Source organism: Sapajus apella, unplaced genomic scaffold, assembly GCF_009761245.1.
Source record: "Sapajus apella isolate SASKATOON/1434 unplaced genomic scaffold, GSC_monkey_1.0 scaffold4, whole genome shotgun sequence".
Lineage (NCBI taxonomy): Eukaryota > Metazoa > Chordata > Mammalia > Primates > Cebidae > Sapajus > Sapajus apella.
The window spans coordinates 40106034-40178122 of NW_022436944.1; the positions used below are offsets into that span (position 1 = coordinate 40106034).

General features: G+C 36.1%; 1 long non-coding RNA gene across 1 annotated transcript; it reads left to right on the forward strand.

Annotated features, from left to right (window-relative positions):
• Nucleotides 1-27971: 27971 nt before the first annotated feature.
• LOC116538030 lies at nt 27972-49325 on the forward strand. The gene is made up of 3 exons (XR_004263467.1): nt 27972-27982; nt 30689-30696; nt 49157-49325. It is a non-coding gene; the product is annotated as an uncharacterized LOC116538030 (long non-coding RNA).
• Nucleotides 49326-72089: the final 22764 nt, after the last annotated feature.

Below are 72089 nucleotides of genomic sequence, written 5' to 3' on the forward strand. Positions count from 1 at the left end.
TGAATTCAATAGAAAGTCCCCCAGTCACTGAGCATTCCCTCCTTCAAGTCCACAGGCTCTCCATGCCACTCAGCCATTGCCTGTAAAGTTAAAACTAGGTACTGTGATTGCTCACCTGATTTTTGGTTCTTATGATAGTGCTTTTCTACGTGTAGATGGTTGCTAAAATTTGATGCTCCTGCAGGGGCAACAAATAATGTAGGCTTCTATTCCACCATCTTGCTCTGTTCTGAGTATGTTTTCTTACATGCTGAAAACTTATGAATTTCTTCAGAGGTTGGTTTCTCCTGTCATGTTTCTTTGTTGGTGCTACAGTGTCATTTAGCATCATCATTAAATACCACTACACAATATGTTAGATATTAGATATAACTTTAAGGCTGTTGTGGCAGTGGAACAGCTGGTAATGGTAATATTAAACCCCAAGTTAATGTGAACGTTGGCCCTCAAGTGATCTGCTACCCATTCCATGAGCTCCTCCACCTTTAGGAAGTGCTGCATCCCCTGAAAGCATCCCAAAATTATGTCCAAAGATGATTGTGAATCAGATATTCTGTGATAAACTTTATTTCTTGATGTGTGCCCTCTGAATTCATTCCTCCTTGCTGAGATTTCATGTTGTATAGAATCAGAAAGACTCTTCCCAGGCCTGCTCTGATACCAGTCTTTCCACTTCAGGCCATGTGATAATAAACCTATGTTTATTTCCAAAAAGAAACAAATTGTCCTTGATTGTCTTTGTTTTTCTTCTTAGTTCCTGCTTTTTTGTACTGAGGAAAAATATCTTCTAGATTTTATATGAAACTGCATTCTGATCTAAAGTTCAAACATCTTGGCTGAGAGTGGTGGCTAACACCTGTAATTCCAGCATTTTGGGAGGATGAAGTGAGAGGATTGCTTGAGCACAGGAGTTCAAGACTGCCTAGGCAGCATAGCAAGAACCTATCTTTACAAAAAAAATTTAAAAATTAGCTAGTCATGGTCGTATATTCCTGTAGTTCAGCAGCTACTTGAGAGGCTGAGGCAGAAGGATCACTCAAGCCCAAGAGATTAAGGCTGTAGTGAGCTATGATCATGCCAGCACACTCCAGGCCGGGCAACAGAGCAAGACCATGTCTCCGGAAGAATTTTAAAAGTTCAAGTATCTTTTCACTTTATTAATGCCTTTGGGCTGGGATACTTAATAGTTGCCGGGCTTGAGAACCAGAGAGCAGCCTAGTAAGAAGCCCGTTAGTGATTTACTGCCCTACAGACAGATATATAGCCCTACCCAGGACAAACTTTCATCCTTATCTTCAAGATCTCCGGATCCCTTTTCAATGATTTCGTACCCTGGTGGCACAGATTTATTTCTTATGTGAAGTACAAAGTTTTAAGCTTTAATGCTTTTCTTAAGGGATGTAAGAACTGCTGAAATGCCCTCTTAAGTTTAGATATAAAAAGACAGATACTATAATCCTTCTTTATTCTCTTCTTCATAAAATTATCATTTTTCACAACCTGGGTGCAGACTAGATTCTACTACAATTTCAATATGAAACTGGAAACTTTAATAAGATACATCTGGCAATTCAGCTTTCATGTCCCAGCTCAAATGTCACCATTTTAGATTTATAATCTTATAACACTGAGTTTTTTTCATAGGATTTAAATTAAAAATGTAACTATTTATTTTATCAATCAATGTCTCTTTTCTCATCACACTGTAAACTGTTTGAGAGCAGGCACTTTGTCTACTTTTCCCACCACTATATCCATGAAGAACATAGAAATTACTAAATAGTTGTATGTTCAAACAAATAAGGGAATTAATGCATAAATGAATAAAAAGCAGGGATCGGATGTTTTATATCATAGGAACTGTCAAGATTCAGAAATTTTGTTGACACTAAACCAATCTCTAAATTTTGTTCTCTATATTTGCTATATATTTACCACTTTATCAGATAATATATCTTCCAGTAGAGCTCAAGGTTAACTTCGAATTCTACAAGGCCACCTGAAATCTGTATGGACCTGCTATGCTAGGTGAAGGAGATCCAATATCTAGTTTCTTCTGATTCTCCAGGTTCTGACTCAGCAGAATGGAGTAAATGACCATTATCAGTATTGAGAACTTCTAGGCTTCCTATCTAAAGAGCTTGAAATGAACTCTAAAGAGCTTGAAACATAGAATGCTGTGTTTGATGTACCTAGAATCAAAGTTTCCCCAAAAACTGAAAGCAGTTTTGGGTCAAGCATTCAGCCATAGTTGAATATAAAGGATAAAGGAAATGCAGAAAGAGGTGGGAAATTAAAGAAAAAAGGCAACAGAAGAAGGCATTGATTTTTTTGACACAACCATTTGAAACAAGAAAAATAATGACAATAAGGTATGTACTTACACAATTACCAAAGAATTATAGCATATTTCTCAAACTCTAATATTTTTAATATTCATCAATAGATTATTGAGACAGTTGTTATTAACTCTCACAGTCCAATATGTTACTATTGGGAGCATAGAAAGATACCTTGTGTTTATATTTAATATAAGTTTCTATCTTTTATCTCTCAGGGGAAATTGACTAAGAGCACTGTGATTTAGAATACCTCAAAATTTCTTAGCTATAGCTCAGTATAAAGATATAATAATGGTGGGAATGAAAATTCCTCACACTGGGAATTCTGGCTTTGTTGCTATTAAAATCCTCTGCACAGAGGTTGAGACAGAGGTCTTGGGACCACATCTTTTACTTTCCCCCTTCTATCCTGTTCCCATTTCTGTGACTGAGTTTCATTTCTCAGTTTTATTTCTGCTCTGAGTTTTCTTTTCTCTGCAAATAAAATGATCAGATGTAAATGGCACCTGTAGCCACAGCAGATAAAATATCCAGTTCTACCTTCCTTTTCTCAAAGGGACCTTAATGTATTCAGTATCTTTCTCTGGATTAGAACAAAAGTTAGGAGCTAAGCTAGAATTAACCTCAGGTATTCTCACAACCACTAAGATACAGCATATGTGTGAATTAATTGACTGTTGATATTCAAAATCATTGTAAAATCACCTGTGGCATGAAAAAAAGAAACAAGCATACGATTGATTGATGGTTCCATGTTAACACCATCTGTCTAGGGTCTTCTAAGAGTTCTATGGCAAGAGATAACAAAGTATACTAATGGGGCCTGAATTTTCTGTGGCTTAGAAAGTTGGTTACATTTCAAGTTAGGTTCATGATTGATTCCCTGAAGTTTAATTTAGCAAGCAATACCCCCATTAAGATTGGTTCTCCCTCTGATTGAATCAGATAATTACTTGCTTATACTTCCAAGCTCTTGCACCCCTTCCAATTTCTTTTGTTTTCTCAATGGAACTACTGTCTGCTTGGTGAGTTGAAAGGATCAAATCCTAATTGAAAGAGAAGCAGGAGTCTTTGAAGTGGCTGTTGTGTCTCTATTATAGAAACAGAAAAGGCAGGAAGTCCTCCAAAAATTGTCACCACATTTATTGCTAAGTTTGTTCATGTCTGTACATTTTAAGGCATGGCTCTGTGAAGTCATGGAGAATTAAATGGGGAGATGGATTCTAAAGAAGAAACATGTCAAACAAACATGTCTACACAAAAAAAAATTGTATACAAATGTTTATCGTAGCTTTATTCATCACAGTCTCAACCTGGAAACATCCTACTTGCCCATCAACAGAGGAATGAACAAAATACTCAGCAATAAAAGGAATAATTTATTAATATATCCAACAACATAGGTGGATCTCAAAAGCGTTATGCAGAGTAGAAGAAAAATACTATGTGATAACAATTATATAAAACCCTAGAAAAAAAACAAGGCTAATCTATAAAGACAAAAAATAGATCAGTGATTGTCTGGAACCAAGGTACAGAGAGGAGAGAACTGACTAGGGATAAATACATGGGACTTTTGAGGAATAATAAAATGCTCTGTATATTGATTGCAATGATGGTGTTTATATGGGAATAAATTTACCAAAATTTATCAAAACACTTGAAAGTACTGTACTTTCTTATATGTATGATTTTTAAAGTATAGATTACTTTAAATATGTATGATTTTATATATACATTCTTCATTTCTTACTGCCGAATGCTGTCAACACAGAGACTACCTTTTACCCTGGACTTCACTTTCAAATAGGGAAACATATTCATCATTAAAAAAAGAAATTAAGTTCCCTAGTATATAGTTTCTCAAATTAGATGCTATTTATCTATAATTGGTAGGATAATATCCTACATCTAATCCCCAGAAGCTGCAAACGGAAAAAGGGTCTTTGCAGTTGTGATCAAGAGTCTTATCCTGGACTATTAAGGTGGGAACTAAAATGCAATAAGAGTCCTCACAAGAAAGTGGCAAAAGGAGATTACACACAGAAAATGTGAAGGCAAAGGAAGACAGATTGAATGATGCAGCCACAAGCCAAGGAATGCTAGCAGCCACCAGAAGCTGGAAGAAGTAAGAAAAGGATTGTTCCCTAGGGCCTCCAGAAAGAATGTGGCCCAGCTTGATTTGGGGTCACTGATACTGATTTTGGACTTCTGGCTTCCAGAACTGTGAGAAAATAAATTTCTCTTAAGTCACTAAGTTTGTGGTAATTTATTAGTCACAGAAACTAGTACAATAGTTTTAATTAAATCCCAAATATTTAAAATGTTATAAATTCCATTCAATCAAAGATTTTCTGAGTTAGTATTATCAACAAAGCCATGGGGAAAACCTAGCTTAACTCATTTATGCTCAAAGGAAGGAAGCAGATGCTGGAACATAGGGCAGAAGAGATCAGAACTATCTGATAACAGAGAGGCTACAGTGGTGATAAGAAAACAGAGGAGGGAAAGGTGTTATTATCTGAGCAAAGGGATCAACTAATCCTTCAGGAAAAAGCTGGCTTTAAATTTGGCCTTGAAAGGCTGATAAGACTTCAACAAAATGTGGCAGGATACCTAAATACAAATTTATTCACTATAAAGTTTCTTTGGCACTCTTGATATCGTGAATACAGCTAACCTGTAGTTCATATAACGCACCATGAAATCATAGAACCATGCTCAGTGTCCGTGTAAAAAAGCTTTAATAAGGGTGCTGTTCTTATATGTCAACATAGATATAATGGGCATTCCTTAGTATCCCCTCCTCTACAGGAAAAATCTTGATGCTCATATGAATGCTAAAAATATAGCTTCTCTTGACTCTAGCTTTTTAAATTTGTGTCTTGGAGCAGGGTTCTGAGGTTATCTAGTTGACAACAGTCCAATATCCCAGAAACTCATTTTCCAAAATTGGTAACAGTCACACAATGTTATGAGAAAAAATGAAGACACACAACAACATTTGAGGTGTGCCATCACTAAAGATGTCTAGGGACTAGTGGCCAAAGCAGCCCTTTTCAAAATGAAAACTCAGGTCTAGGATTTACAGTTTAGTGAACTATAAAACTCCCCTCAGATTTTACTAAGGCCCCACCTGTTCTCCCATATACACACACATTATCAATAATGGATGAGCTCTGCCAGGTGTGAAAGCACTTTATAGACATTAAAGCAACTTGGTACTGCAGACAGAATACACAGCTTGATGATATGAAATAAGCTAGATTTATCAACAAATACGGGTAAAAATTAGATATAAGCTATATCTCATATCAATGGACAATAAATAATAACCAGCTTTTAAAAAGTAAGCTGGATTCTAACTCACTTCTTCAACTAACATATAAATCCCAGAGGAATCAAAGATTTAGTTATGAAACTCTCTCTCTCATAAAATCCTTGAGTAACTTTTTTTTTTTTGAGACAGAGTATCACTCTGTCACACAGGCTGGAGTGCAGTGGTGCAATCTCAGTTCACTGCAACCTCTTCCTCCCAGGTTGACACAAGTCTCGTGCCTCAGCCTCCTGAGTAGCTAAAATTACAAGCATGTACTACCATACCAAGCTAATTTTTTTTGTTTTTGTAGAGATGGGGTTTGCCATGTTGCCCAGGCTGGTCTTGAACTGCTAGCCTCAAATGATCCACCTGCCTCAGCCTCCCAAAGTGCTGGGATTACAGGCATAAGCCACCACACCTGGTCCAAGAATTTTATTCCAATCAGAACACAAAACCTAATACCTTAAAAATTAAAAAAGATTGAAACCATTAAAAAAGATCGGTAAAGAAAAAATTTCCTTTCATAAAAATGAAAAATCCTGAACTAAAAATACCACAAAGTCAACAGTCTAAGAAATATGTGCAACCAAGAACAAAGTGCTAATTTCCTTAATATATGAAAAAGTATAATATTAAAGAGATCAGTTATTCCATGGAAAAATTGACAAAGAACAAGGATAAGTGATTCATGTGGCTAATAAACATCTGTTGGTCTATGTTAAATTGATATCACCTTCTTAAAGGGCAATTTGGCAACATCTGGCAAATTTTTAAATGCATATAATCTGATAGAGATTTTACTTCTAAATATTATTCGACAAATATTCTCAACCAAGTACACAAAAGCTTTTTTTTTTTTTTTTGCTTAACAATTTCTTTGTATTTTTATTGATTTTTTTAAATTTCGGCTCAGTTATGATAATGAAAAGGGAAACCACAATTACAGTTCACAAATCGTGGCATGAGAAACAAACACACACCCCATAAGGAATTACACCAAACCCCTTCCTTTATATTCATTCAAAAGAGAGTGAAGTACACAAGTGTCAAATATGAGAACTGTAATTTTTTTCTCCTTAGATGTCTACATACAAGAATACATTTTATACATAACATCATGCTATCTTACTGGCATATAAAATTATTTCATCAAATTTGTTCATTAAATGAGAACCTTAATTGTTTATAATGGATGGGTATTTAATGTCACTCTATGAAAAGTTATATGCTTATTGAAAAGATTTATAATTATTCTATCTTGAAAAAAATTTTTTGAAAAAAAAGTCACCAAGAATGTGCTAGGAAGAGGAAGTGGCAACCTTAAAGTTGGTTTATATCATTTTATTTTAAAGAGAAGGGCACTAGAATTTCAAAAAGTAGGTGAAGCTTGGGGTACAGATATCTTCTAGGACTACGGCAATGCTGAAACCCTTTAAAGTGGGTCACCCTCGTTTCCTAAAACTTCCAGTTAATCACTTTAAACATTTCTCACTCCTCTAGCAAATAAGTGAGAAAAAGTGATGTAGCAGAAGTTGTTTAGATAGGAGTTTTTCCTCAATTGATTGATAAGCCAGTTATAACAGCAAACTCATCTTCCAAGTTATTAATAACCAAGTAGATTCATTAGAGTAGTGTAACCTGAAACAAAGGCAATCATACAAGGAACTTTTTATAACTCACTAAAAAAGATGCCACTTCCAGCTGTCCAGTTGTCCAAGAAGCAGCTTTTATAAAAGTTCAGAATTAAAAATATATGCTATGTTCCAGACAACAAACATCTTCAGCAGCGATAAGAGCTTGAGAAGATTGCCTAGGTTTTCTAGGCACACAGCTGGTAGAAAGCTACATAAGAAAAATCCTTGATTAGCTTTCACCTGTGCTCTAAACCTTTAGTAACTCAGGGAATATAGCCTTTGTTCTACTAACTCTCTAGCTAGAAATCCTGTTAAAATATCCGCCAAGGGCTTTAAAAATCATCACCAAACACATGAACCCCTTTGTCAGTTCATGGAAGGATTAATCTCCTAGGAATTCTAATTTAGACCAGTAGAGGAGTCAAGAAGAGGAATGTTAAAACATCACAGGTAGAGGCACAACCTTAAGGTTTAACCTCAGCTGACTTCAGGGACAATTCCAACCACAAATAAAAGACATCAGATTCTGAGATTTGTTGCAATCTTTCTCTGATCAGTACGCTGTTTCCTGTAATTAGAGAAACCCTTATCTGCATTTTTTGAGAAATAATTGGCACAAACATACACATCTATAAAGATGCAAATATTCCAAATATACACCACCATTCTTATGTGCTGCCATGACTACCTTCCTTTGTTATATTCTCTGTTTGATCGTACAAAGAATTATTCACACTGCAGCAGCTTTATACATACTAATAAAGACTTCACATGAAGCTATAACCCACTCCCTGAGGTGGATAAAAAATACTTCCATTCCATTTACAAATTTATTTTTCAATAATTAAACTCTCAGAAAAGGCATCATATTTTTGAGATGTAAGGAATACCTATTGTCAACCCAGTTACTTTACTTTTAAATTAAACCGTTTCAACTTAAAATATACATAGCAATTTCACTTTAACTTTATCAGCACAGGAAGCTATCAATTTTTATAATTTTATGTTTAATATTGCTCTTTTTCAAATCTTTATCACTAGATAGTAAGAACAATTTCATATATTATTTTCCAATTGCATTTCCCCTTTTGAATTGTCAGCTCACGTCACTTGCCTGCTTATCTTTTGTATCAATATTTTTATATCTTGAGTGCATCCTTAATATTTTATATTAAAATGTATAATACTTGATGTAAACATGTTATCATTGATCTTATTTCATTACTATTTTTATTATAAGGATATTTTAAATTTATATATATGAACATTTTCATTATTTCTATTACTTAGATATTGAAAAGCTATTCCTTTATAGATTAAACTATTTTATCTTGTTAGTTCTTCCATAATTTGATATTTTGTAATTAACCCTCTAATAATTTTATGCGATCTAGACATTTAATTCTCCTTCAGCACACAAGCAGCAGCAGATAAACTACAATTCCCACTCCAACGGTATAATAGATCTAAAGCTACTCCTTTTTCTTACACCTAGTGAAGAATGCAGCATGAACTCCTGCTGTCCTTAAGTGACCCGCCCGCCTCAGCCTTACAAAGTGCTAAGATTACAGGCCTGAGTTACCTACCACGCCCAGCCATTTTTTTGTTGTTTTATTCAGAGACCAGATCTTGCTCTGTCACCCAGATGAGAGTGCAGTGGTGCAATCATAGCTCCCTGCAACTTCAAGCTTGGCCTCAAGCAATCCTTCTGCCTTAGCCTCCTGAGTAGCTAGGACTATAGGCTTATGCTACCATAACTGGCTAATTTTTTTTTTTTAAGTGCAGATATGCATCTCACTCTGTTTCCCAGGCTGATTTCAAACTTTTGGATTCAAGCGGTCTTCCTGCCTCTGCCTCCTAAAGCACTGGGATTACAGGCCCTTATACGGTTTATCCATTCACCTATTAAAGAACAACTAATTAGTTGCTTCTAATTTGGCTCAGACTTTTCAGTCCTTTTTTCTCTTTATAGCGCAAAATGCAGTTGTAAATAGGAAAAGTGATAATGTATATTATTTTGTTCTTGAATTTAAAAGGAACGTCTATACTTCACCCACATACAAATGTTGGCTTTGTGCATGACTGTTAACCATCATTCCTCACACTTTCCTGTGTTCTTATAACTGCATGCAGTCAAAAAATATACGTTGTTAAAGATCAAGGAAGGAAGAGTCCTAGGAATCAGCTATATATCTTTATTCAAATCTTTCAAATATGTCAAAAAAGTTTATTTTCTTATTATACTTTAAGTTCTGGGTTATATGTGCAGAACATGCAGGTTACATAGGTATACACGTGCCATGGTGGTTTCCTGCATCCATCACCCTGTCATCTACATCAGGTATCTCTCCTATTGCTAGCCCCTCACCCTCTGCTATCCCTCCCCTAGCTCCCCCAGCCCCCAACAGGCCCCGGTGTGTATGTTCCCCTCCCTGTGTCCATGTGTTCTCATTGTTCAACACCCACTTATGAGTGAGAACATGCAGTGTTTGGTTTTCTGTTCTTGTGTTTGCTGAGAATGATGGTTTCCAGCTTCATCCATGTCCCTGCAAAGGACGTGAACTCAACCTGTTTTATGGCTGCATAGTATTCCATGGTATATATGTGCCACATTTTCAAAAGTTTTTATTATCTTCTCAAAGATTCTACATGATTTACTTCTTTGAACAATATTCATTTTTTACATATTTGAATTTCATGTTTTCTTTTACAATTTCACATTTGTTATTATAAAAAGGTTTAAACGCTTATCAGAGCAAGGTGATATACAATCAAATCATGTTTTTCATGACCTTGAAAGGTATCTAGTTTTCATAGCTATTGAACATAACTGATTTTTGTGTGTATATCATGTATTTACATGTATATTTGTGTGTATATTTATACTTATATTCATACAAAATTTTTCTAGTCACTTTCTCAAGTATTTCCATTAATTATACATGCCCCCCTCTTAATTCCTGCACCATGATATTTATCTGGTTAGAAACCCGATATCACATTTTCCCTATAGAAAACATTTTTAGAAGCTTCAATTTCCCCAAATGATCTGTATAACATTATCTTTTACTTTAATATTTTTCCATGTATTTAATTTTTACCATTAAGTCTGTAGTACACTAATTAAGGTGAGCGAAAAATCTTTTCTGTGTATTTCACATCATTTTTGTTGCCGTTATTTTGTGCTTATAAGATTATCAGTGTTATATACTCATAATTATAATTTATACATTTTATCATACTGTCATGATCCTCTTCACTTATACTACCTTTTAATTTTTACTCTGCCATTTTTGCTAACTAATTTACCCTTTGGTCTATTTTCAGCAGATATCCTCAGAGCAACAAATCACTGGACCTTTTAAATAAAAAACAGTCTAAGATTCTGTGTGTTTTATGTATGAATATCAAATATTGATGTTACTTGCTACATCTGCCTTATGACTTTTTTGGAGAAGTATTTTTCTAATTCCATTGTCTTTTGTATTTTTAGTATAATTAGAAAAAGCTAATGTCATCTTTCTAACCTTACTCCTAATTGTACCACTCTTATTTTATAATCTAATTCACAGGTTTATTTACTTATTTGTAAATTGGTGAAGTGATTTCAATATTCTTTATATGTATTTTCCACAGTAACTTCGAAATTCAACTTTTTAAAAAATTAATCATTGAAAAACTGAATATCATCATCACTAAAAGGTAAAGTTTTTGAAAGACAAATCTTCTGAAATATACTAGGCTGTATATAGTGAGAGCATTTCATAGTGGTAGTGAAAGAATTTTATCATGATAGCATTTCAACTGGGTGTGACATACCTGCATCACATCTTCTTCTTAGAGAACATGTAAAATACTGCTCTCCTATCTTTTGACTTTGACAGTATGATAGAGAAATATGAGCTATCCAGATTTTAATTCTTTTGGTAATTTATCTTTGAGATGGGAAGAGCAAAAGAAAATTTGTATACTATGAAAGATGTAAAACAGCCAGAGTATACCTTAAGAGTTTTTGCTTGTTTTATTTATCTGAAATAAAGTGAGACACTGTTGTCTCCTACCTATTAAACATCTGTCTTTATCTTGTATGCCATTAACAGTCTGTTTTGTTATTTAGAAACTTCTATTTTCCATGTCTGCTCTGACATCTGTCATATTTTCTTTTATCTTTCAGTTATTTTCTTATGTCCCACCGTGTTTCACCAGTCTGACTTTCTGCAGCATTGAATTTGCTGTCTACTGTTTTCAAATATTCTGTTAATTGGTCAACAGAATTCTACCTTTTTCTTCCACAACTCTCATTCTCTTATCAATGAAAATAGGTAACTTATTTTCTAAAAACTACAATGGGTCTCTCCCACACAAAATCCATTTCAAGTCTTATCTGAATATTAGGAAAATTATCTCAGGAAATATGAACCAAAAAAAGTCGATTATCTCATTCCAGTCATAAGTAAATACAAAAGAGAAAGAAAAACAGGAAAATGAGCAAACAAAGAAGTTGATTGTTTTCTCTTGTATAAATCTTGTATACATCTTGCATGCATTATTATAAGGTTTGTATTCTTAATTAAATTTAATTCAGTGGGTATGTCACTGAAGGATTAGCACACTCTCCGTGCTGAAAAATACAGACTAAGCATTGGAATGATTTATTCCACCTCATCATCACATAACAGGTTTATATACAGAAGTTCGGGGCCAGAGTTTTGATAGATCTCCCCTCAATTCTTGCTCCAGTGAGTAAGTAATGGTGGGTTTGATATTTCACAATTATTCACTCTCCTGCCATATTTCCTTTAAGAAGTTTCCATAGCCTTGCCATTGCCATGTGACTCACTTTGGCCAATGAAATGTGCTCAGTGAACCATATACATGATGACTGGGCAGAAGCTGTAAAAGGCCTTGTAAGTTTCCACCAGTCCCTCACCTCTGCCATCCACCATGGGAATGATACATCCCAGACACGTACTGCTGCTTCACCGTGGGATCCAGAAGAAGCCATTTGGAACAGAACCATAGCCAAGAGTGGAGAATAGCTTGGAGCCATTGAGATCTAGGGGTGTGTGTTAGCAGAGCAAAGCTGACTAGCACTATTGGGTTTGGAGTTGTATTCCTTTGCTAGGTTTAACATAAAAGGTTTCACAAAGTGTGTAGCTTAAATGAGAATAATTCATCTCTTACTGTTCCAGAGGCCAGAAATCTGAGATCAAGGTGTCAGTAGGATTGATTCCTTTTGAGGGCTGTGAAGGAGAATCTATTCCATGCCTCATCCCTAGCTCCTGGTGGTTTGCTAGAAATTTTTGACTGCCTTGGCTTGTAGATGTATCACCCTGAGCTCTGCTTTCATATTCACCTGGAATTCTGTGGGTATGTCTATCTCCATGTTCAATTTCCCCTTTTATTAGGACACTGGCCATATTGGATTAGAGTCCACCCTAAAGACTTCATCTTAACTTGACCACCTACAAAGATCCTATTTCTAAGTCAGGTCACATTCACAGGTACAAAATGTTAGGATTTCAACATCCTTTTAAAGGATATAATTCAACTCCCCATACAGGCAGACAGCAGATTAGCAAAAGGCCAAATACGGATCTTTAGCTTCAGCCAGCAGCAACCTTCTCATACTTGTGTTTTAGCCAAGTGGTACCAAATTTGGGGCTGGAGAGCAGGTTAGCTATTTCCAGTATTTTTACCAGTTAAGTCATTTTTTTTTCTAGATAAATGATTGCCAATGATTTTCCTTGAGAAATTAGAAGGGAAAATCTACTGGTGGTTTTTCCTAACTAACCTATCTTTCTAGACATCATCCACTAGAGATTATTGCCAAGAACAATTTTCTGTTGACATCAATCAAATTAAAAAGTAGTAATAGCAAACATAATGGTATAATTTCTACTTTCATATATCTAACAAGAATGTTTAAGACAGCCATCAATGATCATTATGAAGTAACTTTTAGTGAGCCAACATTTTATAATTCCCTGCATTCATTCATGCAGACACACACACACACACTCATTCAATTAGTGGTGGTAGTCGACCCAAATTAAGTCTATATTAACTCATAGCTTTGGTGCCAGTTAAAGGTAATAATAATAGAAACCCTTAAAGTTATCTATTTTCTGTTTTACTTTTATTTGGCATGGATTCTTTATTCTATGCCTGCCTTTCCAAAGTTTCATTACATTAGATTCGTATTTAATAAGACTGAAACTTCAGTGGTTGTAGAAGCAAATGGATCTAGAGTAGTAAACGAATAAACGGACATAAGATCGGTTTTCTAAAGCATGTTATTTTCAGCTTAATCAATTCTCATTATTCTCTGTGTCCACATTAATTTCTAGGCCCATTATTGTTAAAACACCCCTGATTAAATAAATTAAGCTAATACTTATACAAATACTGGTTATGGTTTAAGCCAAATTTATATAAACATTTCTACTGGGTTTATACTAACTACACTATATGGAATATTCTGACATCAAATTTGTATTCTACTATTAAATTTAACTCAATTTTAAAATACTTCTCACTGGTCTGAAATCATAGGAACTCTTACCTCTGCATCGTTAAGTGTAATGTATTATGCCCTTTACGTGGTTTCCACAGCTATGAGACTGGACCTAACAGATAATTAGGTGTTAGAAAACATCAGAGACTTAGTTTCAAGGCTCCTCTTCTACTATGCAGAAAGACTGGCAGCACCAATCCATTGGCCAGAGGCCACATTAAGTCTGAAATTCCGAAGGCAACCAGGGTGGTTGTGTCTCCAGTGGTTGTAAATGGTCATTGACATTCAGACAGATAGTCATATTTTTAGCATTTATTTTCTTTTCTTTATTCTTTACCTTTAATATGACTGTCATTGCTCAAAGCAGGTAGAAAAACAAAAGGGATGAGTATAAAGAATGATAATGTGGTAGCAAGAATGAGGGCTGAGCAATCACAGCATGACTGTACATAATGTAGAAAAGGTTATAATGCAGTTATCTTTCAGAATTATTTTCTGTGTTTGCCAAATTGATTGTCATGTCATTGAGTAGAAGTTTCATTTATTATTTTTTCTCAAGCTGCTATATGAACCCAATATTTCATATTCATCATGTATCTTGGAGATAATTTCATTTGTCAGGGATAATATAAGAAGCAAAAGAAGGGTAAAGATTCAGAAGCAAAATAGAAAGATGAAAACAAACTCAGGATTCAGAGAATCCTGGCTATGCAAACCAATATAAAGGAGATTGTGGGGGCGATCATGAGAACAAATATGATCATGGAACTCGATCTGAGACAAAACTTCCTCATATGCCTTCTGGAGATCCAAATACTATCAGTCATAATTATATTATTAAAATGAAATAAATGCCTTATGTAAACAGGATGGAAGTGACTCATACAAATGAGGAATGCAAAGCAGAAAATTGTATACAGAATCTTGGTCAGTGTCCACTGTCTCCGGGATGATATCATGGCTATAAAACTTATTGTGATACTGTTTCAATGAGATTAAGGAGTCTAGCATGAGTTCAGAGCACCCTCTGGCCTGCTGAGTTTGTCTGTAATGTATGGTTAAGAGTCACAAGGTTTGAAATTCTAGAGCTATCATGTTGGTTGTGAACGATCAAAAGTTTCTGTGGATTAATGTTAAATTGATAGATATGCCCATTGGGGTGGCAGCAACAGAGCTACAGCATGAAGGAAGAAGCCTGTCCACATATATGTCTCCTAAGACCATCTCCTTGTGGCTCTGAATCTTAGGCACTGGTATTCATGAGCACCTTGATGAGTGCTCACTAGGAGACCTTCCTGGGCAAGAGTGCCTGACTCATTCTCAGATAATACAGCCTGGGAAACAAATACACCTCACTGGTTGTTTTAGGAACCCATCAAATACAGATACTCCTCAACTTACAACATTGTTAAATTGTGATAAATTCATTGTAATTCATGATAAACTCATTAGAAATTGAAAATACTGTAAGTTGAAAATGCATTTAACATACCTAACCTATCAAACATCATAACTTAGCTTTGCCTACCTTAAACATGCTAACACTTACATTTCTTACAGTTGGGCAAAATCATCTAGCACAAATCTTATTATAACAAAGTGTTGAGTTATCTTGTGTATTTTATTGAACACTATACTGAAAGTAAAAAAAACAGGATGGTTGTAGGGGTGCTTGAAATACAGTTTCTGTTAAATATATATCACTTTCACATCATCATAAAGTCAAAAAATCCTAAGTTGAACCATCATCTGTATGCAATAGTTAACACTCAAAAACTTCCAATGCCTTTTTGGCATCATGCAGACAAGTTGAATAGACTGAATACGGCCTAGGTATTTCATTTCTTGGAATGCAAAGTAATTTCTCAAGGTTGATACCTTGGTGGTTCTATCACACTTGCTACAGAAATATTCAAAATACTCTATATGAGATTGCATTTATCATGTACATGAGCATATTATCAATTTGGAGGATAGTTGTCTTTAATTTCGTTTATTCATTACCCACCAGCAAACAGTGGAGTCACTCTAGGCCAAAAATAATAATTCATGACTAAGCTCATCTCCATTTGGAAGAAATTTCTTTAATTCAGGGTCGTTGGAGTACATAGAAAAGGCTTTAGTCGCAACTCCTCATCTAACTTCATGAAGTCATTTGTTCCATCAGGTTTGTCAGGAAGTTTGATAGATTTCTTGAACGATGATTGAGATGACACTGGCACAATTCAACACATTTAGTCCATCATTCTTCCAGTTAATGTGTTTGTATGTTTGTATCTGTGGAATTTGGGGAACTTGAATGTAATTTCAGAATATGGGGACTTGGTGAGAGCTTGGGCTCTATAACTTCAATTATGGAATTTATTGGCATTCATGTTACAAGTAGAACATTTGTTCAGGGTATCAGATTTGTTCAGGGTATATGATTCTACTGTAGGGCAGATGAGTAGACAGGTATAGATAATGTAGGCAGCAAAACTGAAGTCAAGAATAATGCATAGGTCTTCTAAATGATAGATAGTATATCAGCAAGCAAAAGCTCTGAGTGAGAGGTAACATGGCCAGTAGACACTGAGTAGCAAGAGCTTATTGATGTGATAGAGGGTCACTTATGTGATATTTTGGGTAATGACTCCAGCCAGAGATCTGCAGTGTAAGCTCTCAAGTAAGTAGGCTTTGAACATGGTGAGCAGCAGGTAGACAAGCTAATGCTCGTTCTTAGGAGTTAATATAACTACTCTACAAATGTACAAAAATGGCTTCAGGTTGTGGAAGAGTGGGACTGCAGAATGAGCTGTAGACTAGACCAGTAATGCATTAGCAGATTGGGTGGATTTTTTTTTTTTTTTGTAGTGAAAGAATTACCTCTTGAGCCACACAATCTTCCTTACCACAAACTGCACGTGGGTATCCTCTCTTTATTTGCCATCACTTGCAGTAGGCATACCTTATAAATGCCAACAGGGAGGAAGAATGTGTGTTCCCTTCTCCATGTCCCTTGAATAGGAATTTGCCATGCCTTCATGTTCCTGGCAACTGAATCACACCCCTGACTGTCCTTTACAGGCCAGTGGGCAGTCCCTATCAAGGCTCCTACCTAGCTTCTCAAATTCCTGTCAGTTCAGAAAAACTGGAGATTAATAATAATGGCAGTAAGAGCAATATTTATAATAAAAGAAATACCTGTTACTGGAAGCTTACTATGTACCAGTCACTGTGCTAAGAGCTTAACATATGTTTCTTACTTGATGATCACAAAAATATTTCATGAATATAATTGTAATCTTAGGAATATGAAACTTAGAGAAACAATTTCCCTGAAGTTTTACATCTAATAAACAGTAGGAAGGAATAGAAACTCAGTTCTGTAAGATGCCAAAGACCACAGTCTCAAGCATGCTCAGGAGAAATACACACACAAACGTACACTTTTGCATATACATATATACAAAAACAGATGAGAGATATATTATTCTTAGAAAAAAGATTCTGCATGGCTCTCTAATTACCTACTAAATGTCAAATCTCCCTTTCTCCTTTATTAACCAAAACCTTTATTTTGGTGAAGTGCTGATTTGTCCAACTAAAATTCTTCATTTTCCCAGCCATTCCTGTAGCTGTAGATGATCCTGTGACCCAGCTCTGGCAAAGGAAACATAATTGGGAATCTGGTAGAAATTTCTTCATGAGTTTTTCCACATTCCTATAATAATTGCTGCCCTTTCTTCTTTCCTGTTTCTATTTTCTTTCAGGCTAGGATATGAACCTGATGCTTGGAGGTACAGAGCCATCCAGAGACCCACACACTAAGGATGGCAGAGTAGGAAGATGGAAGAAATCTGAGTCTTGATGACATCACAGTATCACTGAACTTTTATCCATTTATGGCTGAATGCATTCCTTACTGATATGAATATTATGTATACTAGTTCTTTTATAGTTGAAATTTGTGAATTAAAAGCTATTCTCTCTTAATTCTTATTACACTCAGATCATCTTTGGTAGTGGGCACTTCTAGAATACAGCAATAGCCCTCCGAAACTTCAAGACTTTTCTATATAGGTCTCATTGCAGTTAAAACACTCACACAATTATGTACCAAAAATTTCCATGTCCCAAGCACTTAACATCATTGGTGCTACAACCTAATTAGCACAAGTAAATTATGGGGGTGGGGAGATTATGATAGCTCCTACTACACTGCAGCCAATTTGCACATTTTCCTAGAATTATTTTAAGTGTTGTTATCACCCAAACACCTGCTGCTATGTAGGCAGGAAAGCAAGCCAAAAACAAGAGAGGAAGCTAAACGTAATAAATCAAAAACAAATGTGCACAATCCCTAAATACAGGATACAAATCACAGCTTTTAAATTTGAAGGGCAGTACACTTGGTTACTAAGAAATCTCTAAGTCTCTGTAAGTACTCAGACCCAGGCGAGAAGAAAAAATAATCCTTAGAGCTTCTGTATTGTTTTCTCTTCTTTTCACTGTTTTTTATAGAAGAAAACATTTTAAAAGATCCATCCTTATCGCCTTTCTTCTTTTTTCAGCAAATTCCACTGTGACTGACTTTACAGTCAAAATTTTGCCCAAAACATCTATTAAGCTTCTTTACTCAAAAGCAACACAAATATAAAATCATAGTGTATTAGTCTGTTCTCATGCTACTATAAATAACTGCCCAAGACTGGGTAATTTATAAAAGAAAGAGGTTTAGTTGACTCAGAGCTCCACATGACTTGGAAGGCCTCAGAAAACTTGCAATCACGGTGGAAGAGGAAGCAAACATGTCCTTCTTCACATGGCAGCAGGAGAGAGAGGGTGTGCCAGCAGGCAATAATAAAACAGTCAGATATCATGAGAACTCACTCGATATTATGGTAACAGCATGGGGGAAACCTAGCCCCATGATTCAATTACCTCCCACCAGGTCCCTCTCACAACATGTGAGGAACATGGGGGTTATAATTCAGGAGATTTTCGCTGGGGACACAGTCAAACCATATCACAAAGGTAGTAAGAAAAAAATGATATTAAATATAACTATGTTATTTGAACATTCAAAATTTTTGATTTTTTAAAATTCAATGATTCAGTGGATGGAGGTGGGAAATGGGGAGAACAACTTAGAGCTTCTAACATGAAGAATTTAAGTCTGGTTCTCAAAATAAATATCACATATCCAAAGCCCTTTTGTGATTCCTAACACTAGCCACTTCCTTCTTATTTGAGTTTGGGAGGAGGGAGGCAAAAGAGAAAGAAACCAAAATCTAAACTTCAGTTTCTTGATGACCACCCTTTGAACAGTGATAGAAAATTTTATTAATTACTATTCCAAGGTCAAGTTGATGCCCGATTATCTCAAGAAAGACCAGCAAAGCAGGGAACCAGATCATCTTTTCAAAGGCCACTCACAGCTATTCTAGGAGATTGTGTTGCATGTGGTGTGCAATTGGGGAAGAGGAAATCAGTAGGATCCTGGGAGGTACTGACAGGACAATGAGAATGAAAATAAAGGGATAAGGTTTTCAGCTGTTGCCATAAACAGACAAAACACACACACACACATACACACACACACACACACACACACACACACACACAATGACAGAGAATCATCTAAGGAGTATTTTTTTATTTTTATTATATATTTATAGAATGCTTTCTGTATTGTATAAAAATGCTATACTGCCCCTTGAATCTACCATAATATTGACATTTTTCTTTAAAGTGTATAGTAGTGGACAGGTATTTTTGAATGCAACATGAATCATCAGATGGCTAGGATTATACTGGTTATATATTGGTAGCTACTGTGCAGGTTATATGAAATTAGGTACAGAGCTTGTCTGTGCTATAAAAAAAAAAAAAGCAACAAAAATCCAAGCCCAGTAGTGTTGCACCCTCTATGCCAACTCAATTCCTAGCCAACTCATCTCCTAGAAGAATGGTGTCAATGAGTCACAAGGCACTAAATGTGGTTCTTAGTATATCATCGCAAACCCAGAGGGACAAGTTGAGGAAAAATACCATTATAAACTGTATGCTCTAGGCAGAAAATCAGATGTATGGTAGCATTATATAAATGCTCTAAATTTAGGAAATATAAAAACTTGCTCATGAAATTACCTCCTGGAAATTGGGTCTTAACCTAGATTTAATTATCTATTTCTTAAGATTTTAGTATTGTTTTTCTGGAAGAATTGAGGAAGTAAGTGCAGATATCCTGGTACTAGATCCAATCTTTTGCCCTTCTCAGCAATCTAAGGCCTGATATTTTGAACTTGATTTTTATTTGCAGTTAAGAAGACTTTTGAATTACAGATACAGTCTACTGTCTACAAGAAATTAGAGAAAAATACTTTGAGGTATATGCTGGGCATTAACTATATCAATGGAGGCAGATCAGAAAATAGCAAAGGCTTTGCAAACAGAAAGGCAAAACTGGTTCTAATCCCAGGTTCCATCATGTAAAGAGTATGTGAGACCTTGAATAATTTACCCAGAGTAATCAAGTATGGATTTTGCTTTCCCAGTCCTTCCACTCTTTTCAAATTGAAATTATTAAGGTACCTGAGGAGAATCTTTCTCTTCTCACTTGAAACTTACTTCTAGAGTAGAAGTGACCAGTGTTAGTACCCAATTCCCTACCTATTAGTGATCCAGGAATGGGCATATGGCCCATACTAGACTACTCAGAGTTATTGCCTATGTCTCTTGAATTGCAAAACTGTGAGAGAAAGAGCTTCTAGGACCATGTCTCCAGCCATATGACAAAAAGCAATGTAAAGGAATGAAGCTGATATGCAGAAATAATGCAAGGAGATCCAGTAAGAGAATAGGGACAGTTACCACTGCTCTTTGCTGTTTCAGAAAACTCTGATACAAGAGTTGTCCCTTCCCTTTCCATGACTCAGGTGTTAATGGCAACTTATTCCCCATCTTGCCTAAGCAAGTTCAAACTGGGTTTTGGCCACATACAATCAAAAAAGCCACGACTAACACATTCCCTCCCCTACCCATTGAGCTATGGTTTTTCATCTGCAAAATTGGGAATACAAATATATAACATATAAGTTTGTAATGAAGATGAAATACTTTATGTAAAGTACAATTGCTCAATACTAATTTCTTACCATGTTTTATCAACATGAGGATTTCCATCACCCATAAAAGAATTATCCAAATGATGGAGATTTCTCAAAGAACTAAAAAAACTATCATTTGATCCAGCAATTCTTTACTGAGTATATTTCCAAAAGAAAAACAAATCTTTCTACCAAAAAGACATATGCAGTTGCATGTTCCTCACAGCACTGTTCAAACAGCAAAGACATAGAGTCAACCTAGGTATGCATCAATGGTGGATTGGATACAGAAAATGTGGTACATATACATAATGGAATACTACACAGCCATAAAAAAGAACAAAATCAAGTTCTTTGCAGCAAAATGAATGCAGCTGGAGACCATTGTCCTAAGCAAATTAACATAGAAAAAGAAAACCAAATACCAAGTGTTCTTACTTACAAATGGGAGCTAAACATTGGGTACTCATAGACATAAAGATGGCAACAGTAGACACGGGGGACTACTAAAGGTGGGAGGGAGGGAGACGAGGGTTAAAAACTAACTATTGGGTACTATGCTTAGTACCTGGGTGATTAGATCATTTGTATCCCAAACCTCAGCATCATGCAATATACCCAGGTAACAAACCTGCATGTGTACCTCCTGAATCTAAAATATAAGTTGAAAAAAAAGACTTCTCCAAACTAGTATCAATCTACATTGCCTCTACTATATTGCCTCTACTTCACAAAGCAGCTGGACAATTCACAAATCATACACCATCATCCAAAAAGGCAAACGATAGACTGATCTCAGATATTTTCTACACACCTTCCTTTTTCCCCCAATCAACTCTCCTTTCAAACCCATGAGTGTCTGATTCACTAGATTGTTCTCCATCTCAAATTTGATCTTGCCTCTGGCCTATTGGACTAAAATTTCATTTTTTTTTGGCAGTAGCTGTGTGGTTAACACTTCTGATCTAATACCCAGACTGATCTTCAACCCTTTCCAAGAAATAAGTCCAATCAGATTGAAATTATTTCCAAAATACCAGAAAACTTAATTAAAAATAAAATTTATTGAGCATTTATTATGTATCAGGCTCTGTGCTACCCTGAATGTTTATTTCATTTAATCTTCACTGCAACACTGGAAAGTAGGTACTGTTACTTTCCCTGGTTAATAAACAAGGAAACTGAGCCATAGAACATGTAAATAACTTTTTGTCATGTAAAATGTTTAAAATCTCACAGGTACTAAGTTGGAAAATTCAAATTTAAACTCAGGCAATATGACAATACAAACAACTTTTTTTTTTTTTGAAACAGGATCTTGTTCTGTCATCCAGGCTGGAGTACAGTGGCATAATCATGGCTCACTGCAACCTCGACCTCCTGGGCTCCAGTTATCCTCCCAACCTCAGCTTCCTGAGAAGCTGACACTATAGGCATGTGTCACCATACTGGGCTAATGGTTATATGTTTCATAGAGACAGAGTTTCACCATGTTGCCTAGGTTGGTCTCAATTTAAACACTATGAAGGGATATGCAATAAGCCAGACATTTCAGATTTCACCCTGATCCCATCTTTCCTCCTTATACCCCCACCAAATTTATGTTAGAATATGAATTCCCGAGGCTGCATCTACTTATGGATTATATATTGTCAGTAGACAAATTTACATATTATTTTGTGATATATAGACTCAACGTAAATGAAAAACACTACTATCATTTTTACATCCCCCGCTAGCATGAGCACTTCCCTCATAGGAAACACAAAAACATTGGTGTGAGATGAAGACTCAAAGATCAAAGCATTTAGAAATGAGACTTAATTTCAAAAATGTTGGCAGGGGAGCCAGACTTCAGAAAGAGTAGCTTGTGAAATTAAAAACACAACATAAATTTAAGGGGAAAAAACTGAAATTATCACAGTTTGCACCAATCTATTTGTAGTAAACAACTTTCTCACATAATTATCATATCCAAGAAGGATGTTACACACCTCTAGAAATCAACTTTGCAAAAGTCCGTGTTATAGTTATTTTGCTAGATTAAATAGCTAGAGATTAATTTAGAGGAAAGGCCCAAGGTTTCATTTATTTTAGGGACCAGAATTAGATAGGGTGACCCCGTTATTTTTGGCTTATCTCATTCTAAAACATAATATACATCTTTATTTATGATGGAAGCAGAACAAAGTGTTCATTTTGCTTTCATATTGGCCATTTTTGACATGGCTATGATGACACTAGACAACAATTAGGTCATCAGGGCAATCTGAAAAATAAAAATACTTTGTGGTTGTCTCAGAAGCCATGTCATTGATAAAAATAGTTATTACCATTAGCGCTTCATGGAAGGAAATGTTTAGGAAAGGCATTTTAATGAGCTGAGACACTTCTGATTTCCCTCAATTTAAGGAAAATAACATAATCCTTCTGAAAGAACACAGACTCAGAAATAGTGGACTTGAGTCCTAGCTCCATAAATAACCAAGAGTGTGACTCCGACAAAGTCACTGTAGTTCGGGTGATATGGAGCACAATGATTGCATTCCTTTTGTTAGTGGGACATTGTATAAAGACACAAGGAGAATAACTGTATTACTCAGAGATCAGAGAAGCAGACCTCCTAGGAGACATACATAATAAGAGATTATAAAGATTTGACCTTACACAATTATGGGGCTAGTTAAGCAACAGCAGAAAAATTTTAACTCTTGAAACTTCCAACTAAATTCAGAAGTATATAATAGAATAATTCATTGTGTCAAAGTGTCAAAGTAGGACTTCACATAGAAAAGTGAAGAAGGGATAAATTAGACAATCCATCTCTTATAAGTTACTATATTCACAAATTAACAAAAAACACACTCTTTTTCACTGGTCATTAGAGAAATGCAAATCAAAACCACATTGAGATACCCATCTCAGTCCAGTTAGAATGGTGATCATTAAAAAATCTGGAGACAACAGATGCTGGAGAGGATGTGGAGAAATAGGAACGCTTTTACATTGTTGGTGGGAGTGTGAATTAGTTCAAGCATTGTGGAAGACAGTGTGGTGATTCCTCAAGGTTCTAGAAATATATATACCATTGGACCCAGCAATCCCATTACTGGGTATATACCCAAAGGATTATAAATAATTCTACTATAAAGACACATGCACACATAAGTTCACTGCAGCACTGTTTATAATAGCAAAGACTTGGGACCAATCCAAATGCCCATTAATGATAGACTGGATCAAGAAAATGTGGCACATATACACCATGGAATACTATGCAGCCATAAAAAATGATGAGTTTGTGTCCTTTGCAGGGACAAGGATGAAGCTGGAAACCATCATTCTCAGCAAACTAACACAAGAACAGAAAACCCAGCACCACATGTTCTCACTCATAAGTGAGTGTTGAACAATGAGAACACATGGGGGCCAGTTGGGGGATGGGGGGAGGCCTAGGGGAGGGATAGCAGTCGGTGGAGGGATTGGGGAGGGGTAACATTAGGAGAAATACCTAATGCAGGTGATTGGGGGATGGGTGCAGCAAACCACCATGGCATGTGTATACCTATGTAACAATCCTGCATGATCTGCACATGTACCCCAGACCTTACAGTATAATAAAATATAAATAAAGAAAATAAATAAATCTACCTTTTTTTGAGATGCTCTATCACTCAGGCTAGAGAACAGTGGTGCGACCATGGCTCACTGCAGCCTCAATCTCCCAGCCTCAAGCCAAAAAAAAAAAAAAAAAAAAAATTACTAATCATATCAATACATGTAAAAGTACATTCAATAAAATACAACACTCATTTATAACTTTAGCAAATGTATTCAAGAATATATCCAATCAAAAGCTACTTCAACATCTTGATGAAATTTTAGGACAATTCTCATTAAGTTGGCATCCATTAAAAGATGTCAGATATCATGTACCAGTGCTACTATTCAACATTGTAGTTGAGTTTTTGCCTAATATAAGGCAAGAAAAGAAATAATAAGAACAAAGATAGAAAAGATAATCAAAGGAAGTTATTGTTCCTTTTCCTAAGTTCTTATAGTGAGGACATACTCATATTAGTTACATAACTAAAAATAATTTGAAAATATCTCACGCCAAATTTATTCTTTTTCAACATTTAATTTGGATTCAGAGGGTACATGTGTAGGTTTTTTACATGAGTGTATTGAGCTACATGGTTTTCTGAGATACAGAGCATAGGTGATCCCATGACCCAGGTAGTGAGCGTAATACCCAATAAGTAATTTTCCAGCTCACAACCACTTCCCTTTCTTTCTCCTCTAGTGTCTACTGTTGCCATCCTTCACTGCAATGTGTACTCAGTTTTTACTTCCACTTTTAAATGAGAACATAAAGCCTTTGTTTTCTGTTTCCGTGTAATTTTCTTAATAGCCTCCAGCTGCGTCCACGTTGCTGCAAAAAAACACGATTTTCTTTTTTATGGCTGCATATTATTCCATGGTATATATACATATATATATACACACACTACATTTTGTGATTCCAATCCACTGTTGATGGGCAGCTAGGTTTACTCTGTCTTTGCTATTGTGAATAGTGCTGTGATGAACATGCAAGAACATGTATCTTTTTGGTAGAATAATTTATTTCCTTTGGGTATATAGTCAGTAACGGGATTTCTGGTTTGAATAGTAGTTCTTTTTTAAGTTCTTTGAGAAGTTTCAAAATTGCTTTCCACGGTGGCTGAACTAATTTGCATTCTCCCTCACAGTGTGTATTTTCTCTGCAGCCTCCCTAGCATCTGTTGTTTTTTTGACTTTTTAATGATTCTCATTCTGAGTTGCATGAGATGTATCTCCCATTGTGGTGTTTTTTTGTTTGTTTGTTTGTTTTTGTTTTTTGAGACGGAGTTTCGCTCTTGTTACCCAGGCTGGAGTGCAATGGCGCGATCTCGGCTCACCACAACCTCCACCTCCTGGGTTCAGGCAATTCTCCTGCCTCAGCCTCCTCTGTAGCTGGGATTACAGGCACACACCACTATGCCCAGCTAATTTTTTGTATTTTTAGTAGAGACGGGGTTTCACCATGTTGACCAGGATGGTCTCGATCTCTTGACCTCGTGATCCACCCGCCTCGGCCTCCCAAAGTGCTGGGATTACAGGCGTGAGCCACGGCGCCCAGCCCCCATTGTGGTTTTGATTTGCATTTCTCTGATGATTACTGATGATGAGCACTTTTTCATATGTTTGTTGGCTTCTTGTATGTCTTAATTTTAAAAGTGTCTGCTCATGTCTTTTGCCCATTTTTAATTGGACATTATTTGGCTTTTGCTTGTTGATTGCAGTTTCTTACAAATTCTGGATATCAGACCTTTGTCAAATTCATACTTTGCAAATATTTTTTCCATTCTATGGGTTGCCTGTTTAATCATTTACAATTTCTTTTGCTGTGCAGAAGCTTTTTAATTAGGCCTCACTCTCAATTTTTGTTTTTGTTTCAATTGCTTTTGAGGACTTATTCACAAAATATTCGCCAAAGCCAACGTTGAAGAGGGTATTTCCTAGATTTTTCTTCTAGGTTATTTTTTGAGACCCTGCATTTAAAGCATTAGTTGATCCTGAGTTAACTTTTGTATATGGTGAAAGACAAGGGTCCAGTTTCATTCTTCTGCATATGACTAGCCAGTTATTCCAGCACCATTTATTGACTAGGGAGTCCTTTCCCCATTGCTTATTTTTGTTGACTTTGTCAAAGATCAGATGACTGTAGGTATTTGGCTTTATTTTTCTGTTCTCTATTCTGTTCCACTGATCTGTGTGACTGTTTTTGTACCAGCACTATGCTGTTTTGGTTACTGTAGTCTTGTAGAATAGTTTGATGTCATATGATATCTCTGGCCCATATTTTTTGTTGGCTTAGGATTACTTTGGCTATTCAGATTCTTTTTTAGTTCTATATAAAATTTAGAACAGTTTTTTCTATTTCTGTGAAAAATGATGTTGGTAGTTTGATAGGAATAGCATTGAATCTGTAAATTAATTTGAACAGGCTGGCCATTTTAACAATATTGAGTCTTCCAATCCGTAAGTATGGGATATTTTTGAATTTATTTGTGTAATCTGATTTCTTTCAGCAGTGTTTTGTAGTTTTGCATGTAGAGAGCTTTCAGCTTTTTGGTTAGCAGCATTCTTAGGTACTTCATTTTTTGTGGCTATTGTAAATGTGACTGTGTTCTTGATTTGACTCTCAGCTAGAACCCTTTTGTGTAAAAAAGAAATGCTACTAATTTTTGTAGATCAGTTTTGTACCCTAAAACTTTCCTGAAGTAGATTGTCAGTTCTAGGAGCCTTTTGGAAGAGTCATCAGGATTTTCTAGGTATGGAATTATATTATTGGCAGAGATAGTTTGACTTTTTTTTCCCCCTATCTGGATGCCTTTTATTTATTTCTCTTAGCTGATGGCTCTGGCTAGTACTATGTTGAATAGAAGTGGTAAGAGTAGGCTTCCTTGTGTTGTTCCAGTTCTCAAGGGTAACGGCTTTAGCTTTTGCCCAAGCAGTATGATGCTGGATCAGACCAAATTTCTAAAAGACATATTTACAAGGTCAATTAAACTCTATTAGATTCCTCCTTTCAGTGAGCATTTTTTGAGCATGTACTCTACACCAGGGTGGTAGGATAATATATTAAAAAACAATTAATGTAATTTTCTTTTTGTGCTCTAGGATATACTCATGCCTCAGTGGAGGTTTGTATTATAGAGCAGAAGATAGAACTTTAACACCATGAAATGTTAATTAAATGTTACTTTATGATTCCTACATTGTGGTAGTAAGAGACTAGCCAAGAGGTGGAAACCAGGAAATCTGGAGACCTACTACTAAAGGTTAGCCTAAAAAGAAAGCAGAGTGGCACACAAAGTAAACCCACGTCTAGGTTACATTTTTCACTACAAAGATATACAAAAAGAAATCACAGAAACACAAGGAAGAGCAAAAGACAACATTAAAGACTGAAGATATGGCATGTGAAATAAGAGGATGGTTGTGATTTCAACTTGTAAAAATGGGAGAAAGAGAGAGAAAAGTAAATATGGGTCATATTAACAACCTGCCTCAGAGATTTTGTGAGTTTAACTCCAGACCACTACAACAAAATGAATTTTGCAATAAAACAAGTCACACAAGTTTTTGGGTTTTCCAGGGCATATAAAAATTATGTTTATATTATATTATAGTCTATTAAGTGTTAAATAGCATTATGTCTAAAAACCAATGTATATATCTTAATTAAAAATACTTTATTATTAAGGAGGGTTTTGTCTCCATGCTGATGTCTGCTGGCTGATCAAGGTGAGTAATTGCTGAAGGTTAGGATGGCAGGGGCAATTTATTAAAGTAAGACAACAATGCAACATCACCCAAATGGCAGAATAGAAGGTAACCTGTTCATATCCTTTTATAAAAACAAGAACTCTGCAACCATCTACTATCAAAAATGTCTCTCTGAGAGCCTCAGGATTCAAGTAGGAATTTGTTAAACTCCAGTGAAGCCCAAGACATTGGAGTGTCATTTTGAGAGTACAAACTGAAACACAGTTGGCTGATTCACTGAGCTTTCTCCTGGGTTCAAGCCAAGAAACGTCTAGTCCCATAAGAGGCTTGAGTACAGCCCTGTTTAGCCCTGAGCCTATAACAAAAACCATCTGCCAAGAGGTCCAGAAAGAATTGTACACATTAATAGTTTGGCAGAAAGGCTCATTTGCCCACTACAATTGGTCTCAGCAGTGAATCTGAAAGTTGCCCTATATCTTGGCTCCAAGCCCCCCTCAACTGGGGTTCCAGCTCAGAGCTGCTCACACCAGAATCCAGAGGAAGACTCATCCATATCTTACAGCCTTGGAGTCTGCAACTCTCTAATGAGCTTGCCGATCTCTGTTCCAAAGCAGACCCAGAGGGGGCCCTACAATTCATGTAATCTAACCTACAGTTAACTCATTTTTGACAAAGTTGCCAAGAACATGCATTGAGGAAAAAAGACAGCCTCTTAAATAAATGATGCCAGAAAAACTGGATTATCTATATGCAGAAGAATGAAACTAGACTCCTATCTCTCACCATATAGTAAAATAAAACTTGAAATGGATTAAAGACTTAAAACTGAGACCATAAACTATGAACGACTACAAGAAAACATTGGGGAAACTCTCCAGGACATTGGGCTAGGCAATTTAAATCATGTCCCACAAGCACAGGCCACCAAAGCAAAAATGGACAAAGGGGATTCACATCAACTTAAAAAGTTTCTGCACAGCAAACAATGAACAAACTGAAGAAACAACCCACAGAATGGGAGAAAATATTTGCAAACTGCTCAAGTGACAAGGGATTAATAATCAGAATATATAAGGAGCATGAAAAACTGTATAGGGAAATAATCTAATAATCTGATTATAAAAATAAGCAAGATTTGAATAGGTATTTCTCAAAAGAAATATAAACAGGAAGCAGGTATATAAAAAGGTGCTCAACATCATTGATCATGAAATAAATATAAATCAAAACTACAATGAGATATAATCTTCCCCCAGTTAAAATGTCTTTTATCCAAAAGTCAGGCAATAACAAATGCTGGTAAGGATGTGAAGAAAAGAAAAATATTGTACGTTGTTGATGAGAATGTAAATTAGTACAACTACTATAGAAAAACATTTTTGAGGTTCCTCAAAAAAAAAATAAAAATAAAGCTACCATATGATTTAGTAATCCCACTGCTAGGTATATACCCAAAAGAAAGGAAGTCATGGCTGGGCATGGTGGCTCACGCCTGTAATCCTTGCACTTTGGGAGTCTGAAGGGGGCAGATCACGAGGTCAGGAGATCGAGACCAGCCTGTCCAACACGGTGAAACCCTGTCTCTACTAAAAATATAAAAATTAGCTGAGTGTGGGGCCACATGCCTGTAATTCCAGCTGTTTGAGGGGCTGAGGCAGAAGAATTGCTTGAACCACGGAGTTAGAGGTTGCAGTGAGCCAAGATGGCACCCCACACTCCAGCCTGGTGACAAAGTGAGTCTCCATCTCAAAAAAAAAAAAAAAAAAAAAAAAAAGGAAGTCATTAACATCAACGATATATCTGCACTCTTTTGTTTGTTGCAGCACTGTTTACAATAGCTAAGATTTGGAAGCTGCCTAAATGTCCATCAACAGATAAATGGATTTTAAAAATGTGGTACATATACACAGTGGAGTACTATTCAGTCATAAAAAAAAAATAAGATACTGATCCGGGATCCAAGATGGCCGTTTAGGAACAGCTCAGGATTGCAGCTCCAAGTAAAAGCTCGGAGGCTGCTGCAGGTGATCCCCAGGTAAGCAGGGCCTGGAGTGGACCTCAGCAGTCCTACAGCAGAGGGGCCAGACTGTTAGAAGGAAAGCTAAGAAAAAGAAGTAACTTCAGCATCCACAAACTGGAAGTTCACTCAGAGACCCAATCTGAAAGTCAATAACTACAAAGACAACAGGTGGATAAATTCACAAAGATGGGAAGAAACCAGCGCAAAAAGGATGAAAACACCCGAAACCAGAACACCTCTCCTCCTAAAAGGGATCACAACTCCTCACCAGCAAGGGAACAAGGCTGGATGGAGAACGAGTGTGAAAAATGACAGGATCAGACTTCAGAAGGTGAGTAATAAGAAACTACAGTGAGCTAAAAGAATGTGTTCTAACCCAATGCAAAGAAACTAAGAACCTTGAAAAAAGATCTGACGAAATGCTAACGAGAATGGACAACATAGAGAGGAATATAAGTGAATTGATGGAGCTGAGAAACACAACACGAGAACTTCGCGAAGCATGCACAAGTTTCAACAGCCGAATTGACCAAGCAGAAGAAAGGATAACAGAGGTCAAAGTTCAACTCAATGAAATAAAATGAGAAGGCAAGAATAGAGAAAAAAATGTTAAAAGGAATGAACAAAGTCTCCAAGAAATGTGGGACTATGTGAAAAGACTTAATCTACGTTTGATAGGTGTACCTGAATGTGACAAAGAGAATGAATCCAAACTGGAAAATACTCTTCAGGATATTATCCAGGAAAACTTCCCCAACCTAGCAAGGCAGGCCAATATTCAAGTCCAGGAAATACAGAGAACACCACAAAGATATTCCTCAAGAAGAGCAACCCCAAGGCACATAATCATCAGATTCACCAATCAACACAATCAAGAATCTGCATCAACTAACAAACAAAACAGCCAGCTAGCATCAAAATGGCAGTATCAAATTTACACATAACAATATTAGCCCTAAATGTAAATGGACTAAATGCCCCAATCAAAAGACACAGACTGGCAAATTGGATAAAAAGACAAAACCCATCAGTGTGCTGTATCCAGGAAACCCATCTCACATGCAAGGATACACAAAGGCTCAAAATAAAGGGATGGAGGAAGATTTACCAAGCAAATGGAGAGCAAAAAAAAGCAGGAGTTGCAATTCTCATCTCTGATAAATTAGACTTTAAAGGAACAAAGATCATAAGAGACAAAGAGGGACATTACATAATGGTAAAAGGATCAATGCAACAAGAAGAGCTAACAATCCTAAATATACACGCACCCAATACAGGAGCACCCAGATACATAAGGCAAGTTCTTAATGACTTACAAAGAGACTTAGACTCCCACACAATAATAGTGGGAGACTTTAACACCCCATTGTCAACATTAGACAGATCAACCAGACAGAAAATTAACAAGGATATCCAGGACTTGAACTCAGACCTGGACCAAGCAAGCCTAATAGACATTTACAAAACTCTCCACCCCAAATCCAGAGAATATACATTCTTCTCAGTACCACATCATACCTACTCTAAAATTGACCACATAATTGGGAGTAAATCACTCCTCAGCAAATGCAAAAGAACGGAAATCATAACAAACAGTCTCTCAGTCTCACAGTGCAATCAAGTTGGAACTCAGAATTCAAAAACTAACCCAGACTGCACAGCTTCATGGAAACTGAACAACTTGCTCTTGAATGTTGACTGGATAAACAATGAAATGAAGACAGAAATAAAGATGTTCTTCGAAACAGGCGAGAATGAAGACACAACATACCAGAACCTCTGGGACACATTTAAAGCAGTCTCTAGAGAAAAATATATAGCAATGAGTGCCCACATGAGAAGCAAGGAGAGATCAAAAATTGACACCCTATCGCCAAAACTGAAGGAGCTAGAGGAGCAAGATAAAAAAAAAAACCTCAAAGTCTAGCAGAAGACAAGAAATAGCTAAGATCAGAGCAGAACTGAAGGAGAAAGAGGCACAAAAAACCCTTCAAAAAAATCAAATCCAGGAGCTGGTTTTTTGAAAAGATCAACAAAATAGACCACTAGCCAGATTAATAAAAAAGAAAAGAGAGAATAACCAAATTGATGCAATAAAAAACGATCAAGGGGATATCACCACAGATTCCACAGAAATTCAAACCATCATCAGAGAGTATTACAAACAACTCTATGCACATAAACTAGTAAACCTGGAAGAAATGGATAAATTCCTGGACACTTGCCTCCTCCCAAGCCTAAACCAGGAAGAAGCCGAAACCCTGAACAGACCCATAACAAGATCTGAAGTTGAGGCAGCAATTAAGAGCTTACCACCCAAAAAAAAGTCCATGTCCAGATGGGTTCACAGCCGAATTCTACCAGAAATACAAAGAGGAGCTTGTACCATTCCTTCTGAAACTATTCCAAACAACACAAAAAGAGGAAATTCTTCCCAAATCATTTTATGAGACCAACATCATCCTGATTCGAAAACCCGGCAGAGACTCAACAAGAAAAGAAAACTTCAGGCCAATATCCATGATGACATAGATGCAAAAATCTTCAATAAAATACTGACAAGCTGATTGCAACAGCACATCAAAAACCTTATCCACCATGATCAAATAGGCTTCATTCCAGGGATGCAAGGCTGGTTCAACATATGCAAGTCTATAAACGTAATTCACCACATAAACAGAACCAAAGACAAAAACCACATGATTATCTCAATTGATGCAGAGAAGGCCTTTGACAAAATTCAACAGCTCTTTATGCTAAAAACCCTCAATAAGCTAGGTATTGATGGAACGTATCTCAAAATAATAAAAGCTATTTACAACAAACAACAGCCAATATTATACTGAATGGGCAAAAACTGGAAGCATTCCCCTTGAAATCTGGCACCAGACAAAGATGCCCGCTCTCACCACTGCTATTCAATATAGTATTAGAAGTTCTAGCCAGAGCAATCAGGCAAGAAAAAGAAATAAAGGGTATTCAAATAGGAAAGGAGGAAGTCAAATTGTCTCTATTTGCAGACGACATGACTGTATATCTAGAAGACCCCATCGTCTCAGCCCCAAACCTCCTGAAACTCATAAGCAAGTTCAGCAAAGTCTCAGGATACAAAATCAATGTGCAAAAATCACATGCATTCCTATACACCAATAACAGACTTAAAAAGAGCCAAATCAAGAACAAACTTCCATTCACATTTGCCACAAAGAGAATAAAATACCTAGGAATACAACTAACAAGGAATGTAAAGGACCTCTTCAAGGAGAACTACAAGCCACTGCTCAACGAAATAAGAGAGGACACAAACAGATGGAGAAACATTCCATGTTCATGGTTAGGAAGAATCAATATCGTGAAAATGGCCATACTGCCCAAAGTAATTTACAGATTCAATGCTATCTCCCCATCAAGCTACCAATGACCTTCACAGAACTGGAAAAAAACCACCTTAAACTTCATATGGAACCAAAAGAGAGCCCGCATAGCCAAGTCAATTCTAAGCAAAAAGAACAAAGCGGGGGGCATCACACTACCAGACTTCAAACTATACTACAAGGCTACAGTAATCAAAACAGCATGGTACTGGTACCAAAACAGAGATATAGACCAATGGAACAGAACAGAGGTCTCGGAGGCAACACAACATATCTACAACCATCTGATCTTTGACAAACCAGTCAAAAACAAGCAATGGGGAAAGGATTCCCTGTTCAATAAATGGTGTTGGGAAAGCTGGCTAGCCATGTGCAGAAAGCAGAAACTAGACCCCTTCCTGACACCTTACACTAAAATTAACTCCAGATGGATTAAAGACTTAAACATAAGACCTAACACCATAAAAAGCCTAGAAGAAAATCTAGGCAAAACCATTCAGGACATAGGTGTAGGCAAGGACTTCATGACCAAAACACTAAAAGCATTGGCAACAAAAGCCAAAATAGACAAATGGGACCTAATCAAACTCCACAGCTTCTGCACAGCAAAAGAAACAATTATTAGAGTGAATCGGCAACCAACAGATTGGGAAAAAATTTTTGCAGTTTACCCATCTGACAAAGGGCTGATATCCAAAATTTACAAAGAACTAAAACAGATTTACAAGAAAAAAACTAACAAGCCCATTCAAAAGTGGGCAAAGGATATGAACAGACACTTCTCAAAAGAAGACATACGTGAGGCTAACAAACATATGAAAAAATGCTCATCATCACTGGTCATCAGAGAAATGCAAATCAAAACTACATTGAGACACCATCTCACGCCAGTTAGAATGGCGATCATTAAAAAATCTGGAGACAACAGATGCTGGAGAGGATGTGGAGAAATAGGAACACTTTTACACTGTTGGTGGGAGTGTAAATTAGTTCAACCATTGTGGAAGACAGTGTGGACATAGAAATAGAAATTCCATTTGACCCAGCAATCCCATTACTGGGTATATATCCAAAGGATTACAAATCATTCTACTATAAGGACACGTGCACACGAATGTTCATTGCAGCACTGTTTACAATAGCAAAGACCTGGAACCAACCCAAATGCCCATCGATGATAGACTGGATAGGGAAAATGTGGCACATATACACCATGGAATATTATGCAGCCATCAAAAACGATGAGTTAGGGTCCTTTGTAGGGACATGGATGAACCTGGAAACCATCATTCTCAGCAAACTGACAGAAGAGCAAAAGATCAAACACCGCATGTTCTCACTCATAGGCGGGTGTTGAACAATGAGAACACATAGACACAGGGAGGGGAGCACTACACACTGGGGTCAGTTGGGGGGAAATAGGGGAGGGAGGGTGGGGGGTGGGAAGCTGGGGAGAGATAGCAAGGGGAGACATGCCAGATGTAGGTGATGGGGAAGAAGGCAGCAAATCACACTGCCACGTGTGTACCTATGCAACAATCTTGCATGTTCTTCACATGTACCCCAAAACCTAAAATGCAATAAGATAAATGTGAAAAAAAAGAGGGAAAAAAAATAAGATACTGTCATTTATGAAATCAAGGATATAATTGGAAGTCTTTATGTTAATAAAAATAAAGCAGGCACAGAAAGACAAACATCACACATTCTCACTTATTTGTGGGATCTAAAAATCAAAACAATTGAGCTCATGGAGATGGAGAATAGAAGGATGGTTACCAGAGGCTGAGAAAAGTAGTGGGGGTTGGGTGAAGGTGGGGATGGTTAAGGGATACCAAAATAATAGTTAGAAGAAAGAATAACACCTAATATTTAACAGCACCACAGGGGACTATAGTCAATAATAATCTATTGTACATTTTTAAACAACTGAAAGAGTATAATTAGACTATTTGGAACAGCAAGGATAAATGCTTGACCAGATGGATACCGAATTTTTCATATGATTATGCATTGTATACATGTACCAAAATATCTCATATACCCCATAATTTATATACCTACTATGTATCGACAAAAATTTAAAAAGTATATTTTAAAAGGGAAGCATGACCACTTATAATAGCTACAAAGAAACAAAATAAAATGCTTAAGACTTAATTTAACCAAAGGAATAAAAGATGTCCACAAGAAAATTTATAAAATACTGCTGAAGAAAATTGAAGAATACAAAAATGGAAAGATATCTCATTTTCGTAAATTGGAAAAATTAATATTGTTAAATGTCTATACTACCACAAGTGATCTATAGTTTCAATGCAATGTTTATCCAAATACCAATGACATTCTTCACAGGAATAGAAAAGAAATCCTGAAATGTATATGGAAACACAGAAGGCCTCAAATACCCATAGTAATACTGAGCCAAAAACAAAGCTGAAGGCATCCATCACATTGCCCGATTTCAAATTATACTACAAAGTTACAGTAACGAAAACAGCATAATGGCAGACACATAGACCAATGAAACAGAATAAATAACCCAGAATTAAATCCACTCATTTACATATAACTCATTTTTCATGAAGGTGCCAACAACGTACAGTGGGGAAAGGACAGTGTCTTTAATAAATGCTGCTGGGTAACTGGATATCCATACACAAAAGAAGAAAAGGAAATCCTTGTCTTTCACCACATACAAAAATAAATGTAGAACGGATTAAAGACAAATGCAAGGCTTGCAGCTATAAAGCTACTAAAAGAAAACATTGGGGAAATGCTATAGGACATTTGTCTGGGCAAAAATATTTTGGGAAAGACCTCAAAAGCACAGGCAACAAAATTTTAAAAATAGACCAACAGAATTATGTTAAGCTAGAAACCTTGTGCACAGCAGAAGAAACAACCAGCAAACTGAAGGGACAACCTGCCAAATGGGAGAAAATATTTGCAAACTATCCATCTAACAAGAGATTAATAACCAGAACTCTTAAGAAATTCAGACTACTCAATAGAAATAAGTAATTTTTAAATGACAAAAGGCTTCAACTGACATTTCTCAAGTGAATACATACAAAGGGCTAACAGGTATGTGAAAAAAATGTTCAACATCATTAATCATCAAGGAAATGCCAGTCAAAACTGCAATGATATATCATCTCATTCCAGTTACAGTGGCCATTACTAACAATACAAAAAATAACAAATGTTGGCAAGGATACAGAGAAAAGGGAAGGCTCATACATTTTTGACAGGGATGTAAAATATTACAGCCGTTATGGAAAACAGTATGAAGTTTCCTTAATAAACTAAAATTAGAGCTACCATATGATTAAGCAATCTCACTGAGGAGTGTATATCCAAAAGAAAGAAAATCGGTATATTGAAGAGATATCTGCACTCCTGTGTTTATTGCAGCACTATTCTCAATAGCCAAAATATATTATCAACCAAGTGTCTATCAAAGGATGAAGGGTCAAAGAAAATGTGACAGGGAAGGATAATGGCATGGGGAGTAGGTGGGGATGGTTAATGGGTACCAAAAAAAATTAGAAAAAAAGAGTAAGACATACTATTTGATAGCACAACAGGATAACTACAGTCAATAATAATTTAATTGTATATTTTAAGATAACTGAAAGAGTAACTGGATTGTTTGTAACACAAGGATAAATGCTTGAGGGGTTGGATACCCCATTCTCCATGATGTGATTATTATGCATTGCATGCCTAAAACATCTCAGACCAGGTGCAGTGGCTCACGCCTCTAATCCCAGCACTTTGGGAGGCTAAGGTGGGTGGATCACTTGAGGTCAGGAGTTCGAGACCAGCCTGACCAACATAGTGAAACCCCATCTCTACAAAATTACAAAATTAGCCAGGCATGGTGGTACATGCCTGTAATCCCAGCTACATGGGACGCTGAGGCTGGAGAATTGCTTGAACCCAGGAGGCGGAGGTTGCAGTGAGCAAAGATCATACCATTGCACTCCACCCTAGGCAGCAAGAGCTAAACTCCATCTCGAAAAAAAAAAATCTCACATACACCATAAATATATACAGCTACTATGTATCCATGAAAATTAAAAATTTTTATGAAAGAAGAAAATGTGACAGCTGTACAGAATGGAAAACTATTCAGCCACAAAAATAAATAAAATCGTGTCATTTTTAGCAACACAGGTGGAAAGAGACTAGAGGTTATTATGCTAAGGGAAGTCAACCACAGAAAGACAAATACTGCACATTCTCATATGTGGGAGCTAGAAGGTGGACCTCAGGGAGGTACAGAGAAGAATGATGTTTGCCAGAGGGTGGGAAAGGCAAGTCATGAGGATTGGGGGATGAAGGTAAGTTGGGTAAGGGGTACAAAAATACAGTAAAATACAAGGAATAAGTTCTAGTATTCTATATTAAATTATAGCTAATAATTTATTGTATATTTCAAAATATCTAGAAGAGAAGATTAGTAATTTTCCTCACACACATACAAAAAATAAAACTTTGAGTTAATGGATTTCCCAATTATCCTGATTTGATCATTACACATGATTTTGATACATGTGTCAAAATATTTTGGTACACAGGTGTCAGAGTATCACATTTTCTTCCACAATAAGTGTAAATAAGATACATATCAATTTTTACAAAAACAGTAATAAAATTTTCTGCATTGATTGAGTCCTTTCATGGAAGATTTCTCTGTAGCATGTGATGCTCTTTGATAGCATTTTATGCACAGCAGAACTTTCCAAATTGGAGTCAACTCTCTCATACCCTGCCACTTCTTTTTTAAACTAAGTTTAATAATACACCAAATCCTTTGTTGTCATTTTACCAATATTCACAGCCCCTTCATCAAGAGTAGATTTCACCTCCAGAAACCACTTCGTTCATCCATAAGGAGCAACTCCTCATAGGTTAAAGTTTTACTATGAGATTGCAGAAGCTTCATCACATCTTCAAGCTCTGATTTTAATTGTAACTCTCTTGCTATTTCCACCAAGTGATCTGCAGTGACTTCCTTTGCTGACATCTTGAACTACTCAAAGTCATCCATGTGGGTTAGAATAAATGTCTTCCAAAATCCTTTTAATGTTGCTATTTGGACCGCCTCCCAATAATCACACATATGCTTAATGGCTTCTAGAATGCTGAAATTTTTCCAGAAAGTTTCAATGTAATTTGCCCAGATCCATCAGAAGAATCACTATCTACAGCAGCTATAGCCTTACAAAACATATTTCTTCAATAATAGGACTTGAAATTCTAAATTACTTCTTGGTCCATAGCTGCAGAATGAATGTTGTGCTAGGAAGCCTGAAAACAACATTAATCTCCATATACAGCTCCATGAGAGCTCTTGGGTGACCAGGTTCATCGTCAATAAACAGCAATATTTTGAAAGGACTATCAGTTGGTCTCAATAGTGGGCTTAAAATATTTGGTAAATCATGCTGTAAACAGATGTATTGTAACCCATGTTTTATTGTTCCAATGATATAGAATAGGCATAGCGGATTTGGCATACTCCTGAGGGCTTTAGGATTTTCAGGATGGAAGATAAGCATTGGCTTCCATTTATATTACATAATGTGCCTCCAGCTGTATTAGCCCCTAACAAGAATCAGCCTGTCGTTTTAAGCTTTGAAGCCAGACATTGACTTCTCTCTAGCTGGGAAAGTTTTAGTTGGCATTTTTTCCCCAATGAAAGACCATTTAATTTCATGAAAAATCTGTTGTTTTGCCATCAGTGATCTCAGATCTTCTGAATAACTTGCTGCAGCTTCTCCATCAGCACTTGCTTCACCTAGTACTTTAATGTTACAAAGACAGCTTCTTTCTTTAAACCTCATGAACCAACTTCTGCCAGCTTCCAACTTTTCCTCTGCCACTTTCTCGCCTCTCTGAGCCTTCATAGAACGAAGAGAGTTAGGGACTTACTCTGGATTAGGCTTTGATTTAAAGGAATGTTTTGGGTTGTTTGACCTTCTATTCAGACCACTAAATGTTTCTCCCTATTAGCAATAGGGATGTTTTGCTTTCTCATCATTCATGTATTCACTGGAATAACATTTTTAATTTCTTTCAAGAACTTTCATTTTATGTTCGTAATTTGGCTACCCGTTTGGTGCAAAAGGCCTAGCTTTCCACCTGTCTTGGCTTCTAACATGTCCACTCACTAAGCTTCATTATTTCTAGCTTTTGATTTAAAGTGAGAGATATGAGACTCTTTCTTTCACTTGAACACTTGGAGGCCATTACAGGTTGATTTACTGGCCTATTTTCAATATTATTATATCTCAGGGAATAGGAAAGCCTGAGGAGAGGGAGAGAGATTAGCAAACTGCCAATCAGTGGAGCAGTCAGAACACACACAACCTTTATCAATTACGTTCACTATCATCGTCATGCTTTGTGACACCCCAAAACAATTCCAATGCTCACATCAAAGATCACTGATTACAGATTACCATAAGTATAATCATAATTTTAAAAAGTTTGAAATATAGTGAGAATTACCAAGATGGGACAAAGCAACACAAAATGAGCAAATACTGTTGGAAAAAAGCACCAACAGACTTGTTCAATACATAGTTGCTGCAAACCTTCAATTTGAGGAAAAAAAAAAATATATATATATATATATATGAAGCACAATAAAGCAAAGTGCAATAAAATGAGAATCAGATATGCCTGTGTAGCCCTTCTTATATCCTGCCATAGGACAGCATATAGACAACTTAATACAGATTAAAAGTATTGACTGCGTAGGTAGACTGTCTGGGTCCTAACCCTGACTTTGTAATTTACTGGTTTTGTCAGGGCCTTTAAAATTCTACTTCTGCTGGGCACAGTGGCTCACACCTATAATCCCAGCAATCCGAGGCAGGCGAATCACTTGAGGTTAGGAGTTCGAGACTAGCCTGACCAACATGTGAAACTCTGTCTCTACTAAAAATACAAAATTTAGCCGGGCATGGTGGCAAGCATCTGCAGTCCCAGCTACTCAAGAGGCTGAGGCAGAAGAATTGCTTGAACCCGAGAGATGGAGGTTGCAGTGAGCTGAGATCACACCACTGCACTCCAGCCTTGGCAACAGAGCAAGACTGTCTCAAAAAAAAAAAAAAAAATCCTGCTTCTTCATCTTTAAAGAGGTTGTACCAGTAGTACATGCTTTATAGCGTTTGTTGAAAAAGTTAAATAAGACAATATCTGTTTAATGCTTGGAGTAGTACTTTACCTATTTAATATACGGATAGTACTCAATGGTACCTATTTTTATTAATTATTCAGCAGTACAATAACATCTTAATTGAAAGCTGAAGCTCACTACTAATAAGCAAGTCTCCATATGCAGTATCTGAATTAATTCAAAATAAATCTGATAGTATGCTAACCATAAGCATAGGCCTTTGCCACAACTTTGTTCATTACTTTGACTTTTAGTTACCCATTAGCAATATTCATGAGCATTCAAATAAATTCTCAAGAGAAACATATTAAATTTTCTCCCCAATTTACACTTTAAAGAAATTTCTAATATGTGTGGAATCATTTTGATTTCTAGATAACCAATTTCAAGCAACATCATTTTTAAATAATTGTCAATGGCTAAAGACACTGGGTACAGTTATTATACTTTTATGTGTAGATTACTTTGCTTAGTAAAGAAATTTCCAAAGAAAGTTACCTATCAATCTAATTACTATAAATCAGTAATATTATCCCCTTGATCTACATTTTAAAACTTAAAACCATTTCTAATGGCTCACTAATTGTTTATGGCTTTTGAAAGTCTGAATATTCATTTTAAGTTTGCTCACTAATTGTTTATGGCTTTTGAAAGTCTGAATATTCATTTTAAGTTTGGGTCTTTCTGAAGACAGTGATTTTAAAAGACAGCTTATTCAAGTTTGAGTTTTTGTGTAAGTTTTTTTTTTTTTTTTTTTTTGAAAGCACATTTGTACCCTATTTTTGGCTTTGTTTTCCATCTCCGGTCGGTAATGGCCCCCACAGTAGGGGTCCAATGTAGGGATCATTTCACACTCTATGGAAATGCAACTGCTGAAGCGAACTACTTCAAATCCAAGTCCAAGGGAAGCTGAAAGGACTTTCAAAATCCCACAAGCTGTAATTTCTCAAGGGGGATTTAGTCAGGGAAGTAAAGTGTATAGATTTGAAGGCAACTTAAAGAAGCTTTAATGATGATGAAACCCTCAACTTTAACATCTCATTTTAAGGCCAGGAACAAAGTCAAGAAAAGGCTGCATCGGGGCAAATAGAGTCAATGCTAAAAAATAAATAAATAAATAAATAAAAGTAAAGAAAAATAAAAAAAGGTGCTGACAGAATTGTCTATTTGCAGCTCCAGGGTATTCTTGAGCAACAGTTCTGAAACATTTTGGCCTCTGGCTTCTTTACACCTAAAATTATTGAGGAAACCTTTTAAAGTTTCTTATTTTAGGTTACATCTATCCATATTTACAGTAGCGCAGATTAAAACTGAGAAATATTTAAAATACTTTCATTTAAAAATATATTTATTCCATGTTAGCACAAATATTTTGCAGAAATACCTCTATTTCACCAAAAAAAGGAGAGAAATAATATCATTTTGCATTTTACAAACCCCTTTAACATTCCATTTAATAAGAGACACTGAATTCTCATATTGGCTTCTGCATTCAATCAAATGTTAAGCATTTTTTTTTGGTTGAAGTATATGAATAAAATCAGGGCTCACACAAATATGTAGTAGGAAAGGCAGGAGTATTCTAATAACATTTTCAGATATTTGTGGATTTCTTCCTTTGATACTACATCAAAACTCAAATGGTACTTTTGTAAAGCTAAATTGCAATAAGTAATCTGAAAACACATCAATTAATTTTGCAACTCCATGACATTAAAATCCATTGGGCTTTTCTTGCACTCTGAATGGATCTTTTACACATAAATGATTTTGTAACATCATGAGATGATCATGTGGAAAATGTTTCTTCACTGAGTTATGCAGACCTTCACAATGCTGGCACATTTTATTATTTAATATCAAAAAAATCACCACTGGTATCATCAAAAAAGTCTTTTAAGCATTGGAAAAGTCACAATCACATATCTGATGCAAGGTTTCAAAAATTCTTCTGATTTTCACTTGAAAACTTGAGTCACAACTCATTTGTTTCTGAGAAAATATCTGTCGAATACCCAAGTTTGAAGAACCATAGTTTGTCAGTTGATCTTTCAAAATGGAACTTTTAAATTTCATGAAAAAGTGGCTATGTTATTAGGTTCATGCAAAAGTAATGCTATTATTTTTAATGGCAAAAACCACAATAACTTTTACACCAACCTATTGCTTTCAAATCAAAGCACACACAAATACTTTAAACATCACTCCATCACATTTTGTTACTCCAAGTATCTAAAAAGGTGTACTGTAGGATGAGTTAATAAAACTAGCAATTTTACTGCTTCATAAGGAACATTCTTAAGTAAAACTGACATTTTTGAAAATGTGTGGTTGTATTAATCTGTTCTCGCACTGATAATAAATACATACCCAAGACTGGGTAATAAAAGAGGGTTGACTCACAGTTCCACATGGCTGAGAATGCCTCACAATCATGGCAGAGGTGAATAAGGAGCAAAGTCACATCTTACATGGTGGCTGGCAAGAGAGCTTGTTCAGGGGAACTCCCATTTACAAACCCTCAGATGTCTTGAGTCTTATTCACTACCACGAGAACAGTATGGGAGAAACTGCCCCATGATTATATTACCTCCCATCAGTTTCCTCCCATGATATGTGGAGGTTATTACAATTCCAGATAAAATTTGGGTGGAGACACAGAGCCAAACCATATCAGTGTCAACAAAGAATACCATGCCTACTAATAGAACTTAGTGAAACTGCCTTGATTCATGTGCCAAAAGTGTTACATACCATAGCTTTTGCACAATCAGGACAAATGTAAACACAATCCAAAAGATTAATATCACCTCAGTATTATATAAAAATAGTTATGACCTAATAGACATTCTGAAAGGGTCTTGAGTACCCCAGGAGCCCGTGAACCACATTTTGAGAACTGCTATTCTAGTCCTATTTAGTTGTTCCATTCTGAAGGAGTAAAAAAATGATAGCCTCTTTAGAAGGGCTAAATGTCTTCTGTTTCAGCTTGCCTTTCAGGGATCTGGCTTAGGACTGGAAATTGGGGTTCCCTACTTGACTGATGTGATGAGGAAACTCAAATATTCTCAAAATACACACACACACAAAAAGACAAATTTAGCTCCTTTTTTTCTAAAACAAAACAGCAGAGTAGCCCTTATTTTTTCTAAACCCCCTAAAGCTCCATTAGTGTTCTGACAAATTCCATGTCACTCTGTACAAAGTTCTATACACAGTGAAATAAATTTTTTTAAAAATCAAAATAATGGCATAATTTAGAAAATTGTTAGTTGTGAATAAACCATGGATTTTGTGTTATCATTTTGAACTTGCCTAAGCACGTTCACTATTTTTCCACAAAATATTATGTACATATACATTAAATGTTCTGAAAAAAACCCTCATTTTACAGATAGCCCAAACTGAAGTTCAAGGTATTTCCATTTAAATATTATAATTTTAGAATTGAAACAGTCCTTCAGTTAGCCTAGTTCAACCTTCTTCCTAAATAAACTTCATGCTTCTTACATGGTTTTCCTGGCTTGCCTTGAACCCCACCAGTAGCAGATAACTCCCTGCCTCTGGAGGTGTTATTGTATTTCAAACTGGACATCACCACCAATTTAGGTGTTTCTCTTTAGATTGAGATAAAGCAAGTCTAAATATACTTTCTAATTTACCATAATATTTCCATTTCCCAAGAACATGTTAGCTTTTCCACTGTCAAAACATAGTATTAGCTTGTAGTGACCAGGTGACTTGTAAAACCCATAAGTCTTTCACATAAATTGTCAAGTCTACCCTAGGCCACCTTTGGATTATACTGTTGATAGTTTCCTCTAATGTTAAAGTTTTTTTGTTTGTTGCTTTTTATGTTTAATAATTTCATATCAAATTACATAATGATTAGTTTTAATCACTAATGGTAATGTTTTAAAATTAAATTTCATGTAGCTCACCTTGGTCCTAGTCTAATGTCTTGTGATCAATTTCAATTTTTGATTTATTCAACACTGATAATACCTACACACAATTTATATCATCAGCAATGTTGGCTTGCTTAGAGGCCAAACATGTCTTTATCTAGTTTTCTAATAACAGTAATGACATAGAGGAAGACATAGGAGACTGACTGTGGCATGAGACTAGAGATACTCATTTATTAAATCACTTACATTACAATTTCACAATAGTGTTCTAGGCCCTTAGCATAAGTATACTAATCTATATGCACTGAGCTTTAAGGATTGAACCACCAACAAACCCATCTAATTCATATTAAAAACTCTATTGGCAACACTATTCTTATGGCTATCATAATTATGCTTATTAAATATTTTTTCAGAGAGTCAGTACTGGAATATTTTTCTCCCGAATCCTATTTCTGAGCCTTTCTCATAATATCACAATGACTTTTGAGGAAAGAAGCCAATGAGCTATCTCTTGAGTTCTTACGTGGTCTATGAATGCTGAATTGATATCAATCAAGGCCAGACATCAAGAAATGTGTTTCTATGTTTCATCTTTATTTGTAGCAAGGCATCTGTAGCAAGGATCTGTAGGTAGAGACAGATCCATTTCTGAATTCCAGCTCAAACAGCCTGTAACTTTCAATCTACCTAATTGTCATGAACTTCAAAATTTATGGTGAGAATTTAATATGAAGTATTCAGCACCTAATACGCTGCCTGATACATAGTAGGAACTCAATAGACGGTGATGTTTATTACTAAATATTCATATTTATTACTAAAGTGTACAGAGATTTGAAAACTAAATGAGAACAGAAATAAACATCTAAATCTTTTTTCAGCAATAATAGTTTAATTTAAAAGAAAGTTTAAAAACTAAAGTGTTTGCAATTTCTATTTGTATATTTTCAAAACTGATATTTCATCAGTAAGCAAAAGAATTCCCAAAACTAATCTCACATACAAACAGCCAAGCTTTGATATGTATAATTTGTAGACCTATAGAAAAAACATTGACCAAATACTATTAAGACCAGCAGGAGAAATTTTCTACAGAAATTTCTTTTACCTACAGTCTGAAGCTGTAGCCAAAAGAATCTGAAAAGCCCAGATGTCCTTTCTGTGATGTATAATGATGCCATTACAGAATACAAAATGAACCATAGTAGCACAGAATGAGGAGTCTCCCTATTTACAGCCACTTTTGCTGGCATATGTTATCTGTAATTCCACGGGCTGAAATTCAGGAAGATGAAATAGATGTCATTATTACTTACAAGAAAATCACTCATTTTCCCCCCCAAAACATGAACTCTGCATTTGAGATTTATGGCTGTTATACGTAAAGTAAAATGAGCTCTGTTATTTCCTGACATTTGAATTCTCCATCCATAACCTACCTTTACAATTTATTATTTCTTTCTTCTTTGTGTACTAGGGTCTCTTTAACTAGCCCTAAATTTGAATACATAGTTTTCTTCCTGATTGTTATTCATGTATCCATTTATTTATCGCTTCATTCATTTATACATCCACCTAATTATTCATTTAGTGATTACCATATGCTTGCCAGTGGAGACACCAAGTATAATATAGAAACCTATTAAATATTAAATTTGTTTTAAGAGAGAGCCAACGTTTTCTACTTAAATAAAAGGCTGAAATAAAAACTTACCAAAATGTTAATAGTGGTTGTCTTGAGTAGTATTTTTACTAAACTTTTCTGATCTATTTATATTTTCTACCAAAACACAATGATTTAAAATTTGCTAGTTTAAAAGGAGATTCATTTATCAATCAAGTCATATAACAGTAAATAGTATGATGAGATGAAAGTTATATAGATGAGAAAATATATTTCAATAATATGCAGTACAGTGGGCTGGATAATTAGTTTCCCAGTGGTTCAACAAGTTAAAGGGTAATCTTGCAAATCAGGTATGTTTTGTCTTTCTTCCATATCAATAACATAACGTTATTTTATTTTCTTCCTGTAATTTATAATGACCATATGTCTAAGTAGTGATCTGTGCTCACCTCTACCATAAATACTTGATCCCATAGTCCCATATAGAAATTAGCACTCATCAGATCATGTGATATGATTTGGGGTTCAAAACATGTATTCTCTAAGGGATGTGCATTGAATTAGATTTCCTGGGAACTTGATTGCATATCCCAGTGAGAGAGATGGAAGATGGAAAAAAAAAATTGAAGACCAGTATAAGGCTTCCATCAAGTTCTCTAGTCTTAATTTCATATTCATTTGAGAAATGAAAACTGACCATGAATCCCTTAGTAGGACTATAGGAAGATGCCAGAGCATTCCCTAGCCATGAACTAAAGTCAGGATGGGCTACCAGGTTAAGAACATAACGCTATGTAGAATCACATGATCTTATAAAACTGGGAAGGATTGAAGCTGCCAAAAAGGGAATCAGCAAGTATCATGTGGTGAACTACCCTTTTATTCCTTCATCATATTTTTCTCTTTTGCTGCAATTTGCTAGATTAATGAACTTTTATATACTTACTTTCCCTGTGCCCTTCCGCTGGAGAAAAGCAAGGGTTACTCTTAAATTTTCTAATGTACTTATTTGGGTCTTTGTTTTCCTAAGTTTGAAGAAATTTGAGATTCCTTTCTTCCTCCTGAAAATGACATTGGTCTTATTACCAGTTAACGCTCCACAGAACAAAGTACCCATGTTGTCACGCGACCTATGTTGTTCCCATGTTGTCACTGCGACCTGTATTAGTCCTTTCATTTTATTTGTACATATTTCTGCATTATTTTTTACATCCAGTAGTTAATTAAAACTATTTTTAGATTAAGTTTCTGCACTATATATATATACACATATATATACACATATATATACACACATATATACACACATATACACACATATACACACACATACACATATATACACACACACATATATATACATATATACATATATACACACACACACACATATATATATGTATGTATTAGTCTGTTCTCATGCTGCTATAAGGACATACATAAGACTAGGTAATTTATAAAGGAAAGAGGTTTAACTGACTCACAGTTCGGCATTGCTGAGGTCCCAGGAAACTTACAATTATGATAGAAGGGAAAGCAAACACATCCTTCTTCACATGGCAGCAGAAGAGAAAAGAATGGTACCAAACCCTATATATACACACTATATTTTTTTCTAGACAGTACCTAGCAATGTTAGAGTTTAATTTATAAATTGGGCACAGAAAGATTTGAAACAATAAAATAGAAGAACTATAACAATGTTCTATTAAAAAAAAAAAAGTGATGTGATTGTGGTCTCTTTCTCTTTTGCTCTCAAAACATTTTATTGTACTATTGTTTACCCAGCTATTTTCCAACTGCAGTTGACCTTGGGTAACTGAAACAATGGAAAGAAAAACTGCAGGTAAATGGGGACCACTGTACCTTTTTCAATGAAAAACTATGGCTAGTAAACTATCTTGGTCTTTATATGTCAGAAATATTCTTTTTAACCCTCTCTTCTTTCATGGTAATCTAGATGGATGTAAAAATTTAAGTCCTAAGTTATTTTCCTTCATTACTTTGAAGGTATTTTAGTATTGTTTTTGACATATCTTGATCATAATCCTGTTCATAATGGATCTGTTGTCTCATTAATTGACATTCTAGGTGGTCCATCTATTCTCTGAGGTAGGTTTTAAGAATTTATTTTTATTTATGTTATGCAGTTCTACTACAAAGCATTTGATATGAGGATTTTTTAACTGGCCAATATTTACAGTGTTTTTCCTTTCATTTTTAATTTTTGCAGGTACATAGTGGCTGTATATATTTATGGAGTACATGAGCTATTTTGATATAGACATGCAATATTAAATAACCACATCATAAAGGATGTGGCATCCATCCCCTAAAGCATATAAACAATCCAACTATACTCTTTTCGTTATTTAAAAATGTACAATTATTGACTATATCAACCTGTTGTGCTATCAAATAGGTCTTGTTCATTCTTTTCATTTTTTGATACACAGGAGCCATCCCCACTTCCCTCCTCTAAGTCTTCCACTACTTTTCCCAGTCTGTGGTAGCCATTCTTCTACTCCATGTCCATGAATTCCATTGTTTTCATTTTTACATACCATAAATAAGTGAGGATATGTGATGTTTGTCTTTCTCTGTCTGGCTTATTTCACTTAACATAATGATCTCCGGTTCCATCCATGTTGTTACAAATGAGAGAATCTCATTCTTTATGGCTGAATAGTACTCCATTATGTAAATGTGCCACATTTTCTTTATCCATTCATCTGTTGATAGACACTTAGGTGGCTTCCAAATCTTAGCTATTATGAATAGTGCTGCAACAAACATAAAAGAACAGCTATCTCTTTGATATAATGATACCCATTCTTTTGGTTATGTACCCAACAGTGGGATTGCTGGATTATATGGTAGCTCTATTGTTAGTTTTTTGAAGAATCTCCAAAATTTTCTCCATAATGTCTTTACTAATTTACATTCCCACTAAGAGTATATGAGGGTTTGTTCCCTTTTCTACACATTCTTGACAGCATTTGCTAATGCCCGATTTTTTGATAAAAGCCATTTTAACTAGGGTATAATGATCTCATTGTTTTGATTTGCAATTTTTGATAATGATGTTGAACCTTTTCATGTCTCTTTCTCATTTGCAAGTTTTCTTTTGAAAAATGTCTATTCAGATATTTTATCCAGTTTTAAATGGCATTATTAAATTTATTTCCTATAGGTTTGTTGGTACTCCTTGTATATTCTGTTTATTACCCCCTTGTCAGATGGATAGTATATTAGTCTCTTCTCACATTGTTGCAAAAAAAAAAAAAAAAGAAAGAAAAGAAAAGAAAACTGCCTGAGACTAGGTAATTTATAAAGGAAAGAGGTTTAATTGACTCACAGTTCAGCATGGCTGGGAAAGCCTCAGGAAACTTACAATTATGGCGGAAGGTGAAGGGGAAATAAGGCACCTTCTTCACAAGTTGACAGGAAGAAGAAGTGCTGAGCAAAGGGAGAAGAGCCCCTTATAAAATCATTAGCTATTGTGAAAACTTCCTCACTATCATGAAAACAGCATGGGAGAAACCATCCCCACAAATCAATTACATACACCTGGTCTCTCCCTTGACACGTGGGGATTATGGGGAAAATGGGGGTTACAATTCAAGATGAGATTTGGTTGGAGACACAAAGTCTAACCATATCATTCTGCCCCTGGAATCTCGAGTCCAAATATTCATCAGAGATGTTGGCCTATAGTTTTCTGGGTGGTTTTCACATAAGACTGGCCTCATAGAGTTTGGAAGTATTGCCTTTGCCTCTATAGTTTGAAATAGTGTGAGCAGAATTAGTATTAGCTCTTTAAATGTTTGGTAGAATTCAGCAGCGAAGCCACCAAGTCCCAGGCTTTTCTTTACTGGGAGCGCTTTTATTATGGCTTATCATTATTTGTTATTGGTCTGTTCAGCTTTGGACTTCTTCCTCGTTCAATCTTGGTAGGTTGTATGTGTCTAGAAATTTGTTCATTTCTGCTAGATTTTCCAATTTATTGACATAGTTGTTTACACTAGCCCCTAGGGATCCTCTGAATTTCTGCAGTATCAGTTGTAGCGTCTCCTTTTTCATTTCTGATTTTATTTGGATCTTCCCTCTTCTTTCTCCTTTAGTCTGGATAAAAGTTTGTCAATTTAACTGTTCAAAAAAAAAAAAACTTTTGTATTTTTTCACTTCAATTTCATGTACTTGTGTTCTGATCTTTGTTATGTTCTGCTTATTTGGGGTCTAGTTTGCTCTTGCTTTTCTAATTCTTTAAGATATGTCATTAGATTGTTTACCTGAAATTTTTCTTCTCTTTTAATGTAGGCATTTATAGCTACAAATTTTTCTCTGAGTACTGCTTTTGCTGTATTCCATAGGCTTGGGTATGTTGTGTTTCCATTAACATTTTTTTCAAGAAATTTTTCAATTTCTTCTTAATCTCTCCATAGTCCCACTGGTCATTCAGGAGCATATTGTTTACTTTCCATACATTTGTGTAGTTTCTTATATTGCTTTTGTTATTAATTTCTAATTTTATTCCATTATGGTCAGAGAAGAAGCTTGCTATTACTTCAATTTTTGAATACTTTAAGACTTGTTTTGTGACCTAACATATGGTTTACCCTTGAAAATAACCTATGTGCTAACAAGAAGAGTATGTATTCTACAGCCATTGGATGAAATGTTCTGTAAATATCTATTAGATCCATCAGGTCTAGATTAAGTCTAATGACTCTTTGTTAATTTTCTGTCTGGAACATCTGTACAGTGCTGAAGGTAGTGTTGAAGACTCCAGCTATTATTGTATTGGGACTTATTTCTCTCTTTAGCTCTAATGTTTGATATATCTTGGTGTCTAGGTTGGGAGCATATTTATTTACAATTGTTATATCCTCTTAATGAATTGACATCTTTATTATAGTGACCTTCTTTGTCTCTTCTGTTTGTCTCAAAGTCTGTTTTGTCCGATTTACGTATAGCTACACTTGCTTTTTTTTTTTTTTTTTGTTTTCCATTAGCATGAAATATCTTGCTCCATCCCTTTATTTTTAGTCTATGTGTTTCTTTATAAATGTAATGTGTTTCTTATAGGCAACAGATCAAGGTTGGATTTTTTCATCCAGTCAGCCTTGTATGTCTTTTCATCAGAGAGTTCAGTCCATTTACATTCTATGTTATTGACAAGTGAGGACTTCTGTCATGTTATTTGTTTTATGGTTGTTTTGTAGTCTTCTCTTCCTTCGTCCCTTCCTGTCTTCCTCTAGTGAGGGTTATTTTCTCTGGTGATATATGATTTACTTTCTTGCTTTTATGTATCCATTATATTTGTTTGTTTGAGATTACCATGAGGCTTGAAAATACTATCTTTCAACCCATCATTTTAACCTGATAACACTTTTTGTATAAACAAACATGCATAAAGAAAACTAATAAAAAGTCTACACCTTAACTTTGTTTCCCCAACTTTTTAACTCATTATTTCTACTTATATTTTATTGTACTATGTCTTGGAAAGTTGTAGTTATTCTTTTATGGTTTATCATTTGGTCTTTCTACTTAGGATAAGAGTAGTTTACACACCACTGTTACAGTGTTATGATATTCTGTGTTTTTCTGTGTACTTACTATCACCTATGAGTTTTGTATGTTTGGGTGATTACTGGTTGCTCAACAATCTCCTTTTCTTTCTGATTAAAGTACTCCCAAGGCCTCTTCAGTTAGCAGGTGATGAATGTTACCAGAACAGGGTTCTCCCCTCCAAGGCAGTGGGTTCCTTTCTGGTTTAGGGTGTGTCTAGAAATGTCCAGGAGACAGGGCCTGGAACAAGGGCCTCATGACTCTAACCATGCTCTATCCTGCTGTGGCTGAGCTGGTGTTCAAGATGCAAGACAAAGTCTTCCCTACTCTTCCCTCTCCTCTCCTCAAGCAGAAGGAAGGGATCTCTTTTGTAGCCACCAGCTGTGCAGCCTGGAGTTAGGAAAGGGGTAATGCTAGTGCTCACTAAGCCACCCGAGCTGGTGTCTCAGTTGGTTGCATATCCCCCCACTCCACTGTCTCTGGCCCCAGTTTAGCATGAGGATTCATCTAAGAGTTGCAATCCTTGTGGCCTAGGCTGCCTTTCAAGTTTATTTAGAGACCCAAAGAAAGTTAGCCTACAGTGCTGAGGTTTGCAGGAACTCTGGTTCTGACTGCTATGATTAATTGTTCCCCTGTCTAAGGCTGGCTTCAGTGCTCACTCCAAAGTGAGCATCATCTGAGTTTGGTCCAGTTTTTCTTTCTGCTTTAATAGGACAGTACTGAGATCAATGCCTCACAATTACTGTGCTCTCCCTCTTCTAGTGCCTGGAGCTGCTCTCCATAATACAGTTGCTGTGAGGTGGAGGAGGGGGGGCCCTGGCAATTTAAGACTGTTTTATCTTTTAATTTTTCCAGTGCTTCTTATATGATGTTAAAACCAAGTATCATGAGGGTTCACCTAATTTTTAGTTCTTATGAAGGTGTTTTTTTAATGTAGATCGTTGTTAAATTGGTATCCTTGCTGGAGGATGACTGGTGGAGTGCTCTATTTCATCATCTTGCTCTGCCCACCAAGTGAGCGTCCTTCCTTTCTAAGTACTTGTGTGTGTCAATTCTTTCATTAGTGCTTCAGGTCTTATTTCTCTAAAACTCTCTTCATTCTCTTCTTCAGAAATCCTAGCAGGCATATGTTGAAAGTTGTCGATTTATTTTCGATATCTTTCAACTGCTCTTTCATATGTGATCTCTCTCTCAATTGCATTCAAAGTGAAACACTCAGAACCCCTTTCTGTTTCTATAATTATTTATCTGTGTTCAGCCTAGAGTTTGAGTTTAACATTTGCTAATTCCTTTTCTACATATGTAATCCTCTTTCATGTTACCTGTAATTTCTTGTCTTTTTAATTGAAGGACCCCATTGCCACACACATACAAATTTTAACATCTTATCACATAGATCTGAAACATTAATTTTACCTGGAATGAGTAAATGTTTTAATTATTGAAAATTTTTCCTTGTAACAAGATTAATAGTACATTCCAGAAAATAGATATGTGTTTATTATTTATGTCTTCTCTGGCACTCTTCTTATAAAATAGCTTTTTCACTCATTACAGGGAAATCAGTACTACTCATTCAAAATAAAGGCAAAGTCTCAAGTGACGTAGATAGTTTCTTCCAGATGAAATAACATTCTCCCTAATTTATCCTAGTTTTAAATTTTATTTTTCTAACAAAGTCTACATTGCTAAAATAAATAAGAAGTTAGAGCCAGTACAGCTGTAAATAATCTCACACAACGTTGACATCTGTGAAAACCATTAAAAATAAGATTCCTGCTATAGGAAGAATCACATATTTGATCTGAAAACATTTATCTTGTAATCTCCATTACATTGATCCCTCCCTTCTTTTTTCTGTAGTAAACACATTATTTATATTTTGCTAGGCACTCTGGTATAAAGGCAAACTCTTGGAGCATAAACATTGTCAGAAGTCATCCTGGTGAGACAAAACTTTTTCATAATAATGATTCCTCAGGCCGGGCGCGGTGGTTCACGCTTGTAATCCCAGCACTTTGGGAGGCCGAGGCGGGTGGATCGCAAGGTCAAGAGATCGAGACCATCCTGGTCAACATGGTGAAACCCTGTCTCTACTAAAAATACAAAAATTAGCTGGGCATGGTGGCGCGTGCCTGTAGTCCCAGCTACTCAGGAGGCTGAGACAGGAGAATTGCTTGAACCCAGGAGGCGGAGGTTGCGGTGAGCCGAGATCGCGCCATTGCACTCCAGCCTGGGTAACAAGAGCGAAACTCCGTCTCAAAAAATAATAATAATAATAATGATTCCTCTACCAGGTGCCACACAACCTCATAAATTCAACGGAAGCATTATGATTGCCATAATCATGAAAAAATACTGACCAAAGATGTCAGAGAGAAGATTTTTCTATTCATCTCCGCAAACTGCCATGTCCCTTACTTTTACAATTATCACAATTGTGAGTATTGCCATTCTGTGGGTTTTTTTTTCTATAACAGATGTATCTGTAAGTAATGCCATAATAGGTAAGGCTACTGGTTCATCAAACAAAATATTTCCATAACTATGGTATTAAGTTATAATGAATATTGTAGTTTCTCTCCTTAAGAATCAGTTAAAAGTATTAGACAAATGCTTTGAAAGATCTTGATTTTCCCCTGGAAAACATATTGTGGATTTATAACTAATTAGTTTATCCAAACTCTTCTTAAAACTGTTTTCAGGTAGATCAATCAGTGCTGATCAGACATTCTATAAAATCTAATAGAATTTTTAAATTACGAAATTGCCAAGGTACAATCCCCTATTTGCCACTTTTGTCAATTATGTATAAATAGCTACACAACTGCTTGCATTAACTTTGCTGCTGACAGTCAATCTGATAGAGAACTTATAGATTATTCATACAACAAATATTTATTTATCATTTACTATGTAGTGGACACTGTCTCTGTTGTGGCTGGATCTTTCAGACTCCCTTCGCAGTTTCTGTGCAGTCCTCTTCCAACATCTGTGTGTTTGATTTTTATGCCTTGCCCCTGCTATCCTCTTCAGAAAACTTCACTGTGCTACCAGAGCCACTTTCCCTGCTTTTCCTGCAAGGTATAAGACTTTATGTCTCCAGGAAGGGCTCATATCTAATGATTGATGAGTGGATTGCTAACTCCCTTGACTTCAACTGGGAACAACTCAGAGGCTTAAGAATCCAGAGTTCTTAGTGGGATCAGGGTGAGGCTGGGACATGACCTGAAATTGCACTTTTGCTTGGCTTCCTCCCCTTGCTTGTCTTGCTCCCCCAACTCTCTTTCCTCTGCACACACTTATTTTGGAAATCATCTACAACATTTCCTCACTCTGGTGTCTGCTCCTGGAGCAAAAGACATGCCATGTGTCCAGACTTGGGGCTGGATGCTAAGAATATAAAGAAAAACAAATCAGACACAGACCGTGCTGCTTAAAACTCACAGTCCAATGAACAAGATGAAAATCGAATAAGCATTAATGTAAAATATGAAAAGCACTCTCAGGAGACAAACTGCTTTGGGAGAAGGAACACATAATCCTTTAAAGTAGTAGTGGTCAAAAAAGGCTTACTGACTGAAGGATGTGGCTGAGATCTGAAGGCTAAACAGGGCATATGCAGTCAAAAGAAATGTGCAAAAGTGCAAAGGGAATACAGGAGAGCGCGCACAGTGGGATCATTTAGTGCAGAAATCGATACACAGCCTGTGTATTATGGCATGGTCCTGTGAATTCAAGAATGAATTATAAGCAAGAGTTAATGGAATGAAACCTTCTAGAATGGTCTTTCTTGCCTTCACCAAATATATTTGTGTAATCTTGTTTCAGCAGTTTATGTACTTTACAATGTAACAGGAGAGTCCCAGCAAAAGCTATATTAATTAAAAAAAAAACTATATTAATAAGTACCTATTGAAGTCAACAAACCGAGACCTCAAAAATGTTCAATATAATAAAGAATCGCTTTGGACTACAGTGGTCCAGATATGGTTCAGTCATTTAACCCAACATAGGCAGGATGTCAGTTGACAGGGAGAAGTGAAGACCACATTCCAGATGGTAAGCCCAAGAGGAGGAAATAATAAGATCATAAAGAATAGAGAGATAGAGTCCAGTCCAACTTCAACACCTTCTCTGCAGGCATGTTCCCAGACTCATCCAAGTAGCTAGTTACCTTTTACTGAAACACACCTATACACACATTTTTTTCTGCAACCCCCCTTTAAAAAAAAAAAAACTGACTTCTTCAATAGACTATGAGCTCATCACAAAGGAAAAGATACTCATCTTTAATAAACTCAATGATCAGCACATAGCATATGTTCAAAAATGTCTTTTGGATGAAGAAATTCAATAATAAATCATAGACTTTTTCAGCTTTTGTTCTTTTCAGTATGAGCAGAATTTTTTATATCCAAAGTCTCTAACTCACCATTTTCTCCTTTTCTAGGCCAAAGCTATCCAATGGAAATATAACGTGAGCCACATATGTAACTAAATTTTCTCATAAGCACATTAAAGATATTTTTGTAAAATTTATTTTGATATTCAAAATTATAGTATCAACATGTTATCAATATTTTAAGATTGCTGAGTATTTTACATTATTTTTTATACTAAGAAACCCAGCGTATATTTTACACATGTATTACATCTCAATTCAAACTAGTCATTTCAAGTGCTCCATAGCAATACACGTCTAATCCCTACTCTATCAGACAACGCAGTTCCAGATACTACCTCAAATATGAAATGAACATTTTTCTTTAAAAATTATAAAACAAAACACTTAGTCTAGGCTTTCCAATCCATAATCTTATTGAGAAGACAGACGGTTTCAGGCACAATTATTTAGATGAGAGTTTCTCAATAGCACACTACTGACATTTTGGTGGATAATTCCTAACTGTGTGCTGTCCTGTGTGTTGCAGGGTCCTTAGCAGCATTCTTGGCCTCTACTTATTAGATGCCAGTAGCAACCCTCTTCCCCAATTGTGACATCAAAAATATCTCCAGACATTGCCAAATTTCTCTGGGGAGGGTATATAAGGATAATTGCCTCAGTTGAAAATTACTAAATTAGATTATCCCTTTCAACTCTGGGATCCAAGAGTGTCTAAGCTCCAACAGTCTTGTGGTCAGAGAATTATGTCTCATGAAGACTTATCTCCAAGGGAAGTTACATGCCACATAGGAAACCCTGCACTACAAGGGGTTTCTTCTGGAATTTGTTTGCCAAGACTTCACTGATCTGCCAAGAGAATCCACACTTTCTCACCTATGGCTATTGGAGGATACTAGATCTGAATTGCTTGGTTTTTGTTGAGGGGGCTCACTAGAGAGAGAATTTTCCTGGCTTTTTCTCTCACATTTCATATAGAAGTCCAAGATATCTTGTTTGCATGCATTAGGATTCGATTTTTCTTGAATAAATAATTTGTTGGAAGATTATCAGGCAAGCTATTATCAGGAAGAGGGCACACAGTCAATGGAAAGACAGAAAAACCAGACTCAGAAAATAGTTAAGAACTATTTTAAGAACTGAGGATGATTTCTTTTCAGGCTAATACTGTATTATAGGAACAGTCTGATTAGAGGAACAGTCTGATTAGACTGAAGCTGTTGGGGTCACAATTATTGGGCACATTTGTTTCCCCCTGGATACTTGACCCCAGCTTATGAATATTTTCCTGTCTCATGGTAATTTTGCATCATTCCCTCACTGCAATTTCTAATCGATTTTACCTGCACTTACTAGCACTTGCATGTAGAATACAGGAAACCTTGGATGTAGTCAGATGACCCTTGATCCATTATCTGTCTTTTTAAGTCTTTTGCCTAGTGGCTAAACTGATTTATTGTAATAGCATTGCAGTGCTATAGGCCTGTAGTCCATTCATTCACTCAAAAAGCTTGTATTGAGTGTTCACCATGCTAAGCTCAGTGCCAAACACTACAGAGGCAAAGTGAGTAAAACCAACCCCTGTACTTGTGCAGCATGTTGTCTGGCAAGAAAGACATTAATGGAATAATCGCAGAAAGAAATATTAAATTGTATAAAGGAAAAATATATAAAGAATACATATCATGTGAAATCCTATATTTAGAAGGCTTATTATAAATAATAGGAAGTCAGTGAAAGTTTATCTGAGGGAGTGGTACCTGAAGAGACATGAGGGATGAACAGAGATGAAGTAGTAGAAGATAAGAGGGAGCAGTACACAAATAATAAACATCCTGTTCAAGCTCCAGTGGCAGGAAGAAGTGTGGCAAATTCAAGAGAATAAAAAAGTGGGGAGGGGTAACATGGGGAGAAATGCCAGATTATAGGTGATGGGCAGGAAGGCAGCAAACCACATTGACATGTATGTACCTATGCAACAATCTTGCGTGTTCTTCACATGTACCCCAAAACCTAAAATACAATAAAATATATATTAAAAATAAAAATAAAGTAAGGTCAAAAGAGAGCATACATGTTTACTCTCTGAATCTCCAGCTTTGCTCAATCAAATGTATGTCAAGGCAAGAGTACTAATTAACTTTTTAAAAAGTCCCTTTGACTGGTTATAAGGAAATCATTGAAACATACATGAGGTGGCCAACTGGAAGATTCTTACTGAACTCAGTCACAGCTTAAACAACATCTCTCATTGCTGGTTCATGAACTGATTGCTTTTGTCACTTGTGGAAAAGCAAAAGACTTTGGTGTACCCATACCCTGCTGACAAACTTCCTTCTAGATTGATTTGCTATGACTAGCTGATTTCCACTTACTTCACAAGAGAAAGGGGACTCAGTAGAACTAGGCGGTTCTACCAGGTATAAATATGTAGATTTACTATATGTAAATCTGATGCCAGAATAATGCGTGCTTAATTGAAACTGGAAAAAAAAAAGTACCTCAACAAAAATCCTCTAAAATCTTGAACAGCGCTTAAGAGAAACCAAGTAAGCCTTTCACTTGAACACCTGTGAATGGCTCTTGTGACCCAGTGAAGAATGATCTAAAGCAAAGTAGTTTGTCTTGGGTAAGACAACAGCTGAGTTTCTTCACAGCTCAGCATATGAAAGCAAAGCTGAAAGAATACAAGGCACAGCCAATGTTCTGTCTTTGTTTTCACCTTCTAGCCCAGACATCTTCCTCCATGGTACTGTTATGATGGTAGAGCCCGACTCATCTCCCTGCATGCTTGGATCTCTACCACTACTGGCCTGAGAAGAGCCAGCTCCATGGAAACTGAAATAAGCAGGTGCTTGACTCTCATTTGAAGCAGGAATTCCACTTTGATGCTACCAACATATTTTCTAAGATTTAAAAATAAAGAGAATAAGAAAAGGGAAGCTGCCACCAGGGTTTCCTGCTGCCAAAGGTCAATAGCTTTATAAATGGCCTTACCCTGATGGTTTTAAGAAAGATTTTCGTAGTTGGAAGCAGCTACCACTCACTTCTCCAACCTAGCTTTGTCCCTTGGAAAGAGGAAAAGCCTGAAAATGTCTGATAAAGAAACAATTGGAAAATTAAGGCCGATGTGTCACATCTTTTGCTATGTCAATTCTGTGGATTCTAAAGCCCTTCTTGGTGGAAACAATCAAAAACAGACCATCAGAACTAGACATTAGTGAAGCAGAGTTAAGTGAGAGAGAAAAAAGAAAAAGTGAAAGGGAGGCGAAAGCAGTTCAGAGGATGATGAAGGCACAACATGAGAGAAGGAATGAGGAGACCAGAGATAGAAAGATAAAGGCAGAAGGAGAGTGAGGAAGAGTCCAAGGCAAACAGGGAGAGAGTCAAAGACAGAGTTGAAAAACAATACAGACAGAGCTAGAAAAGAAAGGAACACCTGTAATGGGCAAGAGGTAAATGTGGAAGAATATTTCTTCAACAAGGATCTATTGAGCAGATTCTATGTGAGGGCTCTGCATTAGCAGGCACCTGGACTATAAAGATAAATCAATTAAATAAGCCATTTCAATGAAGAGCAGCGATACGAAAATTGAGTACTCTCTGGGAAGAAGGGCAGAGAAGGAATTCCCAGCTTAGTGTGTATAAATGACCTGATACCCCTTGGGAAAAGATACAGATCTTTTCTTTTAATAAGGTTATAAGAAAAAAGGCAGCTCAGCAGTTTAAAAACAATGGGTTCATTTGTACAACTAAAGCCCAGCTTTTAAGCTGTATATTATCCGATTTTCAGCCTTTCTAGACATTCTTCTTTGAACTCATATTTCTTTTCATCAAAGTTGCCACTAGGCCACACGGCAACTGTGCAAATTAAAAGACAAACAGAATACTTACTTTCTTCAAGGCAATTTACTTCCATCTATTGGGAAATTGTCAGAACAAGCTGGCTTTCTTAGAGCAAAATACTTTACGGCTATCTGTCAAAAAATTGTCTGGTAAATAGATGCACATTTTGTGTGCAATGTGAATGGTGGCTCACGTGTGCTCTTGTGCAGTGCCAGTCTATGCAACCATCAGCAGCTTCGCCTTGAATGCTCTCCCTTAGGCCTTAGACCAGAACTTCAGAATTAAAATAAAGAACAAGTTTCTGCATTGTTCTTGTTAGGACTTCTAAACCAGAAGTCTAAAGGTGGACGTGCCTCATAGCTATGCTTGCTTTTGTCTGAAACTTTGAAAATTCAGAGTAATTAAGCTAAAAATCAAGATTTCTAGCTTCTTTTGAAATATGAGCTCTGATCATACTAAGTCTTTGTTTTCTCATTGCAATAACAGGCTGGAGAAGAGTAGCTCTACCCCTTGCAGCTAAGGCATACCCTCTAAATCACACCCCTTCTCATATTCTCCACTATTCATTATCATCTCTGAGACACTGAAGTCTAAGAGTCAGCACCCTTTATAAGTCTTTCACTGCTGGCTTATTTATATTTGATCTACTTCTCATATTTTCATGTCCTATCCAGCTGCTGTAGGCAACTGAATTTGGCAACTTTGATCTAAAGCTTTGCTGTCCTATATAGTAGCCACTAGCCACATGTAACTATTTGAATTTAAAGTAATAAAAAGTAAAATTTAAATTTTCTTTTTCTCCACTCTTTTCTTATTATACTTTTAAGTTTTGGGGTACATGTGCAGAATTTGCAGGTTACATAGGTACACATGTTCCATGGTGGTTTGCTGCATTTATCACCCTGTCATCTGTATTAGGTAATTCTTCTGTTAGCCCTCCCCAATCACACACCCCCTGCCATCCCTCCCCTAGGCACCCCACCCTTGACAGGCCCCGGTGTGTGGCAGCCGTAAAAAAGGATGAGTCATGTCCTTTGCAGGGATATGGATGAAGCTGGAAAATGTAAATTTTCATTCCTCAGTTGCACCAGCCACATTCCAAGTGCTCAGTGCTACCTGTAGCTAGTGGTTACCACACTGGACAACACACATAGAGAACACTTTCATCACTGCAGAAAGTTCTATTGGATAGTGCTAATTAAGAGAAGAAAGATTTTTCTTCTCTAAATTAGCACCCATCTCCTCAAATGTTGTCCTCCAGGACACTAGATCCAGGAGATACTAAAAGGGGATACTATGGCCACTAGTGGTGACAGTATCACCAACTGGATACTAGGAATAGACCTCTAAAAGCTCAAAAAGACAAGGAAATTATTTTCCAATATTTTCCAAAAGTTATGTCATATAACTTTTGAAAAATCAGCAATTAAGCTAAAATTTAAATTTTCATATGTCATATAACTTTGGAAAATATTGTATATATTGATGTCATATGGCTACTGTAACAAATTACTATAAACTTGATGGATTAAGACAACACAAATTTATTATTTTACAGTTCTCATGGTCAGATGTCAGAACTGAGTCGCTCTGGATTAAAATAAACATGTCAGAAGGGCTGATTCCTTTCTGAAGCCATCTAGGGAGGAATCGTTTCTTGCCTTTTTCAGCTTCTAGAGAACTTCTCTGTTTTCAAAGTCAGCAACAGCCAGTCAAGCTTATCTGGGTCCAACTCTAAAATCGACTCTTCTCTTTCCTTCTTCTGCTTTTAAAGACTCTTATGGCTACATTGGCTCCACCCCAATAATCCACGATAATCTCTCCATCTCCAGGTCAGCTTATTAGTAACCTTAATTCTATCTGCATCTTAGTTTCCCTTGTCATGTAACATAGCATATTCACAGGTTCTGAGGATTACAACATGGGGACCTTTGGGAACTCTATTTTGCCAACAATCCTATTTTAAATGAAATTAAACAGGGATCTCACCAGCAAAACTTCAATTACCTTCTAGTATCTAAAGCACAATGTGAATTAGCAAGGCAATCATAGGATATGGGATTTGTGAAATCTAGTTCATTACAGATTTATTTTTTTAATAAGGAACATTTGTTAATGGTGTTTCAAGGGATAAAATCTGAAAAATGCCACTGTTTGAAGTCCAAAAGAATGACTCAGAAAGGAGTAATCTTTCCAATTAAATACCAAGACTATAGTAGAATGGTCTTTAAATCACATAAGAAATCATTTTCCAGATACTTAAGAGTCCCGATGAGTTCTTATTCCTCTATGGGAATACATGGAGGAGGTGGAAATGAGTTACCACATAGAAAGGTTATTGAGTCTACTTGGTCTGTATAATATATACATCTACAGACATGTCTCTGACTGGCTTCCATAGTCACAACTCATTATTAGAATAGTCATGAGATATCACAATTATAAGGGAACTTTGAGGGAGTCCAAAGACCTAGGTTATTAGTTCATCCTGTGTCATGCAGTTAATATGCATCAAAGGACAGTCTAGATTTCCATATTCTAAGCCTATAAAGCTGCATCTTCCCAAAATGTAAAAGTCTAGTCATCTAAGTTGTTTGTAACTGAACACCTAAGATATGATTTTTGTTGTTTCCAGGAATTAAAAACGGAAGACTTTTATTAGAATAAAAAGTATAATGTTGTGTTGTTTGTTCCCTCCCTCAGAAATTTTCCGGTAACTCACATGAAGACTTCAGAGAATTTGCCCCCCTTGCTCACATAGACTTTCTAACAAAAAAGATAATTAGGTCCCTGACTGCTGTAGTTTGAATGTGTGCCCCAAAAGTTTATTATTGGAAAATTAATTGCCATTTTAACACTATTAAGAGGTATGACCTTTAAGAGGTGATTAGACCATGATGGTTCTACCCTCATGAATAAATTAATGCCACTATCTTGGAGGTAGGTTAGTTATTATAAAAATGGGCTCCTAATAAAAGGGTAAGTTTGGCCTCATTTCTGTCTCACGTGCTCATTTGCCCTTCTGCCATGTTACTACACAGCAAGGAGGCCCTTACCAGTATAGTCCCTTGATCTTGGACTTCTCAGCCTCTAGAACTATACGCCAAATAAATCTCTTTTCTCATAGATTACTCAGTCTGTGGTATTCAGTTATAGCAGCAGAAAACAGATTAAGATACTGACTTTCCCGTGAGAGTTCTTTTACTGGACCTGTCCTTCATAAAGCAAGGAACAAAAAGGACATTACAAAAATAATGAGATTGGACACAGTTGATGATGTGGGAAGTTTATACATGAAAAAATGTCAATATGAGGACATTTCTGAGGATGAGAGGAAAGGATAAATGACTTTGTTCACTGCTTCCCAGGTTCGAGTGGAAAATTAATCTGCTCTTGACGTCAAAATGTATCTGTACAATGTGTGCTGCAAGAATGAGGCCCATCCCCATTTGCTTCCTAACAAAGATTTTGTGGTGGATTTGAAATTTTCAAATGTTGTTAACAAATTAACTTGTTATTTTAACAACATATTTTTCAAGTCGGTAATCTGTGTTATTGGTTGTTGCAGATAAGCAGATCCTTTGTAAGAGAAAAAGATTCATTGTAATTCTAATGTTTACATAGCAACTAAAAGGAGGAGTATTCAAGAAAGTAACAGCCATTTAGAAATTGAGAAATTGGAAATTCTTGGTTCATTTTTACTTTTAGAATCATAAAAATACTCGAAATAGTCTATCCTTTGAGTGTTTTTTGATAAACTGACAAATGAAGACTAATACAGACTTTGTGAAATATCCCACTCTCATTCACATTAATTTTACAGAATTTATAGTTTATGTATATAGGTTAAATATATGAATGTAGAAGGATTGGTCTATTTTGTAAACATGGTGTGAATTCTCCCTTTACTCACTGAAACCAAGGCAGCAGTGATCTTTCACGAGATTCCAGGAGAGGGAATGAGTCCAATGAGGTTGGAGGATAAAAGATACGGTAGTGAAAAGACTCCCGGACAATACAGTAAAGGTGACCCTTGAGTCATTATCTGCCTCTAACCTCAGTAAACACCTCTACGAACATTGATTTCTCATTGATAAAATAATGGAGCTAATTAACCTCTCAAATCTCTACCTATGTGAAATGGGAGAAGTGTTGGTGAGGGAAAGATAAAAATCAAAGATAGTTCCTTCTAATAGATTTCCAGTCTCCCCTCCAAATAGCTCATCTGAATAAGCATAAGTGGCCAAAAGACAAGGACAGGAGGTAAACTAATGATTCAAGATACCTCCTGTGCCTTGGCTAATAACTGAGGACAGAGAAGAGACTAAATGTGATGTCCTAGCAGTATAGATGGCAGCTAGTGGTTTCAAAATGGTAAAATCTCAAAGTAGTTTAAGAACAGAGAGAGACATAATTTGGTTCATGAAACTGAAAAGATCATTCACTCAGTAGACAGGGATGCTAAGACTTGGGAATGACAAGAAAGGAATATTAATGGCCCAATTCTTAATGTAATTAAGCCTTAAGGTTGTGACAAAAACATGTGCTATGAATGGCCAGGCTTAGTGCATGCCCCACACTCTGTGACCAGGAGGTGCAGAATACTATTATTGGTGGCCCCTGCAGGATAAGAAAGGACCTGTTTACCAAAGAACAAAGAGAAGAGGTGGCGGGATTCTGGGGAATAAAAGCAACAGGTGCTCAATTGTGCATAGGACAGAAGAATTCAGGGATTGGGCAGAGAAAGAATTCCAGTGCCCTGAGCACTCCTCAGTGTGCACCTTTGGGAGCATCTTTTCCCTTTGAGAAAAGCACCCGTGTTTGTAGCAGAGTGCAAGATAGGAACCTTAAGGTTTGAGATTACTCCTGGCTCTGAGCCTGACAAATCATGTAGAAATAATCTAAATTTTGTGAGTCTCATTTATAATTTGAGAGGATTAGTCAAGGTGAATTTTAAGATCTCTTCCAAGAGAAACACTCCATGAGTTTCTGATTTAGAATGATATCAAATGTATAAAAATGCGTATGTGCTGGGTAGCCCCCATTCCACAATTACCTTGAAATAGCTCTGCCCATAAGTGTACCGCCCTCCTGTTTGATACTGGCACAGAGGTGGTGGTAGTGATAGTGGTGGTCATGATGGCTTTTCACATTGACTGCAAGTTTGCAAAGCACCAAGCATTGCGCTAGGCATTTTAAATATGTTTTCTCCAATTCTTATATCTTTTCAAATTATACAGTATTATTTCAGTTTTGCAGTTGAGAAAACTTGATTCTCAGAAAAGCTAAGTAATTATCTAATGTAACATCACTGCTATAAATATGTATTCATATTCTTTCTTTACCCGGTCCATTGTCCTGCTACAGTGCCAGGGAGTCCTATTTAAATGATAGAAGGCAGTTATCTATTGTTTAATAACCTGATTTTTAAAGTTGATATTTTTTGAGTATCTTTCTATGTCAATAAACACATTGACATCATTTCAAAGGTTAAATAGATTTCTAGAGCATAAATATATCAAATTAATCACTTATTTTAAAATGTTGTTTGCAAATTTCCACTGTTATAAATGTTGATGAGTATCTTAGTCATTAAAGTGTTTTCTTTGGGTATTTTTAATCATTTATTTAGGTTGAATTCCAGAAAGTGAAATAACTATAATGAAGAGTATATACTTGGATGCACACTGCTAAGTTACCACCCCCAAAAAAGGACCACCAATTTTGACACCTATTAGTAATGCATGAAAGGCTTTATTTCTCCACATTTATACTAAGACTGGATATTAGGATGTTTCCTACTATTTATCAACTTTTTTTACTGTATTACTTTGATTATTTATGAAGCTATTAACTTTTCATATGCTTTTAGGCTATTTCTGTTACTTTCTATGGATTGCTTATTCATATTCTTAGCCCAAATGTCAAATTTTAAACCTTGGCTTTTACTTATATTCACATTGCAAACTGAAGAACTCAATCAAAGACATTTTTTTCTAAAACCTGAGCTAAGATTTTAGTGTTGAAAGTTTTGGAAATTATGTTAACATAAAAATAAACTGCTCTGGGTGCCACTGAATACTTCCAACTTTCCAGAAATTTAGGAGGCATATGATAGTTGAAATCTGACATATACAAGCAATAATTACATAGGGTAAAAACACAGAAAAGGTGGTAAAAATATATACCAATTTAGTAGGTATTTTAGATGTTGTTGGGGCCAGTATGTATTACATTTACTGGGTCCCAGCTACTGTAACTTTTAGCTTCAGAGAGCTCACAAATACCCTTGTAAAAGAAAACAAAATTTCAAGACCCTCTAAATTTATTATGTCAAAGGGGAAATTAAGCCCTGGAGACTGAGTCACATAGCATGTTTGCAATTCTGCTTCTTAGGTTATAATTTAACTTTCTTCTTCATTGTTCTTCTTCTGTAAATGACAAGGAAAGACCAGACCTTCCCCTTTTCAATTATTGATCTTTGTCATAGATTAACTGCCTCCTTTCTTGTGTCATATTTAACTCAGACCAGATGGCACACAACACTCCATGACAATGACATCTTCTATGTGGAACGTTAAATATACCTTCTCCAAAAGACAAGGACCACCTTGACTAATCACATTAGTTGCAACTGTGCATCAAGACTTATATAGAAAGATATTGAAATTCCGTTCAACTTACCTAAGCTTTGTCTACATAAGTAATTCTAAACATCTACATTTTGGAACACTGATTTCCATTGTTGAAATCTCTGCTTTCCAGGTGATCCTATCCTCAACCTTTGTACTTTAATAAGCTCTCTTTAAACTAGATTCTGACCTTTTTGGTTAAGTTCATACCCCTTTATTAAAAAGATAGTCCTTGCTTGATGAGATCCACACGGCGGGGAAGTTTAGACATCAACCACCAAGTCAGTTGCTAGTCCGAACTAGTTAATGTGGAGGTACAAAAGACTGGACCCCATGCCTTATAGAGAGAAAGTTTTGTGGTGTGGTTTATGCTTTACAGGCATCCATCTACCACCAGTTGGTCAGGTCAAGGTGTGACTTTTCCTAAGGCAGAAACCTTGCTAGGCTCTTTCCTTTTTACCACCCGACATGATTTGGCTGTGTCCGCACTCAAATCTCATGTAGAACTGTAATTCCCAATGCTAGGGGAGGGACCTGGTAGGAAGTGATTGGATCATGGGGACAGATTTCCCCTTTGCTGTTCTCTTGCTGTGATAGTGAGTTTTCACAAAATCTGGTTGTTAAAGTGTGTGGCACTTCCCCCTTCACTTTCTCTCTCTCCTGTTCCACCATGTAAAGATTGTGCTGCTTCCCCTTCACCTTCTGCCATGATTGTAAATTTCCTGAGGCCTCCCCAGTCATGCTTCCTGTACAGCCTGTGGAACTGTGAGGCAATTAAAGCTCTTTTCTTTATAAATTGCCCAGTCTCAGGTAATTCTTTATAGCAGAGTGAGAACAGACTAATACACCATCCCACTTTCTTCACTCACTTGTGGGTTCTTGCTAAGAGCACCTCTACCATGAATCATGTGCACCTGAATTTCTGCCTCAGGCTATGCTTCTACGAAGCCCCATGTAAATAGCAGAGGGTAGCAAGACTTCAGGGGCATTTAATGTCCAATAGGTGAAGGAGGCATGAGCATTTAATGTTGGTAGAATGGGTAAAAGAAGGCACCGAGGCATTCTCAGGAACAATCATACAATTCTATCATTTCATGTGCTTAGGAATGTACTGGAGTATAAGAAACTTGGAGGATCAGAGAAGAACTAATCCTCAGATGTAAAAACGATTTAAGAAGACCAGTTGGGAGGCTAATGTAGTAGTCTCATTTAGGGTTGACAAATGCCTGGGCTTCAGCAATAACAGCCATAATCCAGCCCCCCTAACAATACTTCAGTAGTTAATATTGACTCATGGAAAATTATGTACATTACTGAATAAAGATAGACTAAATGTGGTTAAATATGTTTTGTATGGTGTAGAAAAAGACTATAGGTTCATATTTCCACTTAAAAACACCCTAACAAGCAGCAAAACCACATGATTCATCACTGGGACCAAATGACTAGTCAAAAAGACAAAGCATAAAATGAAAGGAAGAAAGGAGAAGGACCTGCCAACTCAGCAAGCCTTGACAGGTGTTCAAGAATTTAGGCTAATTAATTGACCACATGGTTGATGAATTAAGACAGAATCCATGGTTGGAATGAAGTACACTTGCTGCTTGCCGTCCAAGTTATAGGGGTTGGTGTGAGGAGAAAGAGGGAAACATAATTGCATTGAGACAAAAAGTAATGAAAAGCACTAGGAAAATAAAAAGTTTAAAGAAAGTAAAAAGCGAATGGCAAACACAGCAATTCACATGGCCATCCCACAGTAAAATAAAATAGGAATCTAAGACCCATATGCTTTATATGTCTGGCAAAAAAAAATGCATGACCTTCAACTCTTTTAAAGGAAACTATTTTAAAATGATTGTGAAAGTGGGCAGCTAATGGACTGTAGATACATTTACCACCTACCACACCCTAAGCAAATACTCTGAGGTAAGCTCTACTTTTAGAAGTCAAAAATATTCATATTTTCCAAGGAAAGGTTATTACTTTAAAAATACCAATACTCTCTATTAAGCTTACTAAAAATACTCTGATAATGGGCAGCAGAATGCAGGGAGGAACATATAGCTCAGGAAGCTTGGGGCACAATAAATCCGATTTGCAGAAGTCCTGTACTTCCTTAAGCCTGTATAGATAAGCCAAAATAAAAATAAGTCTATCATTTCACTTTTTGAAAAGGTGAGCTAGTGCAAAGGAAAATTAAACCCTGGTCCTATGTTTTAATCACTAACCATGTTACCTTGCAAAAATTGTAACATTCCTGGACTTCTGTTCTTTTACCTATGGAATGAAAGAAGCTGCACAAGAGGCTAAATCCAACTCTAAAATGCTATTTCTTTATTTTGAAACCTACAGCAATCATTTTAAACACCAAAGTGACAAAGTAGGATGACTCAATATACACAGAATAGCAATCATCTCTATTGATTGCTATGTCAGCTGGTTTGACTTGAAAGTATTTCATATAAGCATAGTTTCTATTGCTGCAGAGTACTACATCTTTCTGGATCTGACTTGACATTGACACTACTGATGATGCATCATTGCATTTTTTTCTGCAATTATTAAATAAAACGTTAACTCCTGAGTCTGTATGATCTAATGGAAAGGGCATGGCACTGTGGGTCAGAGGCTCTGATATCAAATTCCTGCCTTATTACTACTGAATTTTATGGACTTTGGAAAAGTTGCTTAACTCCGAGTGGAAAGCAACCATAGTTGAATCCTCTTCATAATATTATCAGGGTTTAACGATTAGAGAGCACTATTCAAAAATGCTGTATGTGTGCAGAAGGTATTCAAGGGTGAAAAGAATTCTGTATGTGGTAAACGTAAATCTTAGAGCATAATCTGAGATTTGCCAAGATACAACTTAATATTTTCACAATGAAATTTAATTTCAATTTTGAGCTCCCATTTCCCTAGGTGTGAAAAATTGGTATCAGTTGATTCAGTTTTTCTCTCTCACTTCAGTTTCATTTGTGCCCATAGTCCCAGAAGGGCTACATTATGCCAAGGTGTTGGGGTTGTCATCATTGCCCTGGTGACATCCAGCATGAGTGCCCTCGCAACTGATCTCTGGTTGTCAGTTCCAAGTCACTGCTGCATTTTTCTCTTCATAATTGCAAGGCTTCACCAGTTCTGGCAAAACTTGCAAAGAAGTTACCAAAAAAAGCCATAAAGGTAAAAGAAATGACTTCAAGAAGTATTACAGAAGTCAAGGGAGGAGAAAATGCCAAGGAAATAGTCGTCAGTGGCTTTAAATGACTCAGTGGCATCTAAGAGTAAAGGAAAACAAAAATGGAGTTACAGATAGCTTTTACAAAAACAGTTTTCACTGAATGGCAGATATGCAATTTTAAAGAAGTAGAGAAGAAATACTAGTAATGAATGGGACAATTTAAAAAAAAAAAAAAGATTGTTTCTTAGAAAATATTGTAATTATCTTTGCTTTGGAGAAGTGTGAAAGTTGTATTCAGCTTTAATTTAGGACACAATCATTTGAATAAATAAAATGAGGTAATTATTTGTACTGGTTAGTAAGACTAGTCCACAAGAGTCAAATTCCAATATTATCAAATTTTATTTATCTCCTTAAGGTTAAATATTTAAGCCCACAATAATTAGGCCACCACTTCCTGACATAATCTTAGGAATAAATAGCCAATGAAAATTAAATCCCTTCTGCTGCTGTAACAACCTGAGACAATGAGTCACCAGTGAGTAATGAAGTTGGTCCTAGTTTAAATGGAAGAGAGAGGAGGGAAGGTCATTAAAATTATGGTTGCTACAACTTTCTACTTTGCTTGAGCTCATACGACCAACCTGACTCCTTTAAATATAACTATTACCATGCATATCCAACTTTATAACCTAGGAGTAATCACTATCGAATCATTTAACACCAGTCATGTTCATCTTGGAGAATGCCCAGACTATGAGAATATGTCACTCTAAATTACTCTCCAAAAATTGTAAGATGAAGAAGAAAATGAGCAGGTGTCATCATGACTCCCTAATCTTTCTGTTTCAACCCAGTAATCTCAACAAACACACATTTTTAAAATTTTGAACATTTGATGCTAAGAGTATTCCATTCAGCTAAATTATGAAATGGATTAAGAAAATCCGTGGTAAATTTTCCCATTACCCTACCCTTGTCTTCAGCTAATTCTTCTAACTCAAATCAGTCATTCCAAATAAGAAGGGAAGAAGATATGCTTTGGCAACTTATGTCATGTTGGCTCAGGTACAGACTCATAGAATAAGTAGGCATCAAATAGTCATCATCTAGGCCGACTGCATTATTTTCAGATTGGTAAGAAAAGGCTCATGAAGGTTGTGTGTCTTATCCAAGATATCACAATGAGTAGGGTAGAGCCTGGAATAGAACTCAAATTTTCTAACATTAAAGGCCAATAGTCAACAAATATTTACTGAGTTCTTAATCTACACTAGACAATGTCCACATCACTGAGGATTAAGAGCTTAAAAAAAAAAAAAATCACCTGAGCCATGGTGATAAATATCACAGCCACTTACAACAGCACTAAAGATAAGAAATACTCTAATGCAAATATAGAAATATATTTGCAAGACTTATATGCTGAAAACTACAAAACACTGATGAAGGAAATCATAGAAGACCTAAATAAATAAAACCATATGCCCTGTTCAAGGATTAGAAGGTTCAATATTGTTAGAATATAAATTCTCCCCCAATGATCTACTGATTCATCACAATTTCAATCAAAATCTTAGCAGGAGGTTTAGTACATGTTGACAAGCCGATTTTAAAATGTGTATGGAAAAGTGAAGGAAAATATTCATAATTTTTTAAAAGAAGTACAAATTTGTAGGAAAACTTGGTGGCTCATACATTACTGGTAGGAATGCAAAATACTACCATGCTCTAGAAAATAGTTCTGCAATTACTTTTAAAACTAAACATACACTTGCTATATTACCCAGGAATCACATTTCTGGGCATTTGTACTAAGGAAATTTATTTTTACACACAAAAAAGCTACACATTAAAGTTTATAGCAGCCTTATTCATAATAGTCAAAAACTGGAAATAATCTAAATGTCCTTCAATGAATAAAATGCTTAGGTAAAATATAGTGCATCCATACCGCAGAACACTACCCAGCACTATAAAGGAATGAACTGTACATACATGCAACCACTTTGGTGGCTCTCAAAGGAATTATATGGAGTGAAAAAGCCAATCTTAAAATGTTATACACTAGATTATTTATACAGCCTAATGATACAACAACTTG